Source organism: Blennius ocellaris (genome assembly GCF_963422515.1).
Source record: "Blennius ocellaris genome assembly, chromosome: 16".
In the NCBI taxonomy this organism is placed as follows: domain Eukaryota; kingdom Metazoa; phylum Chordata; class Actinopteri; order Blenniiformes; family Blenniidae; genus Blennius; species Blennius ocellaris.
In genome coordinates, this window is record NC_137665.1 from 11,134,223 (window position 1) to 11,206,311 (window position 72,089).

The following is a 72,089-nucleotide window of genomic DNA, read 5'->3' on the forward strand; positions in this document are numbered from 1 at the left end:
TACACGGAACACACCAAATGTAGAATGCTGCTATAAGCCTCCACCTAGCCTCACTCACACAATCTCAACAGTCATTTTATAACATCCAGAGTTCACACCGACGCATCAATTTCACTAGACCCTCCCACCTTCAGTAAACTCATTCACAGCATTACAAACCCCAGCCACTGGCGTACACCCAACACTCCCGAACGTGGCCGACACATTCTGGGCTCAAAGCAAGTATGAAGTACGTCTCATCAGAAACTAGCCTTCTCTTGTTGTCACACCAGAATCTTCCCACAGGCCCAACTGTGATCAGTACTTACTTTGTTCTCTCTTGCACAGGTTAGCACATTCCTTGGTATCCATGTCCGAGCAAAGCAGCACTCCTGAGACCAGGTGATGGTCCTCTTCACACACCCACATCCCACAACTGGGTCATCATTTATCAGTTCCAGAAGTGTGGTTGAAAATCCAAACGGTGGCAAGATCCTTTCCAGGTGCTCCTGACAAACCATACTTCTGTGTAAGTGGCTGAAAGGGCAACGTGGATCCATGCTACACAGCCTGCTTTGGTGTAATATAGTTGATGTAAGGGCTACAGGATGTTGTTGTTTTTGTTTGTTTTTTTAACTCTGTTTTTTAACTTGTTGTTTCTTCTTTATTGTGGTATTTTTGCTTTATCTTTTGTTCGCAGTGTTTGTGTTTCCTCGTGTGATCATGAAAGAACAAAAATGAAAACTTTTAACAGTAAGTCACCAGTACCTGCAACACTTGTTAGATGCCTGTCATGCAGAAAACAAGGGCACGCACAAACATATTTGTATATCTGCTCTCCATTCTTATGTACTGACATTTTTTTTTCTCTCCCAAGCATTAGAACACACCTCACAGTCTTGCTGAATTGTGCCTTCTCTTGTGCTCAATAAATACTCTATTTCAACAATCAAGGCCAAAGGACTCATTGAATTGACAAACCTCCACATTGTATGACTTACTCCTCGAGGTCAGTATCTTGGTTTGTGAAGGTGACATCTGTGCACACCTCATTACAGAGAAAGCAGGACAGAGTGTTAAAGCCCTAACATATCAGAGCTGGGTGGAGTAACAGGTGGTGGAACCTGAACAAAGGTTTTTTTTTAAGGCCCCACACAGTTAATATAAAACAGAGGAAAAAGAGGAATATTCAATTAATGCCACAGAAACAATATGGCATTTAAAAAGAAAAATATATTCTTTTGGCTTTCAGAAATCTGATGCTAGTTCAACATGTTTTTGATGAGTAGCTATCCAGCAAGTGGCCATGCTGAGGGTGATAAAGTCATTACAGTGGCATACAACTGGGATTTGGAGAGGTTTTGTCTAATGGAGTGCCTGAAATGGTACCAGGCAGGCGGGCGACTGCAACGAATAGTGCTGGGAGACCACAGAATGGGCATTAACGATAAAACTGCCTATATCGGTTGGAGGGCACTTCTCCATGCATACCTTCCCCAAAGGGCATCTCCAATTACAACACAGGGATTATACTGATGGTGATGCAACTTCCACCCTTCAAAACATCTCTCTACCTTTGTTTGTTTTTTAAATGAAAGTCAGAAACCACATTAATTTATCTATCTATTTTGGTCAAAATGGTAATTTACAATAAAGAAAAGGCTTCAAAATGTTGTTTGAGCCTAACAATCTCATCTGACACAGATGTTGCTGAGTACAGAATCAGCCTAACAAGCTAAAGGTTCAAAGGAAATGGCAAAGCTTTGTTTACCCTGATTCTTAAAATACAGAGGGAATCAGTATAAGCAAAATTGGAACCAAAAGGGACAGTAAACATATGGTTAAAAATAGTGACAGGCCCAGGTAGAGTCAATCTGACACTGTGAGAGAAAGTGAAGTATATTGTCAAAAGGAATAAGAAGGGTTAGGATGTGAATACGTCTTTGTGATAGAAAAATAAGAAGAGGTCTGCGGACTGTCCTTAGGTCTCTATCAACCCTTGCTGAGCTAAAACTGAGCTATGCGAACATGTGAAAATTAGCTGCATAAAAGCAGATCTGTCAGGTTGTGGTAACATTCCTAATACATTAAGTTTGAGTTGAGAGTGAAGCATACCCACCTACTGTAACAGTGGAGCGCACATGCTGCTGGTTCCTCACCACTCTCACAGCCCTGGTTGTATGATTTGTTGTCTTGCTTTCAATAATTCTGCTTTAAAGATTCTTGTTCCTGTCTCATGCAGGTCATGTTTCTCTCCCATTCCTAAAATGTCTTGCAGCTTGACATTTTAATTGTCTCGTTGCCATGTATCAACTTTATTGCTTGTCAGCATCCGTCACGCCCAAACTTGGTACTTTTGTTCATCTTGTGTCACCGGTTTAGCAATCTGTTTAGTTTCCTTGAAGACTATGGTTCCTTCATCTTTGATTGATTTGTGTGTGAGCCTGATCTGTGTTTACGGCCTCCCTCTTTGCTACCTGACAATCTGTTGACAATCTCTTGAGGAGGATAGAGTACAAGGTGTCAAAACTCAGTTTGAGCCCGATAATCTCATCTGACACATTTTGCAGATTGTGGGCAAAATCAGCCTAATGAGCATGAAGGAAATTACAAATCTTCATTTTCCCATCTTCAATGTAAGTACATTCGTTGTCCCACCTGAATTTTTTCCCCCTAAAGCGATGGCCACACCCCGCCATAGTTGCAAGTGCGCACTGTCTACCTGCAAAAAAACGTGACCAAAATGATGGGATCCGTAGGAAAGTGAGTACTGCCTCCGTACGGATTTGGGGCACGCAGACACACAGTAGTAATTTTGAGAAACTTTTGCTGCATTCGGGCTACGGATTCGTCCCTGTACCGGTTGGATTTCAAAGTATCTATGTAAAGGTGTAAAGGCATGATTTAAATATGACTGTTACAGTCATTAGCGAGGTGGAATGTGTATGCTCAATTTTGGGGTGCAGGTTGGGTGTCCTGTGGGCAAAGAAGACCATTCTTCGTGAGAAACAAACAATATGATACTATTGTAAATATATATAGGCATATATTAGATATTTGAAGTTAAATATCAATTAGAAATAATATGTTAAACGATATTGTAGTTGATTTATTTTTTCCCAGAAAAATCTGAAATCTCATCCGAGGATGAGTGGGCCTTTCATCCTTCATCAGTTCACTTTTATAATCATTATCAGCGTATTATTTCTCCATAGTTCCACACCATAACTCAGATATGGAAGAATGAGGGTGTTATTTAATAAGAGTTGTTTTTTTTAATTTAATTGACTTTATTTTGATCTAATTCTGGAATCGGATTTTACACATACCAATATTTTATCTGCTGTTATATGCAGCTTCCAGCCGAGCTTTTCATTAATAGTCATTCCTACAAATGTATATATGTATCAGTCAAAAAGATGCATCAAAAGATGCGTCATGAAGATGAAAACAGCACAAGTTGCTCTGGATTGCTCGTATTTATTTGGAAATGGAATGACTGCTTTTTTTTCCCACCTCCCCCTCCGCGATTTTCAACTATGTGTCTGTGTGTGTAATAAATACATCATTATCTATCCTCGGCCACTGAAATGTTACAAATAATTCACTGATTATAATAAGTCTTCTATCTGGGAATCCTCTATCTGGAAAAATCTCATGTTCATCGCATTTGCACACACTTACAGCATGCGAGTGAGTAAGGACACCGTACATGAGCAGTACATGTAAGTACGGCCTCCATACGATAATATGGCATGGAGACACTTGTGCAACCTATGATGCACACAACTGCTCACGGCCAGGCGTGGCGTGCACCTTGCATTGACGTACTCCCTCCTCTTGCCACTCCCTACCTACCCACGTTTTCAGAAAAACTTGGCAGCACTGACCTCCCCAAAAAATGTATGGACTAAAAATAGGCAGGGTGGGTTGTGACCTTTGCTTAATTGCTTCTGTCAGCACGTGTCACTTTGTACTTCTTGTATCACTGGTTTGAGCTTGGTATGTGTTTATAGCCTTTTTCTTTGTTATCTGACATTTTACACCTGTTATGTCAGAAGTGTACTTGGAGTGCACCTGGAATTTATAATTAAAAGGTATGGGTGTGAAAGGAGCCAGTGAGTTCATTAATTGTTTAAGTAAAACACCTGCATCATCATCTTTCATGAATTCTCTGCGATCGAAGTTGTGTCAATCAAGTTGGTACCACCAAAGCTAAGGAGATCTTATTTAAGAAGGATTAGATTTTAGATTGGCCACGTCAGCACATACATGTCAACTCCAACTCTACAGTCTCAGTTTAATGCTCACCCTTGCTATCGGATTAGGATTAACGTTTGGACAATACTATATAAGATAAGGGGCCAGAGAGGAAGGCAATTGTCTTATTAACAGTGTTGGGAGCGTTACTTTAAAAAAGTAATTAGTTCTAGTTACTCATTACTTCCAAAATGTAACTGAGTTAGTAATTGAATTACGCTATCATAAAAGTAACTCATTACCAAGGAAAGTAACTATTTGCGTTAGTGTTAAAAGAAAAAGTTGTGAAATGTCAAAAGATTCAGAATTCTTTTAGCAGTTTTCACAAGCAAGTTGAAATGAGTAGAACAGACAGGTGCTTGTTGTTATACATAATCTTGTACATAACCTTCCATATTAATTGCACATCAACAGACAGCAAGAGGTTTATCCTGCACTTCAAGTATTATCTTGAAAAGTAAACAGTTAAATAATATAAAGTGTCTTTGCAGTAACTGTGGCAAATGAAAATAAAGACAACTGGTCTTGTAGGCAGTCTGTACTTCAAGTATTTTCTTCAAAAGTAAACAGTTAAATAACATAAAGTGTGACTAACCCATGTAGCCAAAACCCATGTAGCCGAAACCCATGTAGCGAGTGCATTGCCCCCGCCTGCGGTCATAACGCGAAACAAGACATGAAAGTGAAGTAAGTTACAATGATGTTATGATGAAAAGCGTGAAAACAAAACTGTTTCTAAATTATATATCTCACTCAGCTGACAGCGCAGCGCCGCAAGCTTGTTGTGGTCTCGAGAGCTCACGGATAAAATGACCTAATTTCCTCCCATTATTAACTTCAGGGAACGACTTATTATATCGTGCCCACACGTTATTTACATTTTTTTCATTATAACCACTCCAGGGCACCGTGTTCATTATAGTTTTCAGAAAGCCGGTTTGCGTCTCTTCCGCCTTGTAAGTAGCAATAACTCCATCAATAACTCCGCCCCCACCTGATGACGTGTCTGGCCCCGGCCTGGTTCCTCTGTGGCCCAGCAAGGAAGTGGAGCCAGCGTAGCCCCGGGTTTGCTCCTGTTTCGCGGGAATGTTTACCTGAAGAGTGACCCATCCAGAGCGTACCCAGCTTTTTGCTTGACGTCAGCTGAGATAGACTCCAATTTGCTCATGACCGAAGACGAGGTGGGTCTGCTTTAATGGAAGGGAAGACATACAATACACATGTAGTTTTGTTGGGGTCTAGAGCCATCTTGGTATTTCTTTTTCTTTCATCACCACTCTGCTTTTATTAGGGTGAATTTGAGCAATTCTGAAGAGCCTGTTGAAAGCAGGACAGACTGTACTCAAGATTCATGCTCTCAAACCACATACTCTCTTCATGCAAAGTGGCTGTTTTTTTGTTTTGTTTTTGTTTTTTACTTTATTCTGGTGGATTTCTTTGAAATCAATTTTTCCTCTTCCTCTTTCCTCTGAATTGATAAACAACCATGTTCTGAAAGCTTTTCCTCATGAAGAGATTGGTCATGCAAGAGTTCACATGCAAATATGTATCTCTACCCTCGTAGTAAGTATCTTAAGCTTGTGATGTACAGATTGATGCCAACAATATTGATACTTCCAACAGCATGTTAATCTGTTTTTAAATTGATTCCTCATATTAAAATATCAATATATATTCTACTTTTCTACTCAATTTTTTTTAAATGTTTTTCTTAGTATTTATTACATGTATTACTCTTTTTAAATTGTTCGTTTGAAAGGCAACTGGACTGGTTTGGAAGGTTTTGAAGTCAAGAAATCAAACTTCTTTAACCACTAAATCAAGTCCATTTGCATTTTAAGATCCAGATCATGTAACCTGGATGACTGATTTTGTTTCTTCGTCCAGCCGAACAACACATTTCTTTACATCTGTTATCCTCCAAAACAAACTGCGTGCTGTTGTGACGTGTTTTAGTTTCTTTAACTCTTATTCAGTGACTCTGATACTATTTCCCCAGAGGTAGCTGTCAAGGGGCTGTTTGAAGTCTCTTAATTCTCAGTGCTGCCAGGTGTCTATTTTCCTTGTCTTCCCTGCCTGCAAATAACAGAAGCATCCCTTACATCAGCCAAAAGGGATGTGTGCTAACAGCAATTCCCCAGTTGGGAGCCAAGCAATTACTGCAACCCTCCTCTATTGCTATAATTGCAAAGGGCGCTGCTTCCTTGGTGATCCGACTGCTTGCTTTCCACCAGAGACTCCGACTTCACCATTTCTAGCAGCCTCCAGTAAATGATGATGTTTTCCGGTGAGTTACATAAAGGCTGTTTGTTAAAAGCACAAAGTGACTGATGCTTCTTCGGAATATATCACCAACGTCATGACACCTGAGTTGCTGGAGGAGAGTTCACAGACCACAAAACACAAAACATATTCGCACAACAGACTAATTCCTTGTTGGAGGCAAGATGCTGTAAAATCAGAAGCAACCATGGCTCAACACTGATTATGTTGTAACCAAGCTCAAACAAAAAAAAAAAGGTTTCTTGTTTTGTTTGAATAATGTCACTTCTATGTTTACACTTCGTGTTTGTGTGGATCTTTGCAGCATACACACCAAGTGGCGGCAGTGGTAGGCTGAGACAGCTAAATGCAGGAGTTAATTAGCCTAGTACTGCTATAATGAGCAAAATGCTGAATTAGAGACAGCAGCACACTTCTTCCCCTGGGGAATCAAGACAATATGCACAGGTGATGTAGTGGTAGAGTATCAATCACACAACAATTTCAGTGAGGAAACTAAGATTCTTCTTTCTTTCAGTTCTTCCCTGATATTCAAGAATTACAAGGACTATCATATTTTATTTCTTTAAAACAGCTTTATTTCTTACTTCATGTAAATGACTGAACCATTTAATCAATGTCTCAGTCAAACCCGCTTCATTTCAGTGTTTGCCAAGCAATGTACACATAAAAATAGTGCCTCTACAACATGGTTGCAGTTCATTTGTCATGGAATAATAGAATAATGTTACAAGTGCTGTTTCATGTTCATGAAAGTTGAATAAAACCCAACCTTCAACGTGAATCCAGAATTGAGTATGGAAAGGTTTGTTCAGGTATCACTGAAATTATACATTGGAATGTTGTTTTTAACGCTAGAAATTGCAGTGTTGTGTCGGAAAGGGTCGAACTGACACATTACCTGTTTCCAGTGAGCAGTGAATGTTAATGGATGAGAGCCATTGCATTCTGGGGAGACTACTTTTTTTCTGAGGATCCATTTTTTGTTCAGGGCTTAAAAGATCTGGATAAAAAAACATCCCAGATGTTCTTTGACTGAACCGTTTTGGATCCAGATTAACATAGAAATAGTAATACAGCAGTGAAGCTGCAATATTGCAATGGGAATGTATATTCTTATATTAACCTGAATTTGGCCCAAGGGTCAACCATAAACTTGCCACCATTAATGGTTCAATGCTGTATTGAAACCCTCGAGGGACTAAGGCATTACCATCTTTCAGGTCTAATTGACACGATGAGGAGCTATTACTGTATTGATCCAGTTGGCAAGTTGTACTGGTTCAGCTGAGGCATGCTTTGACTTGACTAAGTGGGCCCACAGACCTCTGAGCATCATACAAATGTTGAGAGGATATTACCCGTCATTTAGTAAGATAGACCCAAGTTTAAACCGAAACCCCCCAAAACATCCTAGAGAAAACAGGGAGTGTGACCCAGATGACAACACCTGTAAAGACACTGTGCTTTGAAAAAATTCTTCATCAGAACGGATGAATACCCCTGATTAGGCACCTTAGTGAGTTCATATCATAACAATAAATTATCCTAAAATAGAGCTCTGAGTATTTTACATACCATCAATACTGTACAGATACTGTAAAACCATTTCTCCCGACTGGCAAGGTAAAAGAAAATAAAAACCACACACCATGGAACCACATCACTCTTTTCGTTTTGTTATCACCCTTTTGTTTTCCTTAATCCCAACCAAAGTCCTGACCAACCATTTTGTAAAACATCCTATTAAAGGGTTTGTAAAATATCTTTAGCTGCTGTATCAATTCTGGACGAACAACTGGATGGGCTCGGCCCTTGCCTTTTCCCAGACAATGTGGGATCTTGTAGTCTTCTTCAGCCTTTGTGGTGCAGTAGAAGCCTTTTTCTGTGTCAAAGACAAAGTTCTTCTTTGTGATCAACTTCCTGAGTCCAAGAAAGTCCTGAACACGACTTAATTCAGCGGCAGGTTCCCTAATGAGACGGTCTCCGTCGACAACCAGCAGCCGTTTCAAGGGGAAGTACTGGATCCAGTTCACCAAGTGTTTAGCATAGAGGCTGATTCGAATGCCAGTCCACTCACTGTTCACCACTGCTGACATGTTCTTGAAGGCCATGGTCTCAAAGGAGGAAACATTTACTCTCTTCTCCAGAACATGAGCGTAGTCTGAGATAACCCGGGTGACAGGGTCCCGGACGAGAAGTATCAGCTTTGTTAAGTTAGACATGGCGTGGATTCGAGCAGGAACTCTGCTGTTGATGAAGTAAGACGGGGATTTCTCAATCGTCATTTGGTTTTCTGTCGATTTGGGCATCAAGTTCCTAAAAAAACAAACAAACAAACAAACAAACAAAAAACAATGATGATTGTTTATGGTTACAATATTGGACAGTTTAATTCACTTTGAACCATTGCAGACATTAATCTTTCAAATAACATATTTGTATTTTAACAGCTAAAGAATAATGCTCTGAAAGAATGATGGATTTAAAAAAAAAAATTATGTTTACATTGTATATTTCAAACTAAGTTAGGCTGGAATAATTAAAGCATCATCCAAAAAACAACTGCAGACAATGTGAGCAGCTTTGAGTGGAAAATAAGTGACAGTGTCTGGTATTTATGGCAGGAGTTCTAGCAATCATCCACAACTACACGTGAAACACAAACACTGTTAACAAAATGTTCAAACTCTTGAGACATAAATAAACATAAATTCTGCTGACAATCAATCTACCTGAAGCCGATAATTCTTAGACCCCTGCATGTAAACATATAAATGATGGTTTTGCTCCGACGAGGCAGGATTGGGGTTTTAAATATTATGCACCTTTCTCCTCATGTTTTGAAGATTTTTGGATGACTGCCTTCTTGGCTACATGGATGGCTGCCTTTTCTCCAGAGAGCGAAAGAGAGAGAGAGAGAGAAGGGGAAATATCTACGTGGCGATGGCGATGACAGTGAGTGATGAATATATAGGCTGTGGATAAACACACACGGAAGCCAGGTGAACATGGTGTGAACACAAAGCCTATATAACTGGATCAAAATCCTTTTAATCATGTTGTTTATAATTCCTTTTAGTGTATATATGCGTGGGTTGATCCTACTTGACAATAATACACACTGGGTGTTTTTAAACTTTAAAATTTGGGTTGAGATGTGTTTGGTCTGCAGGTATCACATTCTAACGGTGTTCGCTGTCAGTCCCTGGTCCGCCTCTCCGTCTACCACAGGAAGGACTTCCGACGCCGCCAGCTCATCATAACCTGCTCCTGCTGCATCTGGGCCCCACCTACCCCGATCAGCTCCTCCAGCTCTCCGCTGCGCCCACGCTTGGACACACCCTCACCACCACAACCCCGATGTAAGAAAATATTGTCAGTTTTTGATAGTGAGGGGTTAATCAAACAATGGGGAGGCAGATGAGCCATGTCATTAAAGTGATTGCCATCATTTCCAACCATCAGTCGGTGTGCACACCAGACACTTCGACATCTCCCTTTAGCCCTGGCAGTTTTTTTTATATAAATGTATGCTTCAGAAAGAAAACTTTTCAGTGGAGAGCGCTGGGAGAAGGCGTCGCTCATTATTTATCAGTGACAGATACAAACACACAAGAAGTACTGCTTGTTATACTGTTTCATATCTCGTGTCACCTGTTCTTTGCTACCTTTGTATTTCACGTTTAGTTATCCTGACAAATGGAACCAAAGTTGAAAATGCCCAAAAGAACATCAAGAATGCAATATAGGTAATTGGTGGACAAGACTCAAATAACTCAATTAGCACTGTGGAAGCCTTCCTCAGGGCTTTTAAGAGAACAAAAACTTAAAGGTATAGTAGAGGATTTTCTTCTTCCGGGTGGATCATCAAAATAACTGGTCCTCCCAATTGTCAATCATTCTGGTGATATATGACGTAAGCCCGTCGTACGTGCTCGTCCCTGCGCGCAGCTCACTCCACATGGTTCTCATCATGCCGGTGGCCGACCCGACGCATTATTCTCGGACATTTTTACACAGTTTCACCCCCTCTGGTGCAAATCTTCTTGTAAAGTGAGCTTATGTGAGCGATGCCGACTTGTGACTTGTAAACAGAGCATGCACGAGGAGAACTGGGCTCGTGCATGTCTCTCGCACGCGTTTTAGTAGGCGTTCCGTCCCGGGAGCAGGAACAGCGTTGCGCATGCGCATTTTTTTCAAACGGTGGAGAGGGCGGTTCTTTCCTAAAATTCCTGAAAATCCTCCTGTATACCTTTAACACCAATCAAACTTTCAATGAGGAAAACAATCTGCATGCGGAGTCCATGCATTATTCATCTTAGCACAGATAAAGCATGAGAGAACAACCCTGACTGAGTGAAAGAGTTGCCCAAGGGGGGTACATGTAGGAAGTTTTAACAATTTGTAATGTTTAATAAACAATGTGGAACCAATAGGATCCATTGCATTTTCATCTATCAATCAGCCATGCAAAGGCATTCACATTCAGCTTCCAGACAACAACATAAAAACCAGCCCACTCTTTGAGTCTGCATTGACATTTTGCCCCTTAATTAATTCTGCATGTTCCCATTTTACTTCATAAATCTATAAACACAGAAATATTCTAAAACATCCAAGTAGGATTCAAATGTATTGTTAAAGCTGAAAATCGTGGATTTTACACTTTGAAACTGTTTCTACTTATAATTACTGCATTAGATCTATAATGTTGTTGATACTTTCAACATCACCATCTTTTTCCCTCTCACCTCAACTCAGAAAGGAACTGCAGTAATTAGGAGATAATTAGAGGCGGCACAGAGGAAAAGGGTTATGAGAAAGAGACACTGCCGGAGAGGAAGGGGTAAAGAGAGCATTAGATTAAACCAGGCACCATGTGGAGAATGGAGACGACAAAGGACCACTTTACGTGTTCAAGTTATCAAGTGCCACTTCATACGGTTTGAAATACGTTGCCTGTTTACCTTCATTGCCATAAGCGTCGAGGTTCAAAGGTAGGAATTACTGCATGAAGCTTTGTGCTCAGCTGTCACATGAAGCCTTCAGGACAGGAATTCACCAAAGTATACAACCAGTACAGTGCAGGAAACTCCTGCCAGAATTTTTTGTATATATATCTGACATAATTCTGCATTGACTGAGTCTAATTGGCATCTATATTTCAGTTTTTCAGACCTCGGTGACAAGGGACAGCTCCAAGAAAGAAAAAGAAAAACCCCAAACCCTCAGAATTATCTAATGCAGTGATGAATTCTAATCTTCCCCTGCAGCTCTGAGAGGGGTTGAGGTACTGTTAGAATCACCCCCCTTCTCAAAGACAGGATGATAGGTGGTGGCATGTAACCACTTACAATAATCAGAGCAGAAAGAAATCAAAGAGGAAGGCATCTACAGGGAAGGTGTTGGCTGATTGTTGCAGTCCGTCTTATCAGGCATGTGAAAGTCATCATCATCAGCATCATCATAAGTGCTGCGGTTTGACAAATTGCCTCAAGGAAAAGCCCAGGGGGTTGCTGTGGCAAATTAATCTCCAGTAGCCAGAATAAGGAGGGGCGGGGTTCCGATTACCTGTATTGACAGTCTGATTGATTCATTTAATAGATGCTTGCACACACACAAAAAAAATGATAAGAGGACAAGATTGAAAAGCTTTTTGAAGGACATAATGTTTTTTAAATTGTCAAGGCTGTTAGAGAAAAAATCTATGTTGGAAACGTCACCTCACGTGTGTGAATTGCTCATTTGAAGCATCTCATTATCAATGCACTTCTCTTTTCTTGTCAGCATGCTGACACATTAGTTTAAGCACATTACATTCATTGGGAAATCGCTCTCACTTGCACCAATTCCCTCGATTCCATGCAACTAAAAGTGTTGAGTAAGCAAAAATCCACCAGTAGACTCAGATGAAGCTACTCTTCAGGGGCTGAAAAAAAAATTCAACTTTTGCAAAGAATGATCTTCAAAAGTCAACTTTTAGGCTTTAAAAAAATGCTTACTTCTAGTGTTTGAGTCTTTTCTTGGGAAGGTTCCAATGAACGCTCTTTCTGATGAACTCCTGCTGGGCTTCGTCAAAGGGCACTTTCACCCTTCTGAGCACATTTGCATACAAAGTAAAGGCAGAGAAAACATGTTTCACACTAATTGTCTGCTCCTTTATTGTTGTGGTTAATGCAGTCCTCGGGGGTTCTCCAACACCCCCTTTCATTGAGCTCTGCGGTGCAACAGTAAGAAAAGGCTCACTCTAAATTTACTGCCCTCTATGTGGCACTGCGCTGCAATAAGCTCCCCCGGGGCTCTGAGCAGGATTACTGTAGGCTGTCTCCTCTGACACTCGCTGAGTTGTAAGAAACCTCTTCATTGTGGAACTTTAAGAAGAAAAACATGATTACAGCGATTAAGTCACATTTACTGTATAGAACCCTCAAGACTTGAGTTAAGTGTGCTTTCAGTAGATGAGTATTTAATTTGCCAGAAGAGACATTTAGGGGGAAGTTAAAATTATGTCGTATTTAAAGAAAGGAGGGGCCGAGCAGGAAGCAGTTCCCACGGATTTAAGGAATTGCCCACTGTGCTCTGTGTGAGTAAGCGTGCACAATTGTCTGTCTGGGTCTCTCTCTCTCTTTTTTTTTTTTTTTTTGCTGTCTGTGGGTGAAAACATGTTATATTGTTGTCGGTGTCCTGCTGTGCGAAGGGCTTTCTCCTCTATGGGGGCCTCCAGGGGGATGAACACAGTGGACCTCCAGCAGGATGGACACACCAGTCACAGCAGATAAATGTTGTGGGCATAACTCAATGCCACCATGGGAGCTGATAAGCCCACCCAGCACACCGTGCCTTACTCCCGAGCGACAGCTCGATATTAGTGCAAGGGTAATGAAGTGAAACATATGGAGAAGCCAGTCACCTTTGCAAAGTAGACACCTTTGCACAATAAAATATTACTCTCACAATGATTAATCCAAGAGCTGTATGCTCCAGGACTCTCCTATATATTAAGTTTGAGTCGTTGCCGTGGTACTCTTATGTGTAGTGTGTCAGATTCAGTGGCTGGATGTTTAGCTCCACCTGCTATGGAGGAAGAAACGTTAAGGTGTTGAAGCTTTTCAGTGATGGAACATTTTCTTTTTTAAGCATATCTTCTTCCATTGCATTTTCCACTAACGCACTACGAGGGGAATATTGGAATACTACGAAGACTATTAAGTGTAATAATTTCAAAACGTCTCCAAGCATAGTGTCACTTTGATCCTAATGTTCAATCTGTAGGGACAGATAAAAGATCCTCTTCACAGACTGATCATCGAAAAACGTCCTAAACCTGACCGGAAATTCTTAAAGGAGCTTAAGCGAGAAGTCCTTTGAACAATACCGGTACTTCGCTTCCCCTATTGTGGCTTCATAGAAACAGCTTTGAAACACTGTCTAAATCCTTTGACATTGCGTGTTAATCCCCGAGTTCAGTCAAATGGACACCGAAAGCAGCAGCATCTCTCTGGTGAACAATGTAGTCACTCTGATGTAAGGCACTCAAGGACAAACAACTTGGCTACAAAAGATATTGATATTCCATCGGTATTATTCACCTGGAGTTTTCTGTTTTTCCACTATGAGCTGTGAAAGTTGAGTGATTGCATCAGTGAGCAGATAATTGCTGGCTTTCATTCATAGTCTTCAATGCACAATGATGGAATTTGCAATTACCGTCATACAACGAGTAAAGGAATGTGCATAGCCTTAGACTTTGACACTTGTATAGGTCAGCACCATAAAGAAACATCTTTACATATATGCATCTTGAAGATCTTCATTCCTGAGTCAAGTTTCAAAACCACTATCGAATGACTGAAACAACCAATTAAAACACATTTTGATTGTTTAATTATGGTTGAACTTGAACCACTGGAATATCTTCCCTCAGGAATGAAGATCTTCAAGTTGCAAACAGTGTCAAGATGTTCCAGTTGCACAACCCCACGACTCAATAACCATTTTATGATTGGTGAAGGCAAAATGAAGGTGTTGTCTCTCTTTGTCAAAGAGACCAATTTGAGTTTTGATTGAATCTGCGACATAGCTTGTAGTACAAGACGTTGCACGTGATCTGCTTAAATACCGTTTTAGTGCTTTTCTCACCAAGTAGATGCAGAATTTAACAAAACTTTCAGCAGCAAATGTGTGTGTAAATCACAAGGTGACTTCAAAGTATTACATAACATAACATTTACACATATAAGTCACTGACAAATCTCATAAGGCTCAATAAAGCCTATTTTACTGCAGTGATAGGTTTTTCTTCTAACTTTGATCAATCAAAACAAACAAAACAATAACTGAAATGCCACTTTTAATCCTCTTGTGACTCCAACAGCTTAGTGAACTATTGATTATGACAGCAGATTACAGTTTATGTCAACTGGGAGTGATCCAGGTAAAGTGATGGCAAATGAGCAATATTAGGTTTGAGATGAAGACGAAAGCTGAAATGTATTAATATTCAGAAGAAGATTACAACTTGGCACAGTTCATTTCCCCCAAATAATCCACAATAATGCTTTCTGTTTGCCATTTAAATGCAATCATGTTTATTTATTAATTGAATTTATTTTATTTTAACAAGTTACATTTTAGCTGCGAGCCCTTTGTGAGCCGTACAACCACATATGGTCACTTCCTGACCCCTGATGTTTTCAAAACTAGGCAGTTTGTAACCAGAAGTTTGTTGGTTCAAAGCCCATTGCCGAGGGTCCCTGAGCAAACCACCCAGACTGCTCAGGATCAGAAAGGGCGTCAGATCAAATCAAAAGAACATGACGCTCTCGCTCTCTCTCTCTCTCTCTCTCTCTCTCTCTCTCTCTCTCTGTCTCGGACGTCAATCACAGCAGCATAATATTTTTTTATTTTCCTGTGGCTAAAGCTTTTGTCAAACGCAGTGAGAATTTTCTTCAATTTACAGATTTTCTAATTGTGAGCGCACTTATGTAATATTCCATATTTCCACATATTTTATTTTGTGACCTATAAATGGCATGTGGCGTTTTGAGTTGTCACACAAAGTCTTGAAAATGCCCTGAACGTTGTTCAGTGAGTGCACTAACAGCACATGATTTCAAACCTCCAGCAGTTGGATGTGAGTACAATTTAATTGAACTCGTCTTTGCCAGACTGAGCTGCTTTGGTGCACGCTGGCTGTCCAGGTATAAAGTTTGATTATAAGCGGAGGTCGGGGTTTACCTGTACCAGTCCAGTCCCTTCTCGTAGTTGCGGTCGAAGAAGTGCGGCTCTCCTCCCGCTGCAACGACGTCCGGATGCAAGCGCAGAAAATCCCGCAGCGCGCCGGTCCCTCCTTTCTTCACCCCGATGATGATCGCCTGCGGAAACCTTCGTCGCAACTGCTCATCGGGAAGGTCTTCCCCGTGTCCATCGTCACTATCAACTTCTTCCAACTCTTCCCCTGCGTAGTCCACATCGTTTTTCTCGTGCAGCAAGCCCCTGGAGATGTGATTGTCAGAAGTGACTCCCTGGCTTGCGCGCCTCACCGGGAACGCAGTTAAACGGTCGCCAAACTTGTAATATATGAAATATCCACAAAAGCACAGCATGGTGCAAATCAAGAACAGTTTCCATCTAGCGCGAGACGATGGCAAAACACGTAAATTGTTGATGATACCACAATACCCCATGAGGCCCCTGTTGAAAAAGTTGCAGGTAAGGGGAATTATTTTTGGTGAAGCCGCCTCACTGCTGTGCTATGGCACAGATGCCGAACAATCCGTGCGTAAGTCCCCCTCCGTAAACATAAATCAAAAAGAAAAAACTGTGTCGCTCGAAAAAGTGAACAAATCGTTTTATTCTCCGATCAGTATTTCCTCGCGTCATAGAGGAGTTTGTCTCCCATCAATTGTTCTATGTGTGCGTGAGAGCGCAGCACAGCGCAGAGCACACTTTAGCCCCATCTCCACCGCACAAAAAGTACCTGCCTAGACCGGTCTAAACCACTCCGGTTCGCGTGTCACGACAGGAATGCAGTCTATATATAGCCCCGTCTCCACCGCACAAAAAGTACCTGCCTAGACCGGTCTAAACCGCTCCGGTTCGCGTGTCACGACAGGAATGCAGTCTAAACCGCTCCAGACCGCTCCAAAGGCGACCACTTTTCCGCTACCCTTCCGTTGGGGTGCCGAGGACCATGGAACGGCTCTGAGTTTGAGCTGCTGTCTGCTGATTGGTCAGTGATTTACTACACGCCCACAATATGTTAATGTGCCGGCTGAATCCTCTGCTGTCAGTGTGGTCAGCTGTGCACTGGTTGTTTTTTTTTTTCATTTTCTTTTCTTTGCTGCTCAACTTTAGTGTTTGTTGTGAAAGAGCGACTTGAGGCAGGGGGAGACCGGGGCTCGTGACTTTGCATCGCGTTGGAGTTTTCTGTTTGCAGCATAGCGATCGCCGTGGCGTGGATGCGCGTCCGGGACACCGGAGTCTGGAGCACTCGTCTCCGGCAGCTCCGCTTTCCAGAGGCGGTCAGCGTTCTGTTCAGCCGCGGTCAGTGGCGCTTTATCGCGGGGACAGACCGCGGAAGCGATGAAAAGGAGCTCGGAGCTCAGCGCCTCCGTGTTCCGGCTCTGTGCTGCCGGACCGCGGTCAGCGCCAGAGTGGAGAACCTCCTGCGTTTGAGCAGAAAGCTCAGACTCCCGTGTCTGTGCCTCAGTCAACCGGGAGGAACGCTCCGGCCACTTGCCCCGCACCCGAGCGCTCGAGTGCGGGGCACGTCGCCCCAAGCCGTCGGCAAGTGGCCGAGCGACTTGCTCTCTCACAACAAACACGGAAGTTGCGGCTGCAGCTCTCCGCTCCAAAAAATGACTGCTGGAAAAAGTAACTTTTTTTTTTTCCGCTGCAAAAAATAACAGTGCAAAGTGGAGAATTTAAACAACAACAGAGGATTCATAAGATCTACATCTGACGACGTTCTTTTCTGTTATAATGTCACATTTCTGCGGAGCTCATTAGCCCCGCCCGCTTTTCACGCTCCTCTCTGCAGTGGGGACGCGACCCAAAATTTCGGTCGGGGTCTCTATTCCGAACTGCTCCGTACCGCTCCGCTCCGTCCCGGCACTTGTGTGCGGTGGAGACGGGGCTTTAGAGCTCCAATTATCTCCACCAGGCAGCTGCATCAAGTCTGAGGAGGTGGAGAGGCTTTTTCCTTCGTGTCATTTCAAACTAAACGCCTCGAACTGTGCCTGTTTCGACACACGCTTAATACATGTACAAGGTTTATTTGGAAACATAAAGTACGTTCCTTTTCATGATATTGTCCTAAAGTGTGGATTTATTATTATTATAATTTTTTCCTAATTCTGAGGTAAATATGACCTATTGCCAAATACGCATTTTTTTTTTTCGGGATATAAGATAAAGCACGTCTCTTCCCTTCGTACCCTCCAAGTTTGACTCGATTCTGAGATGCAGAAATTGAATGATTGCCAGAAAAGCGCTCACCTCTGCATTTAGCAGTACAGGAAACATATATGAGGTCGTTTAGTAAAATACAACAGTTTGGAAACTAACAGCTTTGTGACGCACAATTTAACAATATCGTTTCTCAACCCTACTTATTTTCTGTCTATTTAAGCCCAGAACTTTACATGAAGCAAGTAAATTTGGATCACAGCTTCATACTTCTTTACATATACTTGACAAAATAGCTCCCCTAATGCTTTCGGAATATAATCCAAACTACAGCTGCAAGATGCGCAACCTTTGTTGGAAGCAGGTTGGAGTTCAGTGTTTTGCTGAAGGAAAAAAATAATCAATGTCGAGAATTAAATTATTACTGTGGTAAAACTAACAATCACTACACATCTGTCAATCATCACAAATCAACGATTTATGTGTTGTAACTTTTGATGGATCCATTAATAATATTTCATGGGTACAATTAATCTTTTTTTTTATGATCTGTAAACCCAGATTTGTCCTGGACCACATGTGATTTCTACCTATTCTTGCATCACACATGTCAATATATTCAATCTATTTGACACCAATTGAATATTAAGTGAGTTATTATAAATGTTCCTAACAATTCTACACTTTCCATGGTACTGTGAGAACAATTGTTGAGTGAGTTGGATCGAACAGGCTGCATGAACATTCATAATGGTAAACAAATGCTGTTGGTGTATTCGACAATGCATACAAGAGAAGTGGTGGAGAAGCGACTCAAACTCCACACACACAAATGTGTAAAAAGGCATGTGATTATGAATTATAAAGGCCACCAAAAGTTTGGTCTGTGTATTTGTGTCAGTGCCTCCTTGGCTGAAGGGTCAGAGGCCTTCAGTCCCACCGCACCCCGGAGCTGTCAGAGGATTAGCAGGATTACCCCGGAGCTGCCATGTCAGTCAGGGTTTCACCAGAGACAACCCTGCCCCCTTCATCTAAGCCCCTTATTTCATCTCTCAGACACTGCTGTGTATGATATATCTCTGTGGGTGTTTGCATGTCAATCCCAGCAGTTGCATTTCCACAGTGCATGAGCACAGATAACCTGGTTGAGAAAACAAGTGCGCCAAGGGGTTTGATCTGACCTACACAGCCCTCAGTTGCCCTTTACACTGTGTGTGATGATCTCGATTGTCTTTGCTCTGTGTACTTGTGGTGGAAGTTCATGAAAGTTGCTGTAAAAGGCGATAGTTTCAAAACCGATCAATGGACATTGATGTGTAATGGGAAGCCACTGCCCTTTCAATTTAAAAGGAGTGGCATTCGCTTGTTTTCAGTAGGAAAAGTTTTCAGTAGGGGCTGAAGTTCCTCTTTCAGCTTCTACCAAGTGAAAACCAGGCAGGACTCCATGGGAGTACTGCCAGTTGAACTGAGTAATTGTAGTGTAAACATGTGATGTAATGCAATGGATATTTTCTACATTCAATATAACCCCTCCGGGGAGTCACGGCCGACGACACCAAGTATTACCACGTCGTCGCAGCTCTGGACTTTTCCACCACCCACCGAGTGATGGGGCTGCTTCGGGACCCGCCGGCGCAAGGAAAGTACGCCGCCCTCAAGACTCTGCTCCTGCGGCTGTTACAGATTTCCGACGCCGAGCGAGCCGAGCGTCTCCTGTCTCTCAACGGCTTGGGAGACAGTAAACCAACGGAGCTGATGGAGAACATGTTGGCGCTGCGGGGATCGGGGGACGCGGAGTTCCTGTTTATCCACCTGTTTCTGCGTCAACTCCCAGCTCCAGTCCGCACGGCACTGGCGAGTTCTCCACTCGTGCACACAAAGGACTATCGGGGACTGGCGGAAGAGGCAGACAAGCTCCTGCTCGCATCACGGCAGTACGGAGTGCATGCAGTCCTGCCGGAGCCACCGGAACACCGGCCGGAGGAGGAAGCGCCGTTTGCGGTTGGGACTATTACGGATCGGCGCAGGAATGACAACCAGCTGTGTTTTTTTCACCGGCGGTTCTGGAGCAGAGCCAAGCGCTGCACGCCGCCCCGCTCCTTCTCTGTGCAGGGAAACGCCAGACCCGGCACTCGTTAGCAGCCATGAGCGCCGGGGACATCGGAACGCTGCTCTTCATTAAAGATACTGTATCCGGGAGGCAACGTCGAGAGCGGCGGTAAAGGGCTCTGGATGCAGCTAACGGGACTTCCATCCGCACATTTGGCACCAGGTTCGTGAATGTGTGTTTTAATGGCCGTCAGTTCGGATGGGATTTTGTGATGGCTGCTGTATCCGTGCCCATCCTGGGAGCAGATTTTTTGTGTGCGCATGGACTCTTAGTGGACATGGTGAATCGCCGCCTGGTGGACGCCGTCTCATTCTCCTCCTTCTCCTGCACTTTGGGGAAAGGAGAGGTGGTGTCCCTCGCTAATATCTTGGCTTCGGGCAAAAATTATTTCTAATGTTATTCTAGCTTTTTGTATAAATACTGCACATCTGACTTCTTTATTAGGTTGGACCCCTTGGTTACATTATTCTCTTTAACATTTTCACTGCAGTTTGTGAGCAACTTGAAAGGATCTGAAGCAGCGTACGCCCAAAAGAGTTTTCGCAACATTTTCATTTAAATTCCATAAGTGTAGTTCACCACTTCCTATTGGTATCAGTTTCAGGTTGGAATATTTCATTTTCATCACATAGTGGAGCATGACAACGTTCCACAATAGTCGACATCAGTTAAAACCAATGGACCTATTGGGTCACACTCATGCTTTTAATTGGCTAACTGCACTAACAATAAATATTTTGGTTCTCGTGTTTTTACTTCCCGGTACACTTGCTCTTATGTCCAATACACTATCAGCCATCCCGCTCCTCGTGTGTCTCTATAGTCCAGGCTGACTGGGAAGCAGACACGTGATTATTGTGTCTGAAAGGTGTTTACGATAACCATCATTTTCATTGGATGCATGTTAAAACAGCCCCTGTAGTTTTGACCTGTAATACCCCCTCCCTTCAGATGTCACAGTGTTTTCATTAAGCCAGGCACTAGGCTTGCTGAGGCTCATTATGGCCCCCAGATAACCCTTTAAAGACCACCACAAAGTCTGGCCTCGGTGTCCAGGCTTACCTGAAAGGCTGACTTTAATGCCTACGCTGAACTTTGCCTGTCTGCTCCCAGTCTTCAGGTGACAAGGGCTACATTAACAACAAGGCAGCACATACCTTTCAACATTCAAGCTTTTGGGGTCAAACCAAATTGTGCTGATGTGACAAGTAAAATAATTTCTCTGTATTTAAAAAGAAAGAAAAAAATAGGCCGACTGAGTGAGTCTTTCTCTGTTTACCTGTTGCTCTGCACACACCTCCTCCATGAATATGTCAAACAGGGTGACGACTCCACCAAATATGTGACGACTCCATCAATCTTCCCAGTCTGTTGACTGTTCAGCTTTTAACCTGAGTTTGTGTCCCATCAAAGTCTTTGTAGGTGACTCAGGCTTGATTTGAGCAAAGCCCATGCACAAGCAATGTAATTTTTAGATACATATGTAAGGAAAAGGCACTGCTGCCTCAGCACAGGAACCACGGAGAATGTGTCTGACCAGGTCACTGTCAAAGTGCAGCTCACGTATCAGTAGCAACGACGGGTCATCAGGTGGAGAGGTTGTGACCCGAGAGGAGGCGTCATTAGGCCGAGCAAGAGCCAATTAGTCCCCAGCTGCCCAGCAGAGGGTCGGTGGAGAGGCAGGAAAAATACTCCGCCATCCCACTCAGTGACAGCAACAGCGGGACGCCACAAGAGGAATTGTTCAGACTTTTTTTTTTTTTTTTTTTTTTTTTTTAAGTGTTGCGCATTGATGACATGTATGCTTCAAACAGACAGGAAATAAAAGAGCTCTTTTGTAAGACTTGAGAATCGCATACTACACACTTCTTATCTTGTTGTATTTTTTGATATTTGTGGGCATAAAGTTTGCTGTGAGAAACTTTATAACAGGAAAACTCAGATGTAAGAACTCACTCATGTTGATATAGATGTGTCCAGAGAAACTCTAGAGCATTACGTTTTGGGGGCTGGGTGTGGAATTAAGAAGATGTTTGAGACGTTCTCCGTGTTTTAGGGGGAAGGGGTAGGGTGGTTGTCTGGATTGAGGCTGGCCAGTTCTTCATCGTGAGGACTAATGAAAATAAATGATCTGACGAGGTCAAAAGGTTGAGATCAAGGCTGAGGGATTCCCCCACCCATCTCAATTTCCAATGCGGGAGATTAATGAGTGTAGAAAACAGCCATTTCTATGTGTCATTTACTCCTACTGGCCTCTGAAGTCTCTGGCGGCGTGCGGCCCACCTGTCGGCCTATTAAGGCCTGATGTCACTGAACCACAGGGCGTCACTTCTGACAGGGATCCTAACGGCGCCGCTCTGCAGCATAAACTGAGACATCGCTGCTTACCTTAGCACCCTGGCCATTTGGTAATACAGATTAGAATCTATATACAGTAGGGCTTCACTATTACAAAATATTGTGCATAATGCATGTGTTACAGGTGAAGGTATAGGATTGGACAGATAAAATAAAAGAATAAATAAGTATCTTGTTATTCTCAAATAAACAGAATACAGTGAGTCCCAGCCAGTTATGTGTTGCATTGTATCTGAGTATATTAAAAAAAAAAAAAAAAAAAGACGACTGAAGTGAAAAGGCTAAAATTGCTCCCTCATATTGAAGTGAAAAGGTAGATTTGTGGTTTATAAGACAGCATTGCCCCCTTCTGGACACTTTAGCTACAAACACTAAAAACAGTAGAGTCCATTACGCATAGGCTAAATTATCACTTTATTTTTCAAAAATCTATTTTAGCCACATGTTACAATTTAAATAAGTATTTGTATTACAAATATACACAAATTCTTACTATTGTGGCTAATTTTATGATCACATTACTCATGACAATGCAATTAATCATTATTTTAGGCTTTAAACAAGTTCCTGTTTCTAAAGTCTATGTCAGCGGGTCACAAATTTGGTCCACAGGCCAAAACTGGTCCTCCACCAGGGTCCAACCTCTTGCAAAGTGTGAACATGAACAACAACATTATAGCAATGACAATCCAACATTCAAAAGTGTGTGCAAATAGACTAACAGAGGGTTTTTATTGTAGATTAAAAAAATATAGAAAGTACTACAGATCAACAGATGTATCCCACTTGAAGGTGATCATTGCAATATGAAAACATGACAGTTGATATCAGTAGCTGTTACCAGCAAATAGCTGCACCAGGTTGGTCATGTCTCCACAATGAAGAAAAAGTAATTTGATACACCAAGAAATTTTAAATACACTGTATTTTTAGCTTAATACATTTTGTGCAATTAATGTATTGTTTGTAATATAAAATAAACCGGTCAAGGTGGAGTACTAGGTTTAGAGGTCAGTTATTACATTTAGAGGTTGGGCCCAGTTTAAATTTTGCTCTATTGACGCCCCATTCTTATTTGCACTGGTAGATAAAATACACTAGGTGGCAATGTTCGCCAAGTTCCCTCAATGCGTCGTACACAGCAGTGGCTGTTGTAGACATGTATTGTCACTTAATAGAGAGCTTTATGGGGAATTCCAGTCCAGTTCCAATTAAAATTATGCTGTGATAGTATGCAAAATACATCATATGAGATCATACATTTCACCATATGATAATTTCCAAATTACATCACATGGCTGGTGATTAAAACTCTTATTCTTTAACAAAGACAATAATGGTCAAGGCCTTTCTGTGTTCAGTGTGCATGTTCTTACTGTTTTATTTATTTTTCTTCCTTTTGTTTAATTCCAGATTGAGTCCAAAACATTCATCTGAATTTCATTAGTCAGTGCAAAACAGCCTATATGTGACCAAGTGGGTGTGACTGTCTGTTCCTTTGTCTATTGTCATGTGATGGAGCTCCTATAGTCTCCAGCCACCCTTGCTTTGGATGGGGCATTATAGATGATGGATGGATGGGTGGATCCGTGTATTAAAACCAGCCATTTTTCGGGTTGAGGTTACAAGTCAGCAATATGATGAGAATTATATAATTTATTTGTTCCACAATAGGGGAAATTGTTTGAGAAGCAAGCGATTGAAATTTAAAAATTAAAAAAATTAGCAAGGGATAATAAAGAGAACAATACTTATAATATGAAAAACAATAACATGTAATGTGTGAGAGGTCAATTCAGAGAAGCAAAGACGTTTCAAGTTTCTTGATCTCGCAAAATCTGAAACTAAATATTCACATAAAATTGTGAAGACTTTGAGAACCATCTTCTCATGAAACATTATTGAACTTGGAAGAATCTCAAGATTGAATATTAATACCGGAACAGTATAACAATATAAAGCTTGGTGATGGAAAGCAAACCTCAGAAATATCATCATCTTCTCTTGACGAGAGCTCATTAAAATGAAATAAGCAAAATGAGAAATTGATAAATGGCTGTTCAAAGTTGTATAAAGCGTAACAATGTATCACAGGGATCTAGTATTTTGATTCGGGGTTAAAAGCCCAGTGGAAATCAGAAACAATGAGTTTCGACCGTAAAGCACTACATTTCCCACAGTGCACCGGTGCGCACGCAGCCGCGACTTGTCACTGCTGTCGCTCTCTGCGTGTGGGTGCCCGCGGTGAAGTGGTCCAGCATCCATCCATACGCCTGCAATGGGACGAATATAGATGCAATCTATACATCCACACAAGCCGTTTGAAAATATGTAATCTCGGGAGGATCGTGCGGTGTTTGCAGCCTGCAATGAGGGAGGGAGAACATGGCAGTCTGGATTTTATGTTGCGCCTCACTGGGGGACGGAGCGATACACTGAGCAGAAATAATGCGGAATATTTCCCCCGATAGGTGTTAACGCAGAAAATACAAGATGAAGAAGCAATTCAATCGGATGCGACAGCTCGCCAACCAAACGGTGGGAAGGTAAGAAAAAAACCGTCTCTCAGTGCGCTTTTCACGCCGGTAAGAGAGCCCGATGTGTGGCCCCAATAACATGGGAATCATTCATAAAGAAATCCCGTTTTTTATTTATTTATTTTTTATTTTATTTTGTTTGTTTTTTATTGTGAGGGTGAAAAAATGGGCGACACAATGGGCCGGGTCAGTCGTGATCATTGAGATGAGCTGAGGAATACCCCACGTTTAATTGTGCTTATGCGTAATATTCCGTGGAAGCGGCTACCGCAGCGTGTAGGCGCATTGCCTCAGCAGCTACAACCTGCCCACGGGGATACAGCAACTGTGGACTATTGCAGTAACACATACCATCGCAAGAAAACCACCCCGATTCCGAACGATGATCTAAAAAAAAAAAAAAAAAAGACACTGTGAGATTATGTCACGATTAAAAGTACCTTCTGGCTCCTGAACTGTCAATAGGTGAACGTGATGCATAGAAACCAGATGTCTGCATTCTCCAACGCGAGAGAACGTGAAGCTCAATTGTAGATACATGCCAGGAAAAAAATTATATCAACAACCCTAAAGCTAGAGGTTCATCTAAATTGTGAAAGTAAAATTTAAGTGGTTATTTTGTTTGTATGCTCTAAAAATACAAACATCACACATGTATTCACACACACACACACACACACACACACACACACACACACACACACACACACACACACACACACACACACACACACACACACACACACACATACACATTCTTCCGCTCCCACAACACTGCAATAGATAGGGAAAGAGCCTTGAGTCACGACCCCTTGCCTCCCTTTTTTGTCCCATTTACCTCATCTCATTTCAGGCATTTATGCAGAATACTACTCAGAGGCACTCACCATTTCCCTCTCTAAAAATTCATGGACAGATGGCAAAATTCAGGGTAGACTCAGGACCTACTAATTCAGTCATTGTGTCTGAAGGTTTTCCTCCAAAAATCAAGCTCAGTGGTAGATTCAACCTCTCACAAGTTGCAAACAACGCTATTGGGAAAGAAGCTTACTCTGTTCCATTTTCATTGAAATTGAAAGATCCCACACCCATCAAACATAGCTTTCTGATCTCATAGCATTGCCCATTCAACCTGCTTGGTAGAGTTCTTATGCTCACTTTAGGTATCACTCATCACTCATCTCCACTTCTCATGACCTGAAATTACTGTCATACACTTGACAGAAACTTGTGCCACACCTCATTCCCTCAGAACATTCTCTTCGATTGTCACATATCAGATCCACATGCTCTGTTGCTTAATTACACACCCATCTTGTCACATTGTTCACATTCATCACTGACAGCTGTCAAACATTATATAACCTGCCAGACTCACAATACAGGTTTCTTACACGGAACACACCAAATGTAAAATGCTGCTATAAGCCTCCACCTAGCCTCACTCACACAATCTCAACAGTCATTTTATAACATCCAGAGTTCACACCGACGCATCAATTTCACTAGACCCTCCCACCTTCAGTAAACTCATTCACAGCATTACAAACCCCAGCCACTGGTGTACACCCAACACTCCCGAACGTGGCCGACACATTCTGGGCTCAAAGCAAGTATGAAGTACGTCTCATCAGAAACTAGCCTTCTCTTGTTGTCACACCAGAATCTTCCCACAGGCCCAACTGTGATCAGTACTTACTTTGTTCTCTCTTGCACAGGTTAGCACATTCCTTGGTATCCATGTCCGAGCAAAGCAGCACTCCTGAGACCAGGTGATGGTCCTCTTCACACACCCACATCCCACAACTGGGTCATCATTTATCAGTTCCAGAAGTGTGGTTGAAAATCCAAACGGTGGCAAGATCCTTTCCAGGTGCTCCTGACAAACCATACTTCTGTGTAAGTGGCTGAAAGGGCAACGTGGATCCATGCTACACAGCCTGCTTTGGTGTAATATAGTTGATGTAAGGGCTACAGGATGTTGTTGTTTTTGTTTGTTTTTTTAACTCTGTTTTTTAACTTGTTGTTTCTTCTTTATTGTGGTATTTTTGCTTTATCTTTTGTTCGCAGTGTTTGTGTTTCCTCGTGTGATCATGAAGGAACAAAAATGAAAACTTTTAACAGTATGTCACCAGTACCTGCAACACTTGTTAGATGCCTCTCATTCAGAAAACAAGGGCACGCACAAACATATTTGTATATCTGCTCTCCATTCTTATGTACTGACATTTTTTTTTCTCTCCCAAGCATTAGAACACACCTCACAGTCTTGCTGAATTGTGCCTTCTCTTGTGCTCAATAAATACTCTATTTCAACAATCAAGGCCAAAGGACTCATTGAATTGACAAACCTCCGCATCGTTTGACTTACCCCTCGAGGTCAGTATCTTGGTTTGTGAAGGTGACATCTGTGCACACCTCATTACAGAGAAAGCAGGACAGAGTGTTAAAGCCCTAACATATCAGAGCTGGGTGGAGTAACAGGTGGTGGAACCTGAACAAAGGTTTTTTTTTAAGGCCCCACACAGTTAATATAAAACAGAGGAAAAAGAGGAATATTCAATTAATGCCACAGAAACAATATGGCATTTAAAAAGAAAAATATATTCTTTTGGCTTTCAGAAATCTGATGCTAGTTCAACATGTTTTTGATGAGTAGCTATCCAGCAAGTGGCCATGCTGAAGGGTGATAAAGTCATTACAGTGGCATACAACTGGGATTTGGAGAGGTTTTGTCTAATGGAGTGCCTGAAATGGTACCAGGCAGGCGGGCGACTGCAACGAATAGTGCTGGGAGACCACAGAATGGGCATTAACGATAAAACTGCCTATATCGGTTGGAGGGCACTTCTCCATGCATACCTTCCCCAAAGGGCATCTCCAATTACAACACAGGGATTATACTGATGGTGATGCAACTTCCACCCTTCATAGCATCTCTCTACCTTTGTTTGTTTTTTAAATGAAAGTCAGAAACCACATTAATTTATCTATCTATTTTGGTCAAAATGGTAATTTACAATAAAGAAAAGGCTTCAAAATGTTGTTTGAGCCTAACAATCTCATCTGACACAGATGTTGCTGAGTACAGAATCAGCCTAACAAGCTAAAGGTTCAAAGGAAAGGGCAAAGCTTTGTTTACCCTGATTCTTAAAATACAGAGGGAATCAGTATAAGCAAAATTGGAACCAAAAGGGACAGTAAACATATGGTTTAAAATAGTGACAGGCCCAGGTAGAGTCAATCTGACACTGTGAGAGAAAGTGAAGTATATTGTCAAAAGGAATAAGAAGGGTTAGGATGTGAATACGTCTTTGTGATAGAAAAATAAGAAGAGGTCTGCGGACTGTCCTTAGGTCTCTATCAACCCTTGCTGAGCTAAAACTGAGCTATGCGAACATGTGAAAATTAGCTGCATAAAAGCAGATCTGTCAGGTTGTGGTAACATTCCTAATACATTAAGTTTGAGTTGAGAGTGAAGCATACCCACCTACTGTAACAGTGGAGCGCACATGCTGCTGGTTCTTCACCACTCTCACAGCCCTGGTTGTATGATTTGTTGTCTTGCTTTCAATAATTCTGCTTTAAAGATTCTTGTTCCTGTCTCATGCAGGTCATGTTTCTCTCCCATTCCTAAAATGTCTTGCAGCTTGACATTTTAATTGTCTCGTTGCCATGTATCAACGTTATTGCTTGTCAGCATCCGTCACGCCCAAACTTGGTACTTTTGTTCATCTTGTGTCACCGGTTTAGCAATCTGTTTAGTTTCCTTGAAGACTATGGTTCCTTCATCTTTGATTGATTTGCGTGTGAGCTTGATCTGTGTTTACGGCCTCCATCTTTGCTACCTGACAATCTGTTGACAATCTCTTGAGGAGGATAGAGTACAAGGTGTCAAAACTCAGTTTGAGCCCGATAATCTCATCTGACACATTTTGCAGATTGTGGGCAAAATCAGCCTAATGAGCATGAAGGAAATTACAAATCTTCATTTTCCCATCTTCATTGTAAGTACATTCGTTGTCCCACCTGAATTTTTTCCCCCTAAAGCGATGGCCACAACCCGCCGTAGTTGCAAGTGCGCACTGTCTACCTGCAAAAAAACGTGACCAAAATTATGGGATCCGTAGGAAAGTGAGTACTGCCTCCGTACGGATTTGGGGCACGCAGACACACAGTAGTAATTTTGAGAAACTTTTGCTGCATTCGGGCTACGGATTCGTCCCTGTACCGGTTGGATTTCAAAGTATCTATGTAAAGGTGTAAAGGCATGATTTAAATATGACTGTTACAGTCATTAGCGAGGTGGAATGTGTATGCTCAATTTTGGGGTGCAGGTTGGGTGTCCTGTGGGCAAAGAAGACCATTCTTCGTGAGAAACAAACAATATGATACTATTGTAAATATATATAGGCATATATTAGATATTTGAAGTTAAATATCAATTAGAAATAATATGTTAAACGATATTGTAGTTGATTTATTTTTTCCCAGAAAAATCTGAAATCTCATCCGAGGATGAGTGGGCCTTTCATCCTTCATCAGTTCACTTTTATAATCATTATCAGCGTATTATTTCTCCATAGTTCCACACCATAACTCAGATATGGAAGAATGAGGGTGTTATTTAATAAGAGTTGTTTTTTTTAATTTAATTGACTTTATTTTGATCTAATTCTGGAATCGGATTTTACACATACCAATATTTTATCTGCTGTTATATGCAGCTTCCAGCCGAGCTTTTCATTAATAGTCATTCCTACAAATGTATATATGTATCAGTCAAAAAGATGCATCAAAAGATGCGTCATGAAGATGAAAACAGCACAAGTTGCTCTGGATTGCTCGTATTTATTTGGAAATGGAATGACTGCTTTTTTTTCCCACCTCCCCCTCCGCGATTTTCAACTATGTGTCTGTGTGTGTAATAAATACATCATTATCTATCCTCGGCCACTGAAATGTTACAAATAATTCACTGATTATAATAAGTCTTCTATCTGGGAATCCTCTATCTGGAAAAATCTCATGTTCATCGCATTTGCACACACTTACAGCATGCGAGTGAGTAAGGACACCGTACATGAGCAGTACATGTAAGTACGGCCTCCATACGATAATATGGCATGGAGACACTTGTGCAACCTATGATGCACACAACTGCTCACGGCCAGGCGTGGCGTGCACCTTGCATTGACGTACTCCCTCCTCTTGCCACTCCCTACCTACCCACGTTTTCAGAAAAACTTGGCAGCACTGACCTCCCCAAAAAATGTATGGACTAAAAATAGGCAGGGTGGGTTGTGACCTTTGCTTAATTGCTTCTGTCAGCACGTGTCACTTTGTACTTCTTGTATCACTGGTTTGAGCTTGGTATGTGTTTATAGCCTTTTTCTTTGTTATCTGACATTTTACACCTGTTATGTCAGAAGTGTACTTGGAGTGCACCTGGAATTTATAATTAAAAGGTATGGGTGTGAAAGGAGCCAGTGAGTTCATTAATTGTTTAAGTAAAACACCTGCATCATCATCTTTCATGAATTCTCTGCGATCGAAGTTGTGTCAATCAAGTTGGTACCACCAAAGCTAAGGAGATCTTATTTAAGAAGGATTAGATTTTAGATTGGCCACGTCAGCACATACATGTCAACTCCAACTCTACAGTCTCAGTTTAATGCTTACCCTTGCTATCGGATTAGGATTAACGTTTGGACAATACTATATAAGATAAGGGGCCAGAGAGGAAGGCAATTGTCTTATTAACAGTGTTGGGAGCGTTACTTTAAAAAAGTAATTAGTTCTAGTTACTCATTACTTCCAAAATGTAACTGAGTTAGTAATTGAATTACGCTATCATAAAAGTAACTCATTACCAAGGAAAGTAACTATTTGCGTTAGTGTTAAAAGAAAAAGTTGTGAAATGTCAAAAGATTCAGAATTCTTTTAGCAGTTTTCACAAGCAAGTTGAAATGAGTAGAACAGACAGGTGCTTGTTGTTATACATAATCTTGTACATAACCTTCCATATTAATTGCACATCAACAGACAGCAAGAGGTTTATCCTGCACTTCAAGTATTATCTTGAAAAGTAAACAGTTAAATAATATAAAGTGTCTTTGCAGTAACTGTGGCAAATGAAAATAAAGACAACTGGTCTTGTAGGCAGTCTGTACTTCAAGTATTTTCTTCAAAAGTAAACAGTTAAATAATATAAAGTGTGACTAACCCATGTAGCCAAAACCCATGTAGCCGAAACCCATGTAGCGAGTGCATTGCCCCCGCCTGCGGTCATAACGCGAAACAAGACATGAAAGTGAAGTAAGTTACAATGATGTTATGATGAAAAGCGTGAAAACAAAACTGTTTCTAAATTATATATCTCACTCAGCTGACAGCGCAGCGCCGCAAGCTTGTTGTGGTCTCGAGAGCTCACGGATAAAATGACCTAATTTCCTCCCATTATTAACTTCAGGGAACGACTTATTATATCGTGCCCACACGTTATTTACATTTTTTTCATTATAACCACTCCAGGGCACCGTGTTCATTATAGTTTTCAGAAAGCCGGTTTGCGTCTCTTCCGCCTTGTAAGTAGCAATAACTCCATCAATAACTCCGCCCCCACCTGATGACGTGTCTGGCCCCGGCCTGGTTCCTCTGTGGCCCAGCAAGGAAGTGGAGCCAGCGTAGCCCCGGGTTTGCTCCTGTTTCGCGGGAATGTTTACCTGAAGAGTGACCCATCCAGAGCGTACCCAGCTTTTTGCTTGACGTCAGCTGAGATAGACTCCAATTTGCTCATGACCGAAGACGAGGTGGGTCTGCTTTAATGGAAGGGAAGACATACAATACACATGTAGTTTTGTTGGGGTCTAGAGCCATCTTGGTATTTCTTTTTCTTTCATCACCACTCTGCTTTTATTAGGGTGAATTTGAGCAATTCTGAAGAGCCTGTTGAAAGCAGGACAGACTGTACTCAAGATTCATGCTCTCAAACCACATACTCTCTTCATGCAAAGTGGCTGTTTTTTTGTTTTGTTTTTGTTTTTTACTTTATTCTGGTGGATTTCTTTGAAATCAATTTTTCCTCTTCCTCTTTCCTCTGAATTGATAAACAACCATGTTCTGAAAGCTTTTCCTCATGAAGAGATTGGTCATGCAAGAGTTCACATGCAAATATGTATCTCTACCCTCGTAGTAAGTATCTTAAGCTTGTGATGTACAGATTGATGCCAACAATATTGATACTTCCAACAGCATGTTAATCTGTTTTTAAATTGATTCCTCATATTAAAATATCAATATATATTCTACTTTTCTACTCAATTTTTTTTTTATGTTTTTCTTAGTATTTATTACATGTATTACTCTTTTTAAATTGTTCGTTTGAAAGGCAACTGGACTGGTTTGGAAGGTTTTGAAGTCAAGAAATCAAACTTCTTTAACCACTAAATCAAGTCCATTTGCATTTTAAGATCCAGATCATGTAACCTGGATGACTGATTTTGTTTCTTCGTCCAGCCGAACAACACATTTCTTTACATCTGTTATCCTCCAAAACAAACTGCGTGCTGTTGTGACGTGTTTTAGTTTCTTTAACTCTTATTCAGTGACTCTGATACTATTTCCCCAGAGGTAGCTGTCAAGGGGCTGTTTGAAGTCTCTTAATTCTCAGTGCTGCCAGGTGTCTATTTTCCTTGTCTTCCCTGCCTGCAAATAACAGAAGCATCCCTTACATCAGCCAAAAGGGATGTGTGCTAACAGCAATTCCCCAGTTGGGAGCCAAGCAATTACTGCAACCCTCCTCTATCGCTATAATTGCAAAGGGCGCTGCTTCCTTGGTGATCCGACTGCTTGCTTTCCACCAGAGACTCCGACTTCACCATTTCTAGCAGCCTCCAGTAAATGATGATGTTTTCCGGTGAGTTACATAAAGGCTGTTTGTTAAAAGCACAAAGTGACTGATGCTTCTTCGGAATATATCACCAATGTCATGACACCTGAGTTGCTGGAGGAGAGTTCACAGACCACAAAACACAAAACATATTCGCACAACAGACTAATTCCTTGTTGGAGGCAAGATGCTGTAAAATCAGAAGCAACCATGGCTCAACACTGATTATGTTGTAACCAAGCTCAAAAAAATAAAAAAAAGGTTTCTTGTTTTGTTTGAATAATGTCACTTCTATGTTTACACTTTGTGTTTGTGTGGATCTTTGCAGCATACACACCGAGTGTTGGTAGTGGTAGGCTGAGACAGCTAAATGCAGGAGTTAATTAGCCTAGTACTGCTATAATGAGCAAAATGCTGAATTAGAGACAGCAGCACACTTCTTCCCCTGGGGAATCAAGACAATATGCACAGGTGATGTAGTGGTAGAGTATCAATCACACAACAATTTCAGTGAGGAAACTAAGATTCTTCTTTCTTTCAGTTCTTCCCTGATATTCAAGAATTACAAGGACTATCATATTTTATTTCTTTAAAACAGCTTTATTTCTTACTTCATGTAAATGACTGAACCATTTAATCAATGTCTCAGTCAAACCCGCTTCATTTCAGTGTTTGCCAAGCAATGTACACAGAAAAATAGTGCCTCTACAACATGGTTACAGTTCATTTGTCATGGAATAATAGAATAATGTTACAAGTGCTGTTTCATGTTCATGAAAGTTGAATAAAACCCAACCTTCAACATGAATCCAGAATTGAGTATGGAAAGGTTTGTTCAGGTATCACTGAAATTATACATTGGAATGTTGTTTTTAACGCTAGAAATTGCAGTGTTGTGTCGGAAAGGGTCTAACTGACACAATACCTGTTTCCAGTGAGCAGTGAATGTTAATGGATGAGAGCCATTGCATTCTGGGGAGATTACTTTTTTTCTGAGGATCCATTTTTTGTTCAGGGCTTAAAAGATCTGGATAAAAAAACATCCCAGATGTTCTTTGACTGAACCGTTTTGGATCCAGATTAACATAGAAATAGTAATACAGCAGTGAAGCTGCAATATTGCAAGGGGAATGTATATTCTTATATTAACCTGAATTTGGCCCAAGGGTCAACCATAAACTTGCCACCATTAATGGTTCAATGCTGTATTGAAACCCTCGAGGGACTAAGGCATTACCATCTTTCAGGTCTAATTGACACGATGAGGAGCTATTACTGTATTGATCCAGTTGGCAAGTTGTACTGGTTCAGCTGAGGCATGCTTTGACTTGACTAAGTGGGCCCACAGACCTCTGAGCATCATACAAATGTTGAGAGGATATTACCCGGCATTTAGTAAGATAGACCCAAGTTTAAACCGAAACCCCCCAAAACATCCTAGAGAAAACAGGGAGTGTGACCCAGATGACAACACCTGTAAAGACACTGTGCTTTGAAAAAATTCTTCATCAGAACGGATGAATACCCCTGATTAGGCACCTTAGTGAGTTCATATCATAACAATAAATTATCCTAAAATAGAGCTCTGAGTATCTTACATACCATCAATACTGTACAGATACTGTAAAACCATTTCTCCCGACTGGCAAGGTAAAAGAAAATAAAAACCACACACCATGGAACCACATCACTCTTTTCGTTTTGTTATCACCCTTTTGTTTTCCTTAATCCCAACCAAAGTCCTGACCAACCATTTTGTAAAACATCCTATTAAAGGGTTTGTAAAATTTCTTTAGCTGCTGTATCAATTCTGGACGAACAACTGGATGGGCTCGGCCCTTGCCTTTTCCCAGACAATGTGGGATCTTGTAGTCTTCTTCAGCCTTTGTGGTGCAGTAGAAGCCTTTTTCTGTGTCAAAGACAAAGTTCTTCTTTGTGATCAACTTCCTGAGTCCAAGAAAGTCCTGAACACGACTTAATTCAGCGGCAGGTTCCCTAATGAGACGGTCTCCGTTGACAACCAGCAGCCGTTTCAAGGGGAAGTACTGGATCCAGTTCACCATGTGTTTAGCATAGAGGCTGATTCGAATGCCAGTCCACTCACTGTTCACCACTGCTGACATGTTCTTGAAGGCCATGGTCTCAAAGGAGGAAACATTTACTCTCTTCTCCAGAACATGAGCGTAGTCTGAGATAACCCGGGTGACAGGGTCCCGGACGAGAAGTATCAGCTTTGTTAAGTTAGACATGGCGTGGATTCGAGCAGGAACTCTGCTGTTGATGAAGTAAGACGGGGATTTCTCAATCGTCATTTGGTTTTCTGTCGATTTGGGCATCAAGTTCCTAAAAAAACAAACAAACAAACAAACAAACAAAAAACAATGATGGTTGTTTATGGTTACAATATTGGACAGTTTAATTCACTTTGAACCATTGCAGACATTAATCTTTAAAATAACATATTTGTATTTTAACAGCTAAAGAATAATGCTCTGAAAGAATGATGGATTTTTAAAAAAAAATTATGTTTACATTGTATATTTCAAACTAAGTTAGGCTGGAATAATTAAAGCATCATCCAAAAAACAACTGCAGACATTGTGAGCAGCTTTGAGTGGAAAATAAGTGACAGTGTCTGGTATTTATGGCAGGAGTTCTAGCAATCATCCACAACTACACGTGAAACACAAACACTGTTAACAAAATGTTCAAACTCTTGAGACATAAATAAACATAAATTCTGCTGACAATCAATCTACCTGAAGCCGATAATTCTTAGACCCCTGCATGTAAACATATAAATGATGGTTTTGCTCCGACGAGGCAGGATTGGGGTTTTAAATATTATGCACCTTTCTCCTCATGTTTTGAAGATTTTGCAACAATTTAAATTCCTTCCAAGGAAAAGCTTTAGCTCTTCATTTTCGTCAATGCATATCCTTTTTGACCCTGGAAGGCTCAGGTTGATCACAATGCACCCTGTTAACTGCAGCTCTGACTGGATAATGGCAAAAGTGAGTCAAGGGGAATTAGGACTGAGCAAAACACGATAGAGCATTAGGGGTCGGATGACTGCCTTCTTGACTACATGGATGGCTGCCTTTTCTCCAGAGAGAGAAAGAGCGAGAGAGAGAGAGAGAGAGAGAGAGAAGGGGAAATATCTACGTGGCGATGGCGATGACAGTGAGTGATGAATATATAGGCTGTGGATAAACACACACGGAAGTCAGGTGAACATGGTGTGAACACAAAGCCTATATAACTGGATCAAAATCCTTTTAATCATGTTGTTTATAATTCCTTTTAGTGTATATATGCGTGGGTTGATCCTACTTGACAATAATACACACTGGGTGTTTTTAAACTTTAAAATTTGGGTTGAGATGCGTTTGGTCTGCAGGTATCACATTCTAACGGTGTTCGCTGTCAGTCCCTGGTCCGCCTCTCCGTCTACCACAGGAAGGACTTCCGACGCCGCCAGCTCATCATAACCTGCTCCTGCTGCATCTGGGCCCCACCTCCCCCGAGCAGCTCCTCCAGCTCTCCACTGCGCCCGCGCTCGGACACACCCCCACCACCACAACCCCGATGTGAGAAAATATTGTCAGTTTTTGATAGTGAGGGGTTAATCAAACAATGGGGAGGCAGATGAGCCATGTCATTAAAGTGATTGCCATCATTTCCAACCATCAGTCAGTGTGCACACCAGACACTTCGACATCTCCCTTTAGCCCTGGCAGTTTTTTTTTATATAAATGTATGTTTCAGAAAGAAAACTTTTCAGTGGAGAGCGCTGGGAGAAGAGGCGTCACTCATTATTTATCAGTGACAGATACAAACACACAAGAAGTACTGCTTGTTATACTGTTTCATATCTCGTGTCACCTGTTCTTTGCTACCTTTGTATTTCACGTTTAGTTATCCTGACAAATGGAACCAAAGTTGAAAATGCCCAAAAGAACATCAAGAATGCAATATAGGTAATTGGTGGACGAGACTCAAATAACTCAATTAGCACTGTGGAAGCCTTCCTCAGGGCTTTTAAGAGAACAAAAACTTAAAGGTATAGTAGAGGATTTTCTTCTTCCGGGTGGATCATCAAAATAACTGGTCCTCCCAATTGTCAATCATTCTGGTGATATATGACGTAAGCCCGTCGTACGTGCTCGTCCCTGCGCGCAGCTCACTCCACACGGTTCTCATCATGCCAGTGGCCGACCCGACGCATTATTCTCGGACATTTTTACACAGTTTCACCCCCTCTGGTGCAAATCTTCTTGTAAAGTGAGCTTATGTGAGCGATGCCGACTTGTGACTTGTAAACAGAGCATGCACGAGGAGAACTGGGCTCGTGCATTTCTCTCGCACGCGTTTTAGTAGGCGTTCCGTCCCGGGAGCAGGAACAGCGTTGCGCATGCGCATTTTTTTCAAACGGTGGAGAGGGCGGTTCTTTCCTAAAATTCCTGAAAATCCTCCTGTATACCTTTAACACCAATCAAACTTTCAATGAGGAAAACAATCTGCATGCGGAGTCCATGCATTATTCATCTTAGCACAGATAAAGCATGAGAGAACAACCCTGACTGAGTGAAAGAGTTGCCCAAGGGGGGTACATGTAGGAAGTTTTAACAATTTGTAATGTTTAATAAACAATGTGGAACCAATAGGATCCATTGCATTTTCATCTATCAATCAGCCATGCAAAGGCATTCACATTCAGCTTCCAGACAACAACATAAAAACCAGCCCACTCTTTGAGTCTGCATTGACATTTTGCCCCTTAATTAATTCTGCATGTTCCCATTTTACTTCATAAATCTATAAACACAGAAATATTCTAAAACATCCAAGTAGGATTCAAATGTATTGTTAAAGCTGAAAATCGTGGATTTTACACTTTGAAACTGTTTCTACTTATAATTACTGCATTAGATCTATAATGTTGTTGATACTTTCAACATCACCATCTTTTTCCCTCTCACCTCAACTCAGAAAGGAACTGCAGTAATTAGGAGATAATTAGAGGCGGCACAGAGGAAAAGGGTTATGAGAAAGAGACACTGCCGGAGAGGAAGGGGTAAAGAGAGCATTAGATTAAACCAGGCACCATGTGGAGAATGGAGACGACACAGGACCACTTTACGTGTTCAAGTTATCAAGTGCCACTTCATACGGTTTGAAATACGTTGCCTGTTTACCTTCATTGCCATAAGCGTCGAGGTTCAAAGGTAGGAATTACTGCATGAAGCTTTGTGCTCAGCTGTCACATGAAGCCTTCAGGACAGGAATTCACCAAAGTATACAACCAGTACAGTGCAGGAAACTCCTGCCAGAATTTTTTGTATATATATCTGACATAATTCTGCATTGACTGAGTCTAATTGGCATCTATATTTCAGTTTTTCAGACCTCGGTGACAAGGGACAGCTCCAAGAAAGAAAAAGAAAAACCCCAAACCCTCAGAATTATCTAATGCAGTGATGAATTCTAATCTTCCCCTGCAGCTCTGAGAGGGGTTGAGGTACTGTTAGAATCACCCCCCTTCTCAAAGACAGGATGATAGGTGGTGGCATGTAACCACTTACAATAATCAGAGCAGAAAGAAATCAAAGAGGAAGGCATCTACAGGGAAGGTGTTGGCTGATTGTTGCAGTCCGTCTTATCAGGCATGTGAAAGTCATCATCATCAGCATCATCATAAGTGCTGCGGTTTGACAAATTGCCTCAAGGAAAAGCCCAGGGGGTTGCTGTGGCAAATTAATCTCCAGTAGCCAGAATAAGGAGGGGCGGGGTTCCGATTACCTGTATTGACAGTCTGATTGATTCATTTAATAGATGCTTGCACACACACAAAAAAAATGATAAGAGGACAAGATTGAAAAGCTTTTTGAAGGACATAATGTTTTTTAAATTGTCAAGGCTGTTAGAGAAAAAATCTATGTTGGAAACGTCACCTCACGTGTGTGAATTGCTCATTTGAAGCATCTCATTATCAATGCACTTCTCTTTTCTTGTCAGCATGCTGACACATTAGTTTAAGCACATTACATTCATTGGGAAATCGCTCTCACTTGCACCAATTCCCTCGATTCCATGCAACTAAAAGTGTTGAGTAAGCAAAAATCCACCAGTAGACTCAGATGAAGCTACTCTTCAGGGGCTGAAAAAAAAATTCAACTTTTGCAAAGAATGATCTTCAAAAGTCAACTTTTAGGCTTTAAAAAAATGCTTACTTCTAGTGTTTGAGTCTTTTCTTGGGAAGGTTCCAATGAACGCTCTTTCTGATGAACTCCTGCTGGGCTTCGTCAAAGGGCACTTTCACCCTTCTGAGCACATTTGCATACAAAGTAAAGGCAGAGAAAACATGTTTCACACTAATTGTCTGCTCCTTTATTGTTGTGGTTAATGCAGTCCTCGGGGGTTCTCCAACACCCCCTTTCATTGAGCTCTGCGGTGCAACAGTAAGAAAAGGCTCACTCTAAATTTACTGCCCTCTATGTGGCACTGCGCTGCAATAAGCTCCCCCGGGGCTCTGAGCAGGATTACTGTAGGCTGTCTCCTCTGACACTCGCTGAGTTGTAAGAAACCTCTTCATTGTGGAACTTTAAGAAGAAAAACATGATTACAGCGATTAAGTCACATTTACTGTATAGAACCCTCAAGACTTGAGTTAAGTGTGCTTTCAGTAGATGAGTATTTAATTTGCCAGAAGAGACATTTAGGGGGAAGTTAAAATTATGTCGTATTTAAAGAAAGGAGGGGCCGAGCAGGAAGCAGTTCCCACGGATTTAAGGAATTGCCCACTGTGCTCTGTGTGAGTAAGCGTGCACAATTGTCTGTCTGGGTCTCTCTCTCTCTTTTTTTTTTTTTTTTTGCTGTCTGTGGGTGAAAACATGTTATATTGTTGTCGGTGTCCTGCTGTGCGAAGGGCTTTCTCCTCTATGGGGGCCTCCAGGGGGATGAACACAGTGGACCTCCAGCAGGATGGACACACCAGTCACAGCAGATAAATGTTGTGGGCATAACTCAATGCCACCATGGGAGCTGATAAGCCCACCCAGCACACCGTGCCTTACTCCCCGAGCGACAGCTCGATATTAGTGCAAGGGTAATGAAGTGAAACATATGGAGAAGCCAGTCACCTTTGCAAAGTAGACACCTTTGCACAATAAAATATTACTCTCACAATGATTAATCCAAGAGCTGTATGCTCCAGGACTCTCCTATATATTAAGTTTGAGTCGTTGCCGTGGTACTCTTATGTGTAGTGTGTCAGATTCAGTGGCTGGATGTTTAGCTCCACCTGCTATGGAGGAAGAAACGTTAAGGTGTTGAAGCTTTTCAGTGATGGAACATTTTCTTTTTTAAGCATATCTTCTTCCATTGCATTTTCCACTAACGCACTACGAGGGGAATATTGGAATACAACGAAGACTATTAAGTGTAATAATTTCAAAACGTCTCCAAGCATAGTGTCACTTTGATCCTAATGTTCAATCTGTAGGGACAGATAAAAGATCCTCTTCACAGACTGATCATCGAAAAACGTCCTAAACCTGACCGGAAATTCTTAAAGGAGCTTAAGCGAGAAGTCCTTTGAACAATACCGGTACTTCGCTTCCCCTATTGTGGCTTCATAGAAACAGCTTTGAAACACTGTCTAAATCCTTTGACATTGCGTGTTAATCCCCGAGTTCAGTCAAATGGACACCGAAAGCAGCAGCATCTCTCTGGTGAACAATGTAGTCACTCTGATGTAAGGCACTCAAGGACAAACAACTTGGCTACAAAAGATATTGATATTCCATCGGTATTATTCACCTGGAGTTTTCTGTTTTTCCACTATGAGCTGTGAAAGTTGAGTGATTGCATCAGTGAGCAGATAATTGCTGGCTTTCATTCATAGTCTTCAATGCACAATGATGGAATTTGCAATTACCGTCATACAACGAGTAAAGGAATGTGCATAGCCTTAGACTTTGACACTTGTATAGGTCAGCACCATAAAGAAACATCTTTACATATATGCATCTTGAAGATCTTCATTCCTGAGTCAAGTTTCAAAACCACTATCGAATGACTGAAACAACCAATTAAAACACATTTTGATTGTTTAATTATGGTTGAACTTGAACCACTGGAATATCTTCCCTCAGGAATGAAGATCTTCAAGTTGCAAACAGTGTCAAGATGTTCCAGTTGCACAACCCCACGACTCAATAACCATTTTATGATTGGTGAAGGCAAAATGAAGGTGTTGTCTCTCTTTGTCAAAGAGACCAATTTGAGTTTTGATTGAATCTGCGACATAGCTTGTAGTACAAGACGTTGCACGTGATCTGCTTAAATACCGTTTTAGTGCTTTTCTCACCAAGTAGATGCAGAATTTAACAAAACTTTCAGCAGCAAATGTGTGTGTAAATCACAAGGTGACTTCAAAGTATTACATAACATAACATTTACACATATAAGTCACTGACAAATCTCATAAGGCTCAATAAAGCCTATTTTACTGCAGTGATAGGTTTTTCTTCTAACTTTGATCAATCAAAACAAACAAAACAATAACTGAAATGCCACTTTTAATCCTCTTGTGACTCCAACAGCTTAGTGAACTATTGATTATGACAGCAGATTACAGTTTATGTCAACTGGGAGTGATCCAGGTAAAGTGATGGCAAATGAGCAATATTAGGTTTGAGATGAAGACGAAAGCTGAAATGTATTAATATTCAGAAGAAGATTACAACTTGGCACAGTTCATTTCCCCCAAATAATCCACAATAATGCTTTCTGTTTGCCATTTAAATGCAATCATGTTTATTTATTAATTGAATTTATTTTATTTTAACAAGTTACATTTTAGCTGCGAGCCCTTTGTGAGCCGTACAACCACATATGGTCACTTCCTGACCCCTGATGTTTTCAAAACTAGGCAGTTTGTAACCAGAAGTTTGTTGGTTCAAAGCCCATTGCCGAGGGTCCCTGAGCAAACCACCCAGACTGCTCAGGATCAGAAAGGGCGTCAGATCAAATCAAAAGAACATGACGCTCTCGCTCTCTCTCTCTCTCTCTCTCTCTCTCTGTCTCGGACGTCAATCACAGCAGCATAATATTTTTTTATTTTCCTGTGGCTAAAGCTTTTGTCAAACGCAGTGAGAATTTTCTTCAATTTACAGATTTTCTAATTGTGAGCGCACTTATGTAATATTCCATATTTCCACATATTTTATTTTGTGACCTATAAATGGCATGTGGCGTTTTGAGTTGTCACACAAAGTCTTGAAAATGCCCTGAACGTTGTTCAGTGAGTGCACTAACAGCACATGATTTCAAACCTCCAGCAGTTGGATGTGAGTACAATTTAATTGAACTCGTCTTTGCCAGACTGAGCTGCTTTGGTGCACGCTGGCTGTCCAGGTATAAAGTTTGATTATAAGCGGAGGTCGGGGTTTACCTGTACCAGTCCAGTCCCTTCTCGTAGTTGCGGTCGAAGAAGTGCGGCTCTCCTCCCGCTGCAACGACGTCCGGATGCAAGCGCAGAAAATCCCGCAGCGCGCCGGTCCCTCCTTTCTTCACCCCGATGATGATCGCCTGCGGAAACCTTCGTCGCAACTGCTCATCGGGAAGGTCTTCCCCGTGTCCATCGTCACTATCAACTTCTTCCAACTCTTCCCCTGCGTAGTCCACATCGTTTTTCTCGTGCAGCAAGCCCCTGGAGATGTGATTGTCAGAAGTGACTCCCTGGCTTGCGCGCCTCACCGGGAACGCAGTTAAACGGTCGCCAAACTTGTAATATATGAAATATCCACAAAAGCACAGCATGGTGCAAATCAAGAACAGTTTCCATCTAGCGCGAGACGATGGCAAAACACGTAAATTGTTGATGATACCACAATACCCCATGAGGCCCCTGTTGAAAAAGTTGCAGGTAAGGGGAATTATTTTTGGTGAAGCCGCCTCACTGCTGTGCTATGGCACAGATGCCGAACAATCCGTGCGTAAGTCCCCCTCCGTAAACATAAATCAAAAAGAAAAAACTGTGTCGCTCGAAAAAGTGAACAAATCGTTTTATTCTCCGATCAGTATTTCCTCGCGTCATAGAGGAGTTTGTCTCCCATCAATTGTTCTATGTGTGCGTGAGAGCGCAGCACAGCGCAGAGCACACTTTAGCCCCATCTCCACCGCACAAAAAGTACCTGCCTAGACCGGTCTAAACCACTCCGGTTCGCGTGTCACGACAGGAATGCAGTCTATATATAGCCCCGTCTCCACCGCACAAAAAGTACCTGCCTAGACCGGTCTAAACCGCTCCGGTTCGCGTGTCACGACAGGAATGCAGTCTAAACCGCTCCAGACCGCTCCAAAGGCGACCACTTTTCCGCTACCCTTCCGTTGGGGTGCCGAGGACCATGGAACGGCTCTGAGTTTGAGCTGCTGTCTGCTGATTGGTCAGTGATTTACTACACGCCCACAATATGTTAATGTGCCGGCTGAATCCTCTGCTGTCAGTGTGGTCAGCTGTGCACTGGTTGTTTTTTTTTTTCATTTTCTTTTCTTTGCTGCTCAACTTTAGTGTTTGTTGTGAAAGAGCGACTTGAGGCAGGGGGAGACCGGGGCTCGTGACTTTGCATCGCGTTGGAGTTTTCTGTTTGCAGCATAGCGATCGCCGTGGCGTGGATGCGCGTCCGGGACACCGGAGTCTGGAGCACTCGTCTCCGGCAGCTCCGCTTTCCAGAGGCGGTCAGCGTTCTGTTCAGCCGCGGTCAGTGGCGCTTTATCGCGGGGACAGACCGCGGAAGCGATGAAAAGGAGCTCGGAGCTCAGCGCCTCCGTGCTCCGGCTCTGTGCTGCCGGACCGCGGTCAGCGCCAGAGTGGAGAACCTCCTGCGTTTGAGCAGAAAGCTCAGACTCCCGTGTCTGTGCCTCAGTCAACCGGGAGGAACGCTCCGGCCACTTGCCCCGCACCCGAGCGCTCGAGTGCGGGGCACGTCGCCCCAAGCCGTCGGCAAGTGGCCGAGCGACTCGCTCTCTCACAACAAACACGGAAGTTGCGGCTGCAGCTCTCCGCTCCAAAAAATGACTGCTGGAAAAAGTAACTTTTTTTTTTTCCGCTGCAAAAAATAACAGTGCAAAGTGGAGAATTTAAACAACAACAGAGGATTCATAAGATCTACATCTGACGACGTTCTTTTCTGTTATAATGTCACATTTCTGCGGAGCTCATTAGCCCCGCCCGCTTTTCACGCTCCTCTCTGCAGTGGGGACGCGACCCAAAATTTCGGTCGGGGTCTCTATTCCGAACTGCTCCGTACCGCTCCGCTCCGTCCCGGCACTTGTGTGCGGTGGAGACGGGGCTTTAGAGCTCCAATTATCTCCACCAGGCAGCTGCATCAAGTCTGAGGAGGTGGAGAGGCTTTTTCCTTCGTGTCATTTCAAACTAAACGCCTCGAACTGTGCCTGTTTCGACACACGCTTAATACATGTACAAGGTTTATTTGGAAACATAAAGTACGTTCCTTTTCATGATATTGTCCTAAAGTGTGGATTTATTATTATTATAATTTTTTCCTAATTCTGAGGTAAATATGACCTATTGCCAAATACGCATTTTTTTTTTTCGGGATATAAGATAAAGCACGTCTCTTCCCTTCGTACCCTCCAAGTTTGACTCGATTCTGAGATGCAGAAATTGAATGATTGCCAGAAAAGCGCTCACCTCTGCATTTAGCAGTACAGGAAACATATATGAGGTCGTTTAGTAAAATACAACAGTTTGGAAACTAACAGCTTTGTGACGCACAATTTAACAATATCGTTTCTCAACCCTACTTATTTTCTGTCTATTTAAGCCCAGAACTTTACATGAAGCAAGTAAATTTGGATCACAGCTTCATACTTCTTTACATATACTTGACAAAATAGCTCCCCTAATGCTTTCGGAATATAATCCAAACTACAGCTGCAAGATGCGCAACCTTTGTTGGAAGCAGGTTGGAGTTCAGTGTTTTGCTGAAGGAAAAAAATAATCAATGTCGAGAATTAAATTATTACTGTGGTAAAACTAACAATCACTACACATCTGTCAATCATCACAAATCAACGATTTATGTGTTGTAACTTTTGATGGATCCATTAATAATATTTCATGGGTACAATTAATCTTTTTTTTTATGATCTGTAAACCCAGATTTGTCCTGGACCACATGTGATTTCTACCTATTCTTGCATCACACATGTCAATATATTCAATCTATTTGACACCAATTGAATATTAAGTGAGTTATTATAAATGTTCCTAACAATTCTACACTTTCCATGGTACTGTGAGAACAATTGTTGAGTGAGTTGGATCGAACAGGCTGCATGAACATTCATAATGGTAAACAAATGCTGTTGGTGTATTCGACAATGCATACAAGAGAAGTGGTGGAGAAGCGACTCAAACTCCACACACACAAATGTGTAAAAAGGCATGTGATTATGAATTATAAAGGCCACCAAAAGTTTGGTCTGTGTATTTGTGTCAGTGCCTCCTTGGCTGAAGGGTCAGAGGCCTTCAGTCCCACCGCACCCCGGAGCTGTCAGAGGATTAGCAGGATTACCCCGGAGCTGCCATGTCAGTCAGGGTTTCACCAGAGACAACCCTGCCCCCTTCATCTAAGCCCCTTATTTCATCTCTCAGACACTGCTGTGTATGATATATCTCTGTGGGTGTTTGCATGTCAATCCCAGCAGTTGCATTTCCACAGTGCATGAGCACAGATAACCTGGTTGAGAAAACAAGTGCGCCAAGGGGTTTGATCTGACCTACACAGCCCTCAGTTGCCCTTTACACTGTGTGTGATGATCTCGATTGTCTTTGCTCTGTGTACTTGTGGTGGAAGTTCATGAAAGTTGCTGTAAAAGGCGATAGTTTCAAAACCGATCAATGGACATTGATGTGTAATGGGAAGCCACTGCCCTTTCAATTTAAAAGGAGTGGCATTCGCTTGTTTTCAGTAGGAAAAGTTTTCAGTAGGGGCTGAAGTTCCTCTTTCAGCTTCTACCAAGTGAAAACCAGGCAGGACTCCATGGGAGTACTGCCAGTTGAACTGAGTAATTGTAGTGTAAACATGTGATGTAATGCAATGGATATTTTCTACATTCAATATAACCCCTCCGGGGAGTCACGGCCGACGACACCAAGTATTACCACGTCGTCGCAGCTCTGGACTTTTCCACCACCCACCGAGTGATGGGGCTGCTTCGGGACCCGCCGGCGCAAGGAAAGTACGCCGCCCTCAAGACTCTGCTCCTGCGGCTGTTACAGATTTCCGACGCCGAGCGAGCCGAGCGTCTCCTGTCTCTCAACGGCTTGGGAGACAGTAAACCAACGGAGCTGATGGAGAACATGTTGGCGCTGCGGGGATCGGGGGACGCGGAGTTCCTGTTTATCCACCTGTTTCTGCGTCAACTCCCAGCTCCAGTCCGCACGGCACTGGCGAGTTCTCCACTCGTGCACACAAAGGACTATCGGGGACTGGCGGAAGAGGCAGACAAGCTCCTGCTCGCATCACGGCAGTACGGAGTGCATGCAGTCCTGCCGGAGCCACCGGAACACCGGCCGGAGGAGGAAGCGCCGTTTGCGGTTGGGACTATTACGGATCGGCGCAGGAATGACAACCAGCTGTGTTTTTTTCACCGGCGGTTCTGGAGCAGAGCCAAGCGCTGCACGCCGCCCCGCTCCTTCTCTGTGCAGGGAAACGCCAGACCCGGCACTCGTTAGCAGCCATGAGCGCCGGGGACATCGGAACGCTGCTCTTCATTAAAGATACTGTATCCGGGAGGCAACGTCGAGAGCGGCGGTAAAGGGCTCTGGATGCAGCTAACGGGACTTCCATCCGCACATTTGGCACCAGGTTCGTGAATGTGTGTTTTAATGGCCGTCAGTTCGGATGGGATTTTGTGATGGCTGCTGTATCCGTGCCCATCCTGGGAGCAGATTTTTTGTGTGCGCATGGACTCTTAGTGGACATGGTGAATCGCCGCCTGGTGGACGCCGTCTCATTCTCCTCCTTCTCCTGCACTTTGGGGAAAGGAGAGGTGGTGTCCCTCGCTAATATCTTGGCTTCGGGCAAAAATTATTTCTAATGTTATTCTAGCTTTTTGGATAAATACTGCACATCTGACTTCTTTATTAGGTTGGACCCCTTGGTTACATTATTCTCTTTAACATTTTCACTGCAGTTTGTGAGCAACTTGAAAGGATCTGAAGCAGCGTACGCCCAAAAGAGTTTTCGCAACATTTTCATTTAAATTCCATAAGTGTAGTTCACCACTTCCTATTGGTATCAGTTTCAGGTTGGAATATTTCATTTTCATCACATAGTGGAGCATGACAACGTTCCACAATAGTCGACATCAGTTAAAACCAATGGACCTATTGGGTCACACTCATGCTTTTAATTGGCTAACTGCACTAACAATAAATATTTTGGTTCTCGTGTTTTTACTTCCCGGTACACTTGCTCTTATGTCCAATACACTATCAGCCATCCCGCTCCTCGTGTGTCTCTATAGTCCAGGCTGACTGGGAAGCAGACACGTGATTATTGTGTCTGAAAGGTGTTTACGATAACCATCATTTTCATTGGATGCATGTTAAAACAGCCCCTGTAGTTTTGACCTGTAATACCCCCTCCCTTCAGATGTCACAGTGTTTTCATTAAGCCAGGCACTAGGCTTGCTGAGGCTCATTATGGCCCCCAGATAACCCTTTAAAGACCACCACAAAGTCTGGCCTCGGTGTCCAGGCTTACCTGAAAGGCTGACTTTAATGCCTACGCTGAACTTTGCCTGTCTGCTCCCAGTCTTCAGGTGACAAGGGCTACATTAACAACAAGGCAGCACATACCTTTCAACATTCAAGCTTTTGGGGTCAAACCAAATTGTGCTGATGTGACAAGTAAAAAAATTTTTCTGTATTTAAAAAGAAAGAAAAAAATAGGCCGACTGAGTGAGTCTTTCTCTGTTTACCTGTTGCTCTGCACACACCTCCTCCATGAATATGTCAAACAGGGTGACGACTCCACCAAATATGTGACGACTCCATCAATCTTCCCAGTCTGTTGACTGTTCAGCTTTTAACCTGAGTTTGTGTCCCATCAAAGTCTTTGTAGGTGACTCAGGCTTGATTTGAGCAAAGCCCATGCACAAGCAATGTAATTTTTAGATACATATGTAAGGAAAAGGCACTGCTGCCTCAGCACAGGAACCACGGAGAATGTGTCTGACCAGGTCACTGTCAAAGTGCAGCTCACGTATCAGTAGCAACGACGGGTCATCAGGTGGAGAGGTTGTGACCCGAGAGGAGGCGTCATTAGGCCGAGCAAGAGCCAATTAGTCCCCAGCTGCCCAGCAGAGGGTCGGTGGAGAGGCAGGAAAAATACTCCGCCATCCCACTCAGTGACAGCAACAGCGGGACGCCACAAGAGGAATTGTTCAGACTTTTTTTTTTTATATATTTTTTTTAAAGTGTTGTGCATTGATGACATGTATGCTTCAAACAGACAGTTAATCAAAGAGCTCTTTTATCAGACTTGAGAATCGCATACTACACACTTCTTATCTTGTTGTATTTTTTGATATTTGTGGGCATAAAGTTTGCTGTGAGAAACTTTATAACAGGAAAACTCAGATGTAAGAACTCACTCAAGAACTCAATGCATGTGTTACAGGTGAAGGTATAGGATTGGACAGATAAAATAAAAGAATAAATAAGTATCTTGTTATTCTCAAATAAACAGAATACAGTGAGTCCCAGCCAGTTATGTGTTGCATTGTATCTGAGTATATTAAAAAAAAAAAAAAAAAAGACGACTGAAGTGAAAAGGCTAAAATTGCTCCCTCATATTGAAGTGAAAAGGTAGATTTGTGGTTTATAAGACAGCATTGCCCCCTTCTGGACACTTTAGCTACAAACACTAAAAACAGTAGAGTCCATTACGCATAGGCTAAATTATCACTTTATTTTTCAAAAATCTATTTTAGCCACATGTTACAATTTAAATAAGTATTTGTATTACAAATATACACAAATTCTTACTATTGTGGCTAATTTTATGATCACATTACTCATGACAATGCAATTAATCATTATTTTAGGCTTTAAACAAGTTCCTGTTTCTAAAGTCTATGTCAGCGGGTCACAAATTTGGTCCACAGGCCAAAACTGGTCCTCCACCAGGGTCCAACCTCTTGCAAAGTGTGAACATGAACAACAACATTATAGCAATGACAATCCAACATTCAAAAGTGTGTGCAAATAGACTAACAGAGGGTTTTTATTGTAGATTAAAAAAATATAGAAAGTACTACAGATCAACAGATGTATCCCACTTGAAGGTGATCATTGCAATATGAAAACATGACAGTTGATATCAGTAGCTGTTACCAGCAAATAGCTGCACCAGGTTGGTCATGTCTCCACAATGAAGAAAAAGTAATTTGATACACCAAGAAATTTTAAATACACTGTATTTTTAGCTTAATACATTTTGTGCAATTAATGTATTGTTTGTAATATAAAATAAACCGGTCAAGGTGGAGTACTAGGTTTAGAGGTCAGTTATTACATTTAGAGGTTGGGCCCAGTTTAAATTTTGCTCTATTGACGCCCCATTCTTATTTGCACTGGTAGATAAAATACACTAGGTGGCAATGTTCGCCAAGTTCCCTCAATGCGTCGTACACAGCAGTGGCTGTTGTAGACATGTATTGTCACTTAATAGAGAGCTTTATGGGGAATTCCAGTCCAGTTCCAATTAAAATTATGCTGTGATAGTATGCAAAATACATCATATGAGATCATACATTTCACCATATGATAATTTCCAAATTACATCACATGGCTGGTGATTAAAACTCTTATTCTTTAACAAAGACAATAATGGTCAAGGCCTTTCTGTGTTCAGTGTGCATGTTCTTACTGTTTTATTTATTTTTCTTCCTTTTGTTTAATTCCAGATTGAGTCCAAAACATTCATCTGAATTTCATTAGTCAGTGCAAAACAGCCTATATGTGACCAAGTGGGTGTGACTGTCTGTTCCTTTGTCTATTGTCATGTGATGGAGCTCCTATAGTCTCCAGCCACCCTTGCTTTGGATGGGGCATTATAGATGATGGATGGATGGGTGGATCCGTGTATTAAAACCAGCCATTTTTCGGGTTGAGGTTACAAGTCAGCAATATGATGAGAATTATATAATTTATTTGTTCCACAATAGGGGAAATTGTTTGAGAAGCAAGCGATTGAAATTTTAAAATTAAAAAAATTAGCAAGGGATAATAAAGAGAACAATACTTATAATATGAAAAACAATAACATGTAATGTGTGAGAGGTCAATTCAGAGAAGCAAAGACGTTTCAAGTTTCTTGATCTCGCAAAATCTGAAACTAAATATTCACATAAAATTGTGAAGACTTTGAGAACCATCTTCTCATGAAACATTATTGAACTTGGAAGAATCTCAAGATTGAATATTAATACCGGAACAGTATAACAATATAAAGCTTGGTGATGGAAAGCAAACCTCAGAAATATCATCATCTTCTCTTGACGAGAGCTCATTAAAATGAAATAAGCAAAATGAGAAATTGATAAATGGCTGTTCAAAGTTGTATAAAGTGTAACAATGTATCACAGGGATCTAGTATTTTGATTCGGGGTTAAAAGCCCAGTGGAAATCAGAAACAATGAGTTTCGACCGTAAAGCACTACATTTCCCACAGTGCACCGGTGCGCACGCAGCCGCGACTTGTCACTGTTGTCGCTCTCTGCGTGTGGGTGCCCGCGGTAAAGTGGTCCAGCATCCATCCATACGCCTGCAATGGGACGAATATAGATGCAATCTATACATCCACACAAGCCGTTTGAAAATATGTAATCTCGGGAGGATCGTGCGGTGTTTGCAGCCTGCAATGAGGGAGGGAGAACATGGCAGTCTGGATTTTATGTTGCGCCTCACTGGGGGACGGAGCGATACACTGAGCAGAAATAATGCGGAATATTTCCCCCGATAGGTGTTAACGCAGAAAATACAAGATGAAGAAGCAATTCAATCGGATGCGACAGCTCGCCAACCAAACGGTGGGAAGGTAAGAAAAAAACCGTCTCTCAGTGCGCTTTTCACGCCGGTAAGAGAGCCCGATGTGTGGCCCCAATAACATGGGAATCATTCATAAAGAAATCCCGTTTTTTATTTATTTATTTTTTATTTTATTTTGTTTGTTTTTTATTGTGAGGGTGAAAAAATGGGCGACACAATGGGCCGGGTCAGTCGTGATCATTGAGATGAGCTGAGGAATACCCCACGTTTAATTGTGCTTATGCGTAATATTCCGTGGAAGCGGCTACCGCAGCGTGTAGGCGCATTGCCTCAGCAGCTACAACCTGCCCACGGGGATACAGCAACTGTGGACTATTGCAGTAACACATACCATCGCAAGAAAACCACCCCGATTCCGAACGATGATCTAAAAAAAAAAAAAAAAAGACACTGTGAGATTATGTCACGATTAAAAGTACCTTCTGGCTCCTGAACTGTCAATAGGTGAACGTGATGCATAGAAACCAGATGTCTGCATTCTCCAACGCGAGAGAACGTGAAGCTCAATTGTAGATACATGCCAGGAAAAAAATTATATCAACAACCCTAAAGCTAGAGGTTCATCTAAATTGTGAAAGTAAATTTTAAGTGGTTATTTTGTTTGTATGCTCTAAAAATACAAACATCACACATGTATTCACACACACACACACACACACACACACACACACACACACACACACACACACACACACACACACACACACACACACACACACACACACACACACACACACACATACACATTCTTCCGCTCCCACAACACTGCAATAGATAGGGAAAGAGCCTTGAGTCACGACCCCTTGCCTCCCTTTTTTGTCCCATTTACCTCATCTCATTTCAGGCATTTATGCAGAATACTACTCAGAGGCACTCACCATTTCCCTCTCTAAAAATTCATGGACAGATGGCAAAATTCAGGGTAGACTCAGGACCTACTAATTCAGTCATTGTGTCTGAAGGTTTTCCTCCAAAAATCAAGCTCAGTGGTAGATTCAACCTCTCACAAGTTGCAAACAACGCTATTGGGAAAGAAGCTTACTCTGTTCCATTTTCATTGAAATTGAAAGATCCCACACCCATCAAACATAGCTTTCTGATCTCATAGCATTGCCCATTCAACCTGCTTGGTAGAGTTCTTATGCTCACTTTAGGTATCACTCATCACTCATCTCCACTTCTCATGACCTGAAATTACTGTCATACACTTGACAGAAACTTGTGCCACACCTCATTCCCTCAGAACATTCTCTTCGATTGTCACATATCAGATCCACATGCTCTGTTGCTTAATTACACACCCATCTTGTCACATTGTTCACATTCATCACTGACAGCTGTCAAACATTATATAACCTGCCAGACTCACAATACAGGTTTCTTACACGGAACACACCAAATGTAAAATGCTGCTATAAGCCTCCACCTAGCCTCACTCACACAATCTCAACAGTCATTTGATAACATCCAGAGTTCACACCGACGCATCAATTTCACTAGACCCTCCCACCTTCAGTAAACTCATTCACAGCATTACAAACCCCAGCCACTGGTGTACACCCAACACTCCCGAACGTGGCCGACACATTCTGGGCTCAAAGCAAGTATGAAGTACGTCTCATCAGAAACTAGCCTTCTCTTGTTGTCACACCAGAATCTTCCCACAGGCCCAACTGTGATCAGTACTTACTTTGTTCTCTCTTGCACAGGTTAGCACATTCCTTGGTATCCATGTCCGAGCAAAGCAGCACTCCTGAGACCAGGTGATGGTCCTCTTCACACACCCACATCCCACAACTGGGTCATCATTTATCAGTTCCAGAAGTGTGGTTGAAAATCCAAACGGTGGCAAGATCCTTTCCAGGTGCTCCTGACAAACCATACTTCTGTGTAAGTGGCTGAAAGGGCAACGTGGATCCATGCTACACAGCCTGCTTTGGTGTAATATAGTTGATGTAAGGGCTACAGGATGTTGTTGTTTTTGTTTGTTTTTTTAACTCTGTTTTTTAACTTGTTGTTTCTTCTTTATTGTGGTATTTTTGCTTTATCTTTTGTTCGCAGTGTTTGTGTTTCCTCGTGTGATCATGAAGGAACAAAAATGAAAACTTTTAACAGTATGTCACCAGTACCTGCAACACTTGTTAGATGCCTCTCATTCAGAAAACAAGGGCACGCACAAACATATTTGTATATCTGCTCTCCATTCTTATGTACTGACATTTTTTTTTCTCTCCCAAGCATTAGAACACACCTCACAGTCTTGCTGAATTGTGCCTTCTCTTGTGCTCAATAAATACTCTATTTCAACAATCAAGGCCAAAGGACTCATTGAATTGACAAACCTCCGCATCGTTTGACTTACCCCTCGAGGTCAGTATCTTGGTTTGTGAAGGTGACATCTGTGCACACCTCATTACAGAGAAAGCAGGACAGAGTGTTAAAGCCCTAACATATCAGAGCTGGGTGGAGTAACAGGTGGTGGAACCTGAACAAAGGTTTTTTTTTAAGGCCCCACACAGTTAATATAAAACAGAGGAAAAAGAGGAATATTCAATTAATGCCACAGAAACAATATGGCATTTAAAAAGAAAAATATATTCTTTTGGCTTTCAGAAATCTGATGCTAGTTCAACATGTTTTTGATGAGTAGCTATCCAGCAAGTGGCCATGCTGAGGGTGATAAAGTCATTACAGTGGCATACAACTGGGATTTGGAGAGGTTTTGTCTAATGGAGTGCCTGAAATGGTACCAGGCAGGCGGGCGACTGCAACGAATAGTGCTGGGAGACCACAGAATGGGCATTAACGATAAAACTGCCTATATCGGTTGGAGGGCACTTCTCCATGCATACCTTCCCCAAAGGGCATCTCCAATTACAACACAGGGATTATACTGATGGTGATGCAACTTCCACCCTTCAAAACATCTCTCTACCTTTGTTTGTTTTTTAAATGAAAGTCAGAAACCACATTAATTTATCTATCTATTTTGGTCAAAATGGTAATTTACAATAAAGAAAAGGCTTCAAAATGTTGTTTGAGCCTAACAATCTCATCTGACACAGATGTTGCTGAGTACAGAATCAGCCTAACAAGCTAAAGGTTCAAAGGAAAGGGCAAAGCTTTGTTTACCCTGATTCTTAAAATACAGAGGGAATCAGTATAAGCAAAATTGGAACCAAAAGGGACAGTAAACATATGGTTTAAAATAGTGACAGGCCCAGGTAGAGTCAATCTGACACTGTGAGAGAAAGTGAAGTATATTGTCAAAAGGAATAAGAAGGGTTAGGATGTGAATACGTCTTTGTGATAGAAAAATAAGAAGAGGTCTGCGGACTGTCCTTAGGTCTCTATCAACCCTTGCTGAGCTAAAACTGAGCTATGCGAACATGTGAAAATTAGCTGCATAAAAGCAGATCTGTCAGGTTGTGGTAACATTCCTAATACATTAAGTTTGAGTTGAGAGTGAAGCATACCCACCTACTGTAACAGTGGAGCGCACATGCTGCTGGTTCTTCACCACTCTCACAGCCCTGGTTGTATGATTTGTTGTCTTGCTTTCAATAATTCTGCTTTAAAGATTCTTGTTCCTGTCTCATGCAGGTCATGTTTCTCTCCCATTCCTAAAATGTCTTGCAGCTTGACATTTTAATTGTCTCGTTGCCATGTATCAACGTTATTGCTTGTCAGCATCCGTCACGCCCAAACTTGGTACTTTTGTTCATCTTGTGTCACCGGTTTAGCAATCTGTTTAGTTTCCTTGAAGACTATGGTTCCTTCATCTTTGATTGATTTGCGTGTGAGCCTGATCTGTGTTTACGGCCTCCATCTTTGCTACCTGACAATCTGTTGACAATCTCTTGAGGAGGATAGAGTACAAGGTGTCAAAACTCAGTTTGAGCCCGATAATCTCATCTGACACATTTTGCAGATTGTGGGCAAAATCAGCCTAATGAGCATGAAGGAAATTACAAATCTTCATTTTCCCATCTTCATTGTAAGTACATTCGTTGTCCCACCTGAATTTTTTCCCCCTAAAGCGATGGCCACAACCCGCCGTAGTTGCAAGTGCGCACTGTCTACCTGCAAAAAAACGTGACCAAAATTATGGGATCCGTAGGAAAGTGAGTACTGCCTCCGTACGGATTTGGGGCACGCAGACACACAGTAGTAATTTTGAGAAACTTTTGCTGCATTCGGGCTACGGATTCGTCCCTGTACCGGTTGGATTTCAAAGTATCTATGTAAAGGTGTAAAGGCATGATTTAAATATGACTGTTACAGTCATTAGCGAGGTGGAATGTGTATGCTCAATTTTGGGGTGCAGGTTGGGCGTCCTGTGGGCAAAGAAGACCATTCTTCGTGAGAAACAAACAATATGATACTATTGTAAATATATATAGGCATATATTAGATATTTGAAATTAAATATCAATTAGAAATAATATGTTAAACGATATTGTAGTTGATTTATTTTTTCCCAGAAAAATCTGAAATCTCATCCGAGGATGAGTGGGCCTTTCATCCTTCATCAGTTCACTTTTATAATCATTATCAGCGTATTATTTCTCCATAGTTCCACACCATAACTCAGATATGGAAGAATGAGGGTGTTATTTAATAAGAGTTGTTTTTTTTAATTTAATTGACTTTATTTTGATCTAATTCTGGAATCGGATTTTACACATACCAATATTTTATCTGCTGTTATATGCAGCTTCCAGCCGAGCTTTTCATTAATAGTCATTCCTACAAATGTATATATGTATCAGTCAAAAAGATGCATCAAAAGATGCGTCATGAAGATGAAAACAGCACAAGTTGCTCTGGATTGCTCGTATTTATTTGGAAATGGAATGACTGCTTTTTTTTCCCACCTCCCCCTCCGCGATTTTCAACTATGTGTCTGTGTGTGTAATAAATACATCATTATCTATCCTCGGCCACTGAAATGTTACAAATAATTCACTGATTATAATAAGTCTTCTATCTGGGAATCCTCTATCTGGAAAAATCTCATGTTCATCGCATTTGCACACACTTACAGCATGCGAGTGAGTAAGGACACCGTACATGAGCAGTACATGTAAGTACGGCCTCCATACGATAATATGGCATGGAGACACTTGTGCAACCTATGATGCACACAACTGCTCACGGCCAGGCGTGGCGTGCACCTTGCATTGACGTACTCCCTCCTCTTGCCACTCCCTACCTACCCACGTTTTCAGAAAAACTTGGCAGCACTGACCTCCCCAAAAAATGTATGGACTAAAAATAGGCAGGGTGGGTTGTGACCTTTGCTTAATTGCTTCTGTCAGCACGTGTCACTTTGTACTTCTTGTATCACTGGTTTGAGCTTGGTATGTGTTTATAGCCTTTTTCTTTGTTATCTGACATTTTACACCTGTTATGTCAGAAGTGTACTTGGAGTGCACCTGGAATTTATAATTAAAAGGTATGGGTGTGAAAGGAGCCAGTGAGTTCATTAATTGTTTAAGTAAAACACCTGCATCATCATCTTTCATGAATTCTCTGCGATCGAAGTTGTGTCAATCAAGTTGGTACCACCAAAGCTAAGGAGATCTTATTTAAGAAGGATTAGATTTTAGATTGGCCACGTCAGCACATACATGTCAACTCCAACTCTACAGTCTCAGTTTAATGCTCACCCTTGCTATCGGATTAGGATTAACGTTTGGACAATACTATATAAGATAAGGGGCCAGAGAGGAAGGCAATTGTCTTATTAACAGTGTTGGGAGCGTTACTTTAAAAAAGTAATTAGTTATAGTTACTCATTACTTCCAAAATGTAACTGAGTTAGTAATTGAATTACGCTATCATAAAAGTAACTCATTACCAAGGAAAGTAACTATTTGCGTTAGTGTTAAAAGAAAAAGTTGTGAAATGTCAAAAGATTCAGAATTCTTTTAGCAGTTTTCACAAGCAAGTTGAAATGAGTAGAACAGACAGGTGCTTGTTGTTATACATAATCTTGTACATAACCTTCCATATTAATTGCACATCAACAGACAGCAAGAGGTTTATCCTGCACTTCAAGTATTATCTTGAAAAGTAAACAGTTAAATAATATAAAGTGTCTTTGCAGTAACTGTGGCAAATGAAAATAAAGACAACTGGTCTTGTAGGCAGTCTGTACTTCAAGTATTTTCTTCAAAAGTAAACAGTTAAATAATATAAAGTGTGACTAACCCATGTAGCCAAAACCCATGTAGCCGAAACCCATGTAGCGAGTGCATTGCCCCCGCCTGCGGTCATAACGCGAAACAAGACATGAAAGTGAAGTAAGTTACAATGATGTTATGATGAAAAGCGTGAAAACAAAACTGTTTCTAAATTATATATCTCACTCAGCTGACAGCGCAGCGCCGCAAGCTTGTTGTGGTCTCGAGAGCTCACGGATAAAATGACCTAATTTCCTCCCATTATTAACTTCAGGGAACGACTTATTATATCGTGCCCACACGTTATTTACATTTTTTTCATTATAACCACTCCAGGGCACCGTGTTCATTATAGTTTTCAGAAAGCCGGTTTGCGTCTCTTCCGCCTTGTAAGTAGCAATAACTCCATCAATAACTCCGCCCCCACCTGATGACGTGTCTGGCCCCGGCCTGGTTCCTCTGTGGCCCAGCAAGGAAGTGGAGCCAGCGTAGCCCCGGGTTTGCTCCTGTTTCGCGGGAATGTTTACCTGAAGAGTGACCCATCCAGAGCGTACCCAGCTTTTTGCTTGACGTCAGCTGAGATAGACTCCAATTTGCTCATGACCGAAGACGAGGTGGGTCTGCTTTAATGGAAGGGAAGACATACAATACACATGTAGTTTTGTTGGGGTCTAGAGCCATCTTGGTATTTCTTTTTCTTTCATCACCACTCTGCTTTTATTAGGGTGAATTTGAGCAATTCTGAAGAGCCTGTTGAAAGCAGGACAGACTGTACTCAAGATTCATGCTCTCAAACCACATACTCTCTTCATGCAAAGTGGCTGTTTTTTTGTTTTGTTTTTGTTTTTTACTTTATTCTGGTGGATTTCTTTGAAATCAATTTTTCCTCTTCCTCTTTCCTCTGAATTGATAAACAACCATGTTCTGAAAGCTTTTCCTCATGAAGAGATTGGTCATGCAAGAGTTCACATGCAAATATGTATCTCTACCCTCGTAGTAAGTATCTTAAGCTTGTGATGTACAGATTGATGCCAACAATATTGATACTTCCAACAGCATGTTAATCTGTTTTTAAATTGATTCCTCATATTAAAATATCAATATATATTCTACTTTTCTACTCAATTTTTTTTTTATGTTTTTCTTAGTATTTATTACATGTATTACTCTTTTTAAATTGTTCGTTTGAAAGGCAACTGGACTGGTTTGGAAGGTTTTGAAGTCAAGAAATCAAACTTCTTTAACCACTAAATCAAGTCCATTTGCATTTTAAGATCCAGATCATGTAACCTGGATGACTGATTTTGTTTCTTCGTCCAGCCGAACAACACATTTCTTTACATCTGTTATCCTCCAAAACAAACTGCGTGCTGTTGTGACGTGTTTTAGTTTCTTTAACTCTTATTCAGTGACTCTGATACTATTTCCCCAGAGGTAGCTGTCAAGGGGCTGTTTGAAGTCTCTTAATTCTCAGTGCTGCCAGGTGTCTATTTTCCTTGTCTTCCCTGCCTGCAAATAACAGAAGCATCCCTTACATCAGCCAAAAGGGATGTGTGCTAACAGCAATTCCCCAGTTGGGAGCCAAGCAATTACTGCAACCCTCCTCTATCGCTATAATTGCAAAGGGCGCTGCTTCCTTGGTGATCCGACTGCTTGCTTTCCACCAGAGACTCCGACTTCACCATTTCTAGCAGCCTCCAGTAAATGATGATGTTTTCCGGTGAGTTACATAAAGGCTGTTTGTTAAAAGCACAAAGTGACTGATGCTTCTTCGGAATATATCACCAACGTCATGACACCTGAGTTGCTGGAGGAGAGTTCACAGACCACAAAACACAAAACATATTCGCACAACAGACTAATTCCTTGTTGGAGGCAAGATGCTGTAAAATCAGAAGCAACCATGGCTCAACACTGATTATGTTGTAACCAAGCTCAAACAAAAAAAAAAAGGTTTCTTGTTTTGTTTGAATAATGTCACTTCTATGTTTACACTTTGTGTTTGTGTGGATCTTTGCAGCATACACACCAAGTGGCGGCAGTGGTAGGCTGAGACAGCTAAATGCAGGAGTTAATTAGCCTAGTACTGCTATAATGAGCAAAATGCTGAATTAGAGACAGCAGCACACTTCTTCCCCTGGGGAATCAAGACAATATGCACAGGTGATGTAGTGGTAGAGTATCAATCACACAACAATTTCAGTGAGGAAACTAAGATTCTTCTTTCTTTCAGTTCTTCCCTGATATTCAAGAATTACAAGGACTATCATATTTTATTTCTTTAAAACAGCTTTATTTCTTACTTCATGTAAATGACTGAACCATTTAATCAATGTCTCAGTCAAACCCGCTTCATTTCAGTGTTTGCCAAGCAATGTACACATAAAAATAGTGCCTCTACAACATGGTTGCAGTTCATTTGTCATGGAATAATAGAATAATGTTACAAGTGCTGTTTCATGTTCATGAAAGTTGAATAAAACCCAACCTTCAACGTGAATCCAGAATTGAGTATGGAAAGGTTTGTTCAGGTATCACTGAAATTATACATTGGAATGTTGTTTTTAACGCTAGAAATTGCAGTGTTGTGTCGGAAAGGGTCGAACTGACACATTACCTGTTTCCAGTGAGCAGTGAATGTTAATGGATGAGAGCCATTGCATTCTGGGGAGACTACTTTTTTTCTGAGGATCCATTTTTTGTTCAGGGCTTAAAAGATCTGGATAAAAAAACATCCCAGATGTTCTTTGACTGAACCGTTTTGGATCCAGATTAACATAGAAATAGTAATACAGCAGTGAAGCTGCAATATTGCAATGGGAATGTATATTCTTATATTAACCTGAATTTGGCCCAAGGGTCAACCATAAACTTGCCACCATTAATGGTTCAATGCTGTATTGAAACCCTCGAGGGACTAAGGCATTACCATCTTTCAGGTCTAATTGACACGATGAGGAGCTATTACTGTATTGATCCAGTTGGCAAGTTGTACTGGTTCAGCTGAGGCATGCTTTGACTTGACTAAGTGGGCCCACAGACCTCTGAGCATCATACAAATGTTGAGAGGATATTACCCGTCATTTAGTAAGATAGACCCAAGTTTAAACCGAAACCCCCCAAAACATCCTAGAGAAAACAGGGAGTGTGACCCAGATGACAACACCTGTAAAGACACTGTGCTTTGAAAAAATTCTTCATCAGAACGGATGAATACCCCTGATTAGGCACCTTAGTGAGTTCATATCATAACAATAAATTATCCTAAAATAGAGCTCTGAGTATTTTACATACCATCAATACTGTACAGATACTGTAAAACCATTTCTCCCGACTGGCAAGGTAAAAGAAAATAAAAACCACACACCATGGAACCACATCACTCTTTTCGTTTTGTTATCACCCTTTTGTTTTCCTTAATCCCAACCAAAGTCCTGACCAACCATTTTGTAAAACATCCTATTAAAGGGTTTGTAAAATATCTTTAGCTGCTGTATCAATTCTGGACGAACAACTGGATGGGCTCGGCCCTTGCCTTTTCCCAGACAATGTGGGATCTTGTAGTCTTCTTCAGCCTTTGTGGTGCAGTAGAAGCCTTTTTCTGTGTCAAAGACAAAGTTCTTCTTTGTGATCAACTTCCTTAGTCCAAGAAAGTCCTGAACACGACTTAATTCAGCGGCAGGTTCCCTAATGAGACGGTCTCCGTCGACAACCAGCAGCCGTTTCAAGGGGAAGTACTGGATCCAGTTCACCATGTGTTTAGCATAGAGGCTGATTCGAATGCCAGTCCACTCACTGTTCACCACTGCTGACATGTTCTTGAAGGCCATGGTCTCAAAGGAGGAAACATTTACTCTCTTCTCCAGAACATGAGCGTAGTCTGAGATAACCCGGGTGACAGGGTCCCGGACGAGAAGTATCAGCTTTGTTAAGTTAGACATGGCGTGGATTCGAGCAGGAACTCTGCTGTTGATGAAGTAAGACGGGGATTTCTCAATCGTCATTTGGTTTTCTGTCGATTTGGGCATCAAGTTCCTAAAAAAACAAACAAACAAACAAACAAACAAAAAACAATGATGGTTGTTTATGGTTACAATATTGGACAGTTTAATTCACTTTGAACCATTGCAGACATTAATCTTTAAAATAACATATTTGTATTTTAACAGCTAAAGAATAATGCTCTGAAAGAATGATGGATTTTTAAAAAAAAATTATGTTTACATTGTATATTTCAAACTAAGTTAGGCTGGAATAATTAAAGCATCATCCAAAAAAACAACTGCAGACATTGTGAGCAGCTTTGAGTGGAAAATAAGTGACAGTGTCTGGTATTTATGGCAGGAGTTCTAGCAATCATCCACAACTACACGTGAAACACAAACACTGTTAACAAAATGTTCAAACTCTTGAGACATAAATAAACATAAATTCTGCTGACAATCAATCTACCTGAAGCCGATAATTCTTAGACCCCTGCATGTAAACATATAAATGATGGTTTTGCTCCGACGAGGCAGGATTGGGGTTTTAAATATTATGCACCTTTCTCCTCATGTTTTGAAGATTTTGCAACAATTTAAATTCCTTCCAAGGAAAAGCTTTAGCTCTTCATTTTCGTCAATGCATATCCTTTTTGACCCTGGAAGGCTCAGGTTGATCACAATGCACCCTGTTAACTGCAGCTCTGACTGGATAATGGCAAAAGTGAGTCAAGGGGAATTAGGACTGAGCAAAACACGATAGAGCATTAGGGGTCGGATGACTGCCTTCTTGGCTACATGGATGGCTGCCTTTTCTCCAGAGAGAGAAAGAGCGAGAGAGAGAGAGAGAGAGAGAGAGAGAAGGGGAAATATCTACATGGCGATGGCGATGACAGTGAGTGATGAATATATAGGCTGTGGATAAACACACACGGAAGTCAGGTGAACATGGTGTGAACACAAAGCCTATATAACTGGATCAAAATCCTTTTAATCATGTTGTTTATAATTCCTTTTAGTGTATATATGCGTGGGTTGATCCTACTTGACAATAATACACACTGGGTGTTTTTAAACTTTAAAATTTGGGTTGAGATGTGTTTGGTCTGCAGGTATCACATTCTAACGGTGTTCGCTGTCAGTCCCTGGTCCGCCTCTCCGTCTACCACAGGAAGGACTTCCGACGCCGCCAGCTCATCATAACCTGCTCCTGCTGCATCTGGGCCCCACCTCCCCCGAGCAGCTCCTCCAGCTCTCCACTGCGCCCGCGCTCGGACACACCCCCACCACCACAACCCCGATGTGAGAAAATATTGTCAGTTTTTGATAGTGAGGGGTTAATCAAACAATGGGGAGGCAGATGAGCCATGTCATTAAAGTGATTGCCATCATTTCCAACCATCAGTCGGTGTGCACACCAGACACTTCGACATCTCCCTTTAGCCCTGGCAGTTTTTTTTATATAAATGTATGTTTCAGAAAGAAAACTTTTCAGTGGAGAGCGCTGGGAGAAGAGGCGTCACTCATTATTTATCAGTGACAGATACAAACACACAAGAAGTACTGCTTGTTATACTGTTTCATATCTCGTGTCACCTGTTCTTTGCTACCTTTGTATTTCACGTTTAGTTATCCTGACAAATGGAACCAAAGTTGAAAATGCCCAAAAGAACATCAAGAATGCAATATAGGTAATTGGTGGACAAGACTCAAATAACTCAATTAGCACGGTGGAAGCCTTCCTCAGGGCTTTAAAGAGAACAAAAACTTAACACCAATCAAACTTTCAACGAGGAAAACAATCTGCATGCGGAGTCCATGCATTATTCATCTTAGCACAGATAAAGCATGAGAGAACAACCCTGACTGAGTGAAAGAGTTGCCCAAGGGGGGTACATGTAGGAAGTTTTAACAATTTGTAATGTTTAATAAACAATGTGGAACCAATAGGATCCATTGCATTTTCATCTATCAATCAGCCATGCAAAGGCATTCACATTCAGCTTCCAGACAACAACATAAAAACCAGCCCACTCTTTGAGTCTGCATTGACATTTTGCCCCTTAATTAATTCTGCATGTTCCCATTTTACTTCATAAATCTATAAACACAGAAATATTCTAAAACATCCAAGTAGGATTCAAATGTATTGTTAAAGCTGAAAATCGTGGATTTTACACTTTGAAACTGTTTCTACTTATAATTACTGCATTAGATCTATAATGTTGTTGATACTTTCAACATCACCATCTTTTTCCCTCTCACCTCAACTCAGAAAGGAACTGCAGTAATTAGGAGAAAATTAGAGGCGGCACAGAGGAAAAGGGTTATGAGAAAGAGACACTGCCGGAGAGGAAGGGGTAAAGAGAGCAATAGATTAAACCAGGCACCATGTGGAGAATGGAGACGACAAAGGACCACTTTACGTGTTCAAGTTATCAAGTGCCACTTCATACGGTTTGAAATACGTTGCCTGTTTACCTTCATTGCCATAAGCGTCGAGGTTCAAAGGTAGGAATTACTGCATGAAGCTTTGTGCTCAGCTGTCACATGAAGCCTTCAGGACAGGAATTCACCAAAGTATACAACCAGTACAGTGCAGGAAACTCCTGCCAGAATTTTTTTTAGATATATCTGACAGAATTTTGCATTGACTGAGTCTAATTGGCATCTATATTTCAGTTTTTCAGACCTCGCTGACAAGGGACAGCTCCAAGAAAGAAAAAGAAAAACCTCAAACCCTCAGAATTATCTAATGCAGTGATGAATTCTAATCTTCCCCTGCAGCTCTGAGAGGGGTTGAGGTACTGTTAGAATCACCCCCCTTCTCAAAGACAGGATGATAGGTGGTGGCATGCAACCACTTACAATAATCAGAGCAGAAAGAAATCAAAGAGGAAGGCATCTACAGGGAAGGTGTTGGCTGAATGTCGCAGTCCGTCTTATCAGGCATGTGAAAGTCATCATCATCAGCATCATCAGTTGCAGCAGCAGCAGCAGCCTCACACAAATGACCTTCTTATATAAAGCTGAGCAGCAGTCAGTCTCTCCACAGAATTCCTGAACAACAGGGATGGAGCAGAGAATGACTTTTTCCCATCCTCCATCATTACTGTCAATATGCAGAACTCAAGGCCACCTGGCTTTCTGGTGGAAAGAGGCCCATTCTGAAGAGAGGAGGAGGAGACGATGGGGGAATGGTACATAAGGCATCCTGGCTCCCTTCACACAGCTGTCAGCCTTGCATTCACACAAAACAATTCACTTCATGGTTTATGGAGCCAGCGAGCACTTTAAAACAGGGTGTTGCTTCCCAGGTACACCAAATGCCTGGAGCTAATCACATTGTGTTGTTTTGCATATATCACAGAGGTAAGTTAACAACTACGAAGACTGATTGCTACCGGCACATTTGACGTGTTACGTCACACACTGTCTTCAGAACTCTAATGGAGTAAAGCAGGTGGTGTGCTTGAATAAAAAACATCATTACAATCTAATTGCACTCAGAGAGACTCAACAACAGGTGAGATCTTAAATTCTGGATTAAGAAATTAAAGACGAGAAGTATCATGTAGCAGATGCTTGTTGCTTGTTGTTACTCTTCGCTCAGAGACATGATATGAGTGTGTTTTGTGCACTGTGGTAAAAAGGCATGCAGTGGAGGCTTTGCTAAATTATTGCGTTCAAAAACCTCTGACTATCATATGTAAGGCTCAAATATTTATCAAGTTCCTCACAGAGGCAGTTTGGTCTGACGGGATCAGTAAAAGTGAGCATCATTTCAAAGACTGGGGCTTTCAAAGAGGGCTGCTTCTTTCTAAAGTCACTCTGACTTTCTGTCAGGGAGTTTCAGCAGGAGAGTGAAGGGGAAATATCAGAAAAACAACCGAATCTCTCTGAAGATACAACAAAGGAGGGCAAGGAGGAAGTCAACAACTCATGGGGATATAATGGAGTGAACTTGTTTTGTTTCAGTGTTTCCAAAGTGCTGTGATAAGTGCTGCGGTTTGACAAATTGCCTCAAGGAAAAGTCCAGGGGGTTGCTGTGGCAAATTAATCTCCAGTAGCCAGAATAAGGAGGGGCGGGGTTCCGATTACCTGTATTGACAGTCTGATTGATTCATTTAATAGATGCTTGCACAAAAAAAAAAAAAAATTTATAAGAGGACAAGATTGAAAAGCTTTTTGAAGGACATAATGTTTTTTAAATTGTCAAGGCTGTTAGAGAAAAAATCTATGTTGGAAACGTCACCTCACGTGTGTGAATTGCTCATTTGAAGCATCTCATTATCAATGCACTTCTCTTTTCTTGTCAGCATGCTGACACATTAGTTTAAGCACATTACATTCATTGGGAAATCGCTCTCACTTGCACCAATTCCCTGGATTCCATGCAACTAAAAGTGTTGAGTAAGCAAAAATCCACCAGTAGACTCAGATGAAGCTACTCTTCAGGGGCTGAAAAAAAAATTCAACTTTTGCAGAGAATGATCTTCAAAAGTCAACTTTTAGGCTTTAAAAAAATGCTTACTTCTAGTGTTTGAGTCTTTTCTTGGGAAGGTTCCAATGAACGCTCTTTCTGAGGAACTCCTGCTGGGCTTCGTCAAAGGGCACTTTCACCCTTCTGAGCACATTTGCATACAAAGTAAAGGCAGAGAAAACATGTTTCACACTAATTGTCTGCTCCTTTATTGTTGTGGTTAATGCAGTCCTCGGGGGTTCTCCAACACCCCCTTTCATTGAGCTCTGCGGTGCAACAGTAAGAAAAGGCTCACTCTAAATTTACTGCCCTCTATGTGGCACTGCGCTGCAATAAGCTCCCCCGGGGCTCTGAGCAGGATTACTGTAGGCTGTCTCCTCTGACACTCGCTGAGTTGTAAGAAACCTCTTCATTGTGGAACTTTAAGAAGAAAAACATGATTACAGCGATTAAGTCACATTTACTGTATAGAACGCTCAAGACTTGAGTTAAGTGTGCTTTCAGTAGATGAGTGTTTAATTTGCCAGAAGAGACATTTAGGGGGAAGTTAAAATGATGTCGTATTTAAAGAAAGGAGGGGCCGAGCAGGAAGCAGTTCCCACGGATTTAAGGAATTGCCCACTGTGCTCTGTGTGAGTAAGCGTGCACAATTGTCTGTCTGGGTCTCTCTCTCTCTCTTTTTTTTTTTTTTTGCTGTCTGTGGGTGAAAACATGTTATATTGTTGTCGGTGTCCTGCTGTGCGAAGGGCTTTCTCCTCTATGGGGGCCTCCAGGGGGATGGACACAGTGGACCTCCAGCAGGATGGACACACCAGTCACAGCAGATAAATGTTGTGGGCATAACTCAATGCCACCATGGGAGCTGATAAGCCCACGCAACACACCGTGCCTTACTTCCCGAGTGACAGCTCGATATTAGTGCAAGGGTAATGAAGTGAAACATATGGAGAAGCCAGTCACCTTTGCAAAGTAGACACCTTTGCACAATAAAATATTACTCTCACAATGATTAATCCAAGAGCTGTATGCTCCAGGACTCTCCTATATATTAAGTTTGAGTCGTTGCCGTGGTACTCTTATGCGTAGTGTCTCAGATTCAGTGGCTGGATGTTTAGCTCCACCTGCTATGGAGGAAGAAACGTTAAGGTGTTGAAGCTTTTCAGTGATGGAACATTTTCTTTTTTAAGCATATCTTCTTCCATTGCATTTTCCACTAACGCACTACAAGGGGAATATTGGAATACTACGAAGACTATTAAGTGTAATAATTTCAAAACGTCTCCAAGCATAGTGTCACTTTGATCCTAATGTTCAATCTGTAGGGACAGATAAAAGATCCTCTTCACAGACTGATCATCCAAAAATGTCCTAAACCTGACCGGAAATTCTTAAAGGAGCTTAAGCGAGAAGTCCTTTGAACAATACTTCGCTTCCCCTATTGTGGCTTCATAGAACCAGCTTTGAAACACTGTCTAAATCCTTTGACATTGCGTGTTTATCCCCGAGTTCAGTCAAATGGACACCGAAAGCAGCAGCATCTCTTATTATCTCTGGTGAACAATGTAGTCACTCTGATGTAAGGCACTCAAGGACAAACAACTTGGCTACAAAAGATATTGATATTCCATCGGTATTATTCACCTGGAGTTTTCTGTTTTTCCACTATGAGCTGTGAAAGTTGAGTGATTGCATCAGTGAGCAGATAATTGCTGGCTTTCATTCATAGTCTTCAATGCACAATGATGGAATTTGCAATTACCGTCATACAACGAGTAAAGGAATGTGCATAGCCTTAGACTTTGACACTTGTATAGGTCAGCACCATAAAGAAACATCTTTACATATATGCATCTTGAAGATCTTCATTCCTGAGTCAAGTTTCAAAACCACTATCGAATGACTGAAACAACCAATTAAAACACATTTTGATTGTTTAATTATGGTTGAACTTGAACAACTGGAATATCTTCCCTCAGGAATGAAGATCTTCAAGTTGCAAACAGTGTCAAGATGTTCCAGTTGCACAACCCCACGACTCAATAACCATTTTTTGATTGATGAAGGCAAAATGAAGGTGTTGTCTCTCTTTGTCAAAGAGACCAATTTGAGTTTTGATTGAATCTGCGACATAGCTTATAGTACAAGACGTTGCACGTGATCTGCTTAAATACCGTTTTAGTGCTTTTCTCACCAAGTAGATGCAGAATTTAACAAAACTTTCAGCAGCAAATGTGTGTGTAAATCACAAGGTGACTTCAAAGTATTACATAACATAACATTTACACATATACGTCACTGACAAATCTCATAAGGCTCAATAAAGCCTATTTTAATGCAGTGATAGGTTTTTCTTCTAACTTTGATCAATCAAAACAAACAAAACAATAACTGAAATGCCACTTTTAATCCTCTTGTGACTCCAACAGCTTAGTGAACTATTGATTATGACAGCAGATTACAGTTTATGTCAACTGGGAGTGATCCAGGTAAAGTGATGGCAAATGAGCAATATTAGGTTTGAGATGAAGACGAAAGGTGAAATGTCTTAATATTCAGAATAAGATTACAACTTGGCACAGTTCATTTCCCCCAAATAATCCACAATAATGCTTTCTGTTTGCTATTTAAATGCAATCATGTTTATTTATTAATTGAATTTATTTTATTTTAACAAGTTACATTTTAGCTGCGAGCCCTTTGTGAGCCGTACAACCACATATGGTCACTTCCTGACCCCTGATGTTTTCAAAACTAAGCAGTTTGTAAACAGAAGTTTGTTGGTTCAAAGCCCATTGCCGAGGGTCCCTGAGCAAACCACCCAGACTGCTCAGGATCAGAAAGGGCGTCAGATCAAATCAAAAGCAGATGACGCTCTCTCTCTCTCTCGCTCTCTCTCTCTCTCTCTCTCTCTCTCTCTCTCTGATGTCAATCACAGCAGCATAATATTGTTTTATTTTCCTGTGGCTAAAGCTTTTGTCAAACGCAGTGAGAATTTTCTTCAATTTACAGATTTTCTAATTGTGAGCGCACTTATGTAATATTCCATATTTCCACATATTTTATTTTGTGACCTATAAATGGCATGTGGCGTTTTGAGTTGTCACACAAAGTCTTGAAAATGCCCTGAACGTTCTTCAGCGAGTGCACTAACAGCACATGATTTCAAACCTCCAGCAGTTGGATGTGAGTACAATTTAATTGAACTCGTCTTTGCCAGACTGAGCTGCTTTGGTGCACGCTGGCTGTCCAGGTATAAAGTTTGATTATAAGCGGAGGTCGGGGTTTACCTGTACCAGTCCAGTCCCTTCTCGTAGTTGCGGTCGAAGAAGTGCGGCTCTCCTCCCACTGCAACGACGTCCGGATGCAAGCGCAGAAAATCCCGCAGCGCGCCGGTCCCTCCTTTCTTCACCCCGATGATGATCGCCTGCGGAAACCTTCGTCGCAACTGCTCATCGGGAAGGTCTTCCCCGAGTCCATCGTCACTATCAACTTCTTCCAACTCTTCCCCTGCGTAGTCCCCATCGTTTTTCTCGTGCAGCAAGCCCCTGGAGATGTGATTGTCAGAAGTGACTCCCTGGCTTGCACGCCTCACCGGGAACGCAGTTAAACGGTCGCCAAAGTTGTAATATATGAAATATCCACAAAAGCACAGCATGGTGCACATCAACAACAGTTTCCATCTAGTGCGAGGCGATGGCAAAACACGTAAATTGTCGATGATACCACAATACCCCATGAGGCCCCTGTTGAAAAAGTTGCAGGTAAGGGGAATTATTTTTGGCGAAGCCGCCTCACTGCTGTGCTATGGCACAGATGCCGAACAATCCGTGCGTAAGTCCCCCTCCGTAAACATAAATCAAAAAGAAAAAACTATGTCGCTCGAAAAAGTGAACAAATCGTTTTATTCTCCGATCAGTATTTCCTCGCGTCATAGAGGAGTTTGTCTCCCATCAATTGTTCTATGTGTGTGTGAGAGCGCAGCACAGCGCAGAGCACACTTTAGCCCCATCTCCACCGCATAAAAAGTACCTGCCTAGACCGGTCTAAACCGCTCCGGTTCGCGTGTCACGACAGGAATGCAGTCTATATATAGCCCCGTCTCCACCGCACAAAAAGTACCTGCCTAGACCGGTCTAAACCGCTCCGGTTCGCGTGTCACGACAGGAATGCAGTCTAAACCGCTCCAGACCGCTCCAAAGGCGACCACTTTTCCGCTACCCTTCCGTTGGGGTGCCGGGGACCATGGAACGGCTCTGAGTTTGAGCTGCTGTCTGCTGATTGGTCAGTGATTTACTACACACCCACAATATGTTAATGTGCCGGCTGAATCCTCTGCTGTCAGTGTGGTCAGCTGTGCACTGGTTGTTTTTTTTTTCATTTTCTTTTCTTTGCTGCTCAACTTTAGTGTTTGTTGTGAAAGAGCGACTTGAGGCAGGGGGAGACCGGGGCTCGGACTTTGCATCGCGTTGGAGTTTTCTGTTTGCAGCATAGCGCTCGCCGTGGCGTGGATGCGCGTCCGGGACACCGGAGTCTGGAGCACTCGTCTCCGGCGCTGACTGCGCTCCGGCAGCTCCGCTTTCCAGAGGCGGTCAGCGTTCTGTTCAGCCGCGTTCAGTGGTGCTTTATCGCGGGGACGGACCGCGGAAGCGATGAAAAGGAGCTCGGAGCTCAGCGCCTCCGTGTTCCGGCTCTGTGCTGCCGGACCGCGGTCAGCGCCGGAGTGGAGAACCTCCTGCGTTTGAGCAGAAAGCTCAGACTCCCGTGTCTGTGCCTCAGTCAACCGGGAGGAACGCTCCGGCCACTTGCCCCGCACCCGAGCGCTCGAGTGCGGGGCACGTCGCCCCAAGCCGCCGGCAAGTGGCCGAGACACCGGAGCCCCGCCCACTTTTCACGCTCCTCTCTGCAGTGGGGACGCGACCCAAAATTTCGGTCGGGGTCTCTATTCCGAACTGCTCCGTACCGCTCCGCTCCGTCCCGGCACTTGTGTGCGGTGGAGACGGGGCTTTAGAGCTCCAATTATCTCCACCAGGCAGCTGCATCAAGTCTGAGGAGGTGGAGAGGCTTTTTCCTTCGTGTCATTTCAAACTAAACGCCTCGAACTGTGCCTGTTTCGACACACGCTTCATACATGTACAAGGTTTATTTGGAAACATAAAGTACGTTCCTTTTCATGATATTGTCCTAAAGTGTGGATTTATTATTATTATAATTTTTTCCTAATTCTGAGGTAAATATTACCTATTGCCAAATACGCATTTATTTTTATTTCCGGATATAAGATAAATGTTCCTAACAATTCTACACTTTCCATGGTACTGTGAGAACAATTGTTGAGTGAGTTGGATCGAACAGGCTGCATGAACATTCATAATGGTAAACAAATGCTGTTGGTGTATTCGACAATGCATACAAGAGAAGTGGTGGAGAAGCGACTCAAACTCCACACACACAAATGTGTAAAAAGGCATGTGATTATGAATTATAAAGGCCACCAAAATTTTGGTCTGTGTATTTGTGTCAGCGCCTCCTTGGCTGAAGGGTCAGAGGCCTTCAGTCCCACCGCACCCCGGAGCTGGCAGAGGATTAGCAGGATTACCCCGGAGCTGCCATGTCAGTCAGGGTTTCACCAGAGACAACCCTGCCCCCTTCATCTAAGCCCCTTATTTCATCTCTCAGACACTGCTGTGTATGATATATCTCTGTGGGTGTTTGCATGTCAATCCCAGCAGTTGCATTTCCACAGTGCATGAGCACAGATAACCTGGTTGAGAAAACAAGTGCGCCAAGGGGTTTGATCTGACCTACACAGCCCTCAGTTGCCCTTTACACTGTGTGTGATGATCTCGATTGTCTTTGCTCTGTGTACTTGTGGTGGAAGTTCATGAAAGTTGCTGTAAAAGGCAATAGTTTCAAAACCGATCAATGGACATTGATGTGTAATGGGAAGCCACTGCCCTTTCAATTTAAAAGGAGTGGCATTCGCTTGTTTTCAGTAGGAAAAGTTTTCAGTAGGGGCTGAAGTTCCTCTTTCAGCTTCTACCAAGTGAAAACCAGGCAGGACTCCATGGGAGTACTGCCAGTTGAACTGAGTAATTGTAGTGTAAACATGTGATGTAATGCAATGGATATTTTCTACATTCAATATAACCCCTCCGGGGAGTCACGGCCGACGACACCAAGTATTACCACGTCGTCGCAGCTCTGGACTTTTCCACCACCCACCGAGTGATGGGGCTGCTTCGGGACCCGCCGGCGCAAGGAAAGTACGCCGCCCTCAAGACTCTGCTCCTGCGGCTGTTACAGATTTCCGACGCCGAGCGAGCCGAGCGTCTCCTGTCTCTCAACGGCTTGGGAGACAGTAAACCAACGGAGCTGATGGAGAACATGTTGGCGCTGCGGGGATCGGGGGACGCGGAGTTCCTGTTTATCCACTTGTTTCTGCGTCAACTCCCAG

The 72,089-nt window shown here is 42.0% G+C and overlaps 3 protein-coding genes and 2 long non-coding RNA genes across 5 annotated transcripts; 2 read left to right on the forward strand and 3 right to left on the reverse strand.

Moving 5' to 3' along the window:
* Positions 1-7,158: 7,158 nt before the first annotated feature.
* On the reverse strand, positions 7,159-16,297 carry LOC308141372 (heparan sulfate glucosamine 3-O-sulfotransferase 6-like). Its single transcript, XM_080511500.1, has 2 exons — positions 15,763-16,297; positions 7,159-8,841 (listed from the first exon to the last, which is right to left on the reverse strand). The coding sequence occupies exons 1-2, from the start codon at positions 16,209-16,211 to the stop codon at positions 8,223-8,225; spliced, it is 1,068 nt and encodes a 355-aa protein (XP_080367626.1). The 5' UTR covers positions 16,212-16,297; the 3' UTR covers positions 7,159-8,222.
* A 3,776-nt stretch (positions 16,298-20,073) lies between these two features.
* Positions 20,074-27,192, forward strand: LOC308141857. The gene is made up of 3 exons (XR_013936983.1): positions 20,074-20,206; positions 24,874-24,948; positions 26,658-27,192. It is a non-coding gene; the product is annotated as an uncharacterized lncRNA (long non-coding RNA).
* Positions 27,193-33,490: 6,298 nt separating this feature from the next.
* On the reverse strand, positions 33,491-42,822 carry LOC308141504 (heparan sulfate glucosamine 3-O-sulfotransferase 6-like). Its single transcript, XM_080511689.1, has 2 exons — positions 42,288-42,822; positions 33,491-35,173 (listed from the first exon to the last, which is right to left on the reverse strand). Exons 1-2 carry the CDS (start codon positions 42,734-42,736, stop codon positions 34,555-34,557), a joined length of 1,068 nt encoding a protein of 355 aa, XP_080367815.1. The 5' UTR covers positions 42,737-42,822; the 3' UTR covers positions 33,491-34,554.
* Positions 42,823-46,598: 3,776 nt separating this feature from the next.
* Positions 46,599-53,225, forward strand: LOC308141222. Its single transcript, XR_013936967.1, has 3 exons — positions 46,599-46,731; positions 50,896-50,970; positions 52,691-53,225. It is a non-coding gene; the product is annotated as an uncharacterized lncRNA (long non-coding RNA).
* A 6,296-nt stretch (positions 53,226-59,521) lies between these two features.
* On the reverse strand, positions 59,522-69,290 carry LOC308141730 (heparan sulfate glucosamine 3-O-sulfotransferase 3A1-like; the record flags this gene model as incomplete). The annotated part of the gene is made up of 2 exons (XM_080511941.1): positions 59,522-61,204; positions 68,923-69,290. The coding sequence occupies 2 exons, from the start codon at positions 69,288-69,290 to the stop codon at positions 60,586-60,588; spliced, it is 987 nt and encodes a 328-aa protein (XP_080368067.1). The 3' UTR covers positions 59,522-60,585.
* Between the last annotated feature and the right edge of the window lie 2,799 nt (positions 69,291-72,089).

Excerpts from the sequence above, each read along its gene's own strand:
- LOC308141504 (XM_080511689.1), bottom strand. The coding sequence starts at position 42,736 with ATGGGGTATTGTGGTATCATCAACAATTTACGTGTTTTGCCATCGTCT. Across the intron at positions 35,174-42,287 it reads AAGGGACTGGACTGGTACAG|GAACTTGATGCCCAAATCGA; the intron begins GTAAACCCCGAC and ends TTGTTTTTTTAG.
- LOC308141372 (XM_080511500.1), bottom strand. The coding sequence starts at position 16,211 with ATGGGGTATTGTGGTATCATCAACAATTTACGTGTTTTGCCATCGTCT. Across the intron at positions 8,842-15,762 it reads AAGGGACTGGACTGGTACAG|GAACTTGATGCCCAAATCGA; the intron begins GTAAACCCCGAC and ends TTGTTTTTTTAG.